This window comes from Lissotriton helveticus, chromosome 6 (genome assembly GCF_964261635.1).
Source record: "Lissotriton helveticus chromosome 6, aLisHel1.1, whole genome shotgun sequence".
Lineage (NCBI taxonomy): Eukaryota > Metazoa > Chordata > Amphibia > Caudata > Salamandridae > Lissotriton > Lissotriton helveticus.
In genome coordinates this window covers 302,854,950-302,927,038 of record NC_136067.1, presented here as the reverse complement: position 1 = coordinate 302,927,038, position 72,089 = coordinate 302,854,950, and the positions used below count along the sequence as shown (strand labels likewise).

Below are 72,089 nucleotides of genomic sequence, written 5' to 3'. Positions count from 1 at the left end.
CCTCCTGCACAGCTATCAGGGCCCTCTCCAGAACTTTGAACAGACCCCCGAGAGACATTTGCACTGTATCAGGACAGCAGATTTTATACCCAGTGGTGACAGCAGGCAGATTTAGCCGGCCTACCTAGAGTTGCAAGGACTCGGTAAGAGACAAAATTCTCTGGCTGCAATTCAAAGGAACATCCATGGGAGCTATTTTTGCTCCCAACCTAGCCATTCTATACATGGACTATTTGGAGACTAACAGCATTCTCCATACGTCGAATCCTTTCCACAATGGCATCGCCTTGTGGAAAAGATATATCGATGACATTTTTCTACTATGGAATGATTCCCCTGAAAATCTCACAGCCTTCCAGCATTGGTTGAACAACAACAGTGGCGGACTTTGCTATACTCTGTCTACTAGTAAGGATTCCATCCCTTTCCTTGACCTACAAATAAGACACACAGAAGGCCGTCTAACAACCACATTACATCGCAAGCCCACTGAGCGCAACACTCTGCTCGTATACACTAGCCACCACCCCCGGGCCTTACGCGATTCCTTACCCTTCTCCCAGTTCCTCCGCATCAGGCGTAACTGTTACTTTAGGGATGACTATTTTGCTAAGGCAAAGATCCTTAGTAAACAACTGAGAAATAGAGGCTACCCCCGCAAACTGGTACGTAATTCTTTAAAAAGGGCTTGGTACTGTCCAAGAGAGACCCTTTTAGAACCTAAACAAAAGAATGCACAGGATAAACTCATCTGTGTCACTACATTTTCACCGGCATCTCATGCCATCAGAAAAAGTGTACTTAAACACTGGCCAGTCCTCAATGCGGGGCTACTAACACTAGATAAACCCATGTTCGCATTCAAACGAGCTAAGAACGTTAAAGATCATCTTGTTAGGGCAGCTCTCCCTTCACAAGCACAAAAAACAACTATAAATGACGTCTGGGGCCTTCCACCACTCGTAGGTCATGTTAAATGTGGTGGTTGTATTTGCTGTGACACCACTATAGAAGGTAAAACGTTTGAATTTGGCAACATTAAATTTGATCGGAAATATTTTTCTAATTGTAATTCTGCGAACCTGGTGTATGCTATCCTGTGTCCTTGTAGGCTCATCTACATAGGACAAACCAGTCAAAAAATAAAACTACGGATTGGACAACATAAGAGCAGGATAAAATGCAAAACAGCGAATGCTCCATTGGTGGAACACTTTTCTGCAAAAGGACACAGTGAAAAAGACTTTCTTTGGACTGTGATTACAACTATCAAACCACCACCCAGAGGAGCAGACATGTCACAACTGTTGAATAAAGAAGAGCTACATTGGATTCTGCGCACTAACAGCATTCAGAATGGGCTAAACCGACTTGAGGACTGGACGTCGCTGCTGTAATTTTCTAGAATCCCATTTCATGTGATTCATCTTTTGGAAAATTCAGATAATGTATTGCCTCTTGTGCTAAACTGCATGTTCACTATAGCACAAATCACCACTTTAAAATGGCCGCCGTGAACACTGCCACTTCACTTCACCCCTGCCACCTAGTCCCTTCACGCTGTTCACTACCCTTGAGTTCACTGTCATCGAGTTTTAAAACCCGGGAAACATGCCGATACAGCACCAGATCGCCAGACCCGTGGCAGCACTGAGTCATCCTCCAAGTAAGTGTCACTCCCGCTAGAATCCGAGTCTGCGGTTTTCATTTATTTTATTCCCCTTGGTAACCTGGCATTCCTTATTACAGATAGCCATTGTGCTTTTTGCGTATCAATGTATATGCGTGCGCTGTGTTCAGCCGTTCCGGATTAATAGCGTAACCGGACAAGTAAACAGCCGAAACCCGACTTTGCAGGTAACACGCCTGTTCACCCCAGTCGAGTTAATGTGCATGCCACGCACTCTATATAATCTAATGGGCAGTTTATTTCTTTACAGATTTCCTGCCAAAGCGGTTTTTACTTTCCTAGAACCTCTGATTATTCGCCTTTTATACTACATAGGTGTTATAAACTTGCTCAATACCCCATTGACTACAAGCATGCTCAACGTCGTATGTGCACGTTCTTCTACACAATGCAAATGACTCGTTTTAAACTGAATGCCTATATCGTTCTGCACTCACGATGCTCAGAGATAACTATTAAGCTAGGTTTTTACACGGGCTCACAGCCACTGCGCAGTTTTTTCGCATGATGCAACGAATTGGACCTTATTAGCCTTCCCCACTTCTTAGTCATTTTTTAGCACATGTCACGTACAAATGTCCCAATCACTACCAGTATTGTCGTGCACGTGTATGTCTCTAGGAGATCGCTATCGTGCATGGTACCGTCCTCACCCACTTTCACATTCACGTCGCCGCCATTTTTCTAATACATGATGTCAAACAACCACCAGGGTTGATTGAAAGACTGCGGCACTCGAATTCACTTTATGTACAACCAAAGAGGATCTGTGTTATATGCCTGTTATTCATGTTATTTTTCTTTGTTTTTTCCCCCTCCTTTTCTCCCCAATGTAAATATGTTTGTAGAGCAAATGTGATGAAAAGGCTTTAAAAATGTTATTCATGATGTCTAAGACAACAATAATGTCATCCAATGTCCTGATGATGATGCCTATATTTTAGGAAAGGCATCGAAACGTCGACACTTAACCCCAAATGCAAACTCTGTATATAACACTGAATAATGCAATGGTGTGGTTTATTTTAACATCCAAAGTCTGTTCCACTGAAATACAAGTGCACAGACAGATTTCTTGCTTTTTCCACTTTTTCTTGTTGTTGTCCTTTACATGTTGAAGGTCACGGCTGTGCCCGCTTGACATTTTCCAGAAATCTTAAAAATTTGACCTAAATAGAAAATAAAAACCCTGTCCGGACGGACAGAAGACATACGACCTATCAAGTGTATGATCATTTGTGTTCTTTGTATACTACGTCTATATAGGGACCATTGTTCTTTGTAAATATGCAATTCAAGAGAGGCAGAATATTAAACGTGACCATGGGTGGAGGTTGCCGGTGTAGTGTTTGAGCCAAGGCGCTCTCGCAAGTGTTCTTGAGGAACGGTGAAGGTGCACTTAGCCCTTGAAACTGCGCACTTCACCTCAGCTCCTTTAAGGAAGAGACGCTTTCTCCATGAGCGTGCGCTGTTAGTTAGTTAGAGGCAGGGTATTGTCTCCGTGGTACACGGTTTAGTTTTACCCTATAGACTAGTGGTCTCCCGACATAGCCGATGTAGTCAGTTAGTCTTTTGAAGCTCCAGGTATTCAAGAATCAGAAAGGCAAATAAATACATAAATTCTCCATAGAAATGAAAGAAAACACTTGAGGAGATGAGAGCAAGATTTAAGAGCTTACCTGAGTCTAGAGGTCATTGGGCATGCACATAGTTTAAAATCTGAAAAAGATCAAAGTTATAAAATATATTAAGATTTGTTCACACAAAAAAGAAAACATTCCAAAAAGATGTATCATAATACTATAAAGATAGAAAAAAAGTGTATAAAAAATAAGGCATTTGAGGTACAGAAGAGGAAGTAGAAAGAAGGAGAAAAGGTTCTGATGTGGTTATTTCACAACAATAACATTACAGAAGAGAAGCAAAGGCCTGAGAAGTGTGGCTCACTGGTTAGAGGAGGTAGACCCTGAAGCAGAGGTCAGACCCGGGACCAGGGTTCAATTCCCGACGCGGCAGGGTCTTGAGCCCAAAATATCCACGGACTCGATAATTCTTGTTTCGGTACCTACTTGAATCACGGGTTCACACACTGCAGCTCTGGGCATCAGCTTGCTTAATCTCCACTACGCCCCCCCCCCCCGTGGCGGGATGCCTGGCTTTCACCTTGGGGATGCCCAGTACGGGTATCTCACAGGGAAAAAAGCCAGGACGGGTTCCCAAGGCAAGCGCCGAGATGCCTACAGGTAATCGAGCGCTATATAAGAACGCATAATAATAATAATAATGGGTAAGAACAAGTTAAAAGGAACAATTAGGTTCAGGATTATTTTACTAGTATAGGAGAAAATGGACAATGTGATTTTATAATTGCAGTGAACCATTAACTCTGTTTTAAAAAACCGAGAGAAACTGAAAGACGACAGATGAGGTTACATGGTGAACCAGTAGAACTAGACGAGGCAGTCTCTTTCTTGTCCCCATCCCCTGTCCCCCTGTGGAATTCGCTCAATCTCCAGTTATGAGGAGGATGGGAGAAGTCTAGGTGGGAATTGGGTTTTAGGTGTCATATTGTGTGCCTGTGAGAATTCATTATGTGAGTAAGCAACCGCAACAACAGCATTCCCTCTGTGCTCTTTTTAAGTCCTTGCTTTGGTATCTCTTAAAGTGGGTCAACATACTTGTAGTCCCACAGGAGTACTTTTTAGATGTTCCCCTGGAAAGAGTCTTTTCGCACAATAAGCACTTCACATGCTTGGACATTGTTTTTCTCCTCAGAGGGGATAGTAAACAAATCCTAAGTGACGGGTTGCTGCTTTGTTGGGAGTTCCTCATTAGAGAATTGTCCTCTTGAGGGTGTGGCTCTTGCTGCTCACTTACATCAGATGCAATTTTATTTTTGAAATAAAAACAAGAAAATCCTCAAAATGCACTTTCAGTATTGGAAAACAGAAGAGAGTACGAAAAATGCTTCCAATCCCTCCACTAAAAGAGTGAAAAAGAGAAACATGGGTTGGGAATTCCCCTCAAGAATAATTAAAAGTGTGTTGTCAAATGAAATCCCTTTATTCCATAGTTATGAGATATTTGCAAATGCTGAGATATTTGCAAACGCCGACGTATTCGCAATGCGGAAAATAGAATAAAACAGTGTTGAATCGTAAAATTACTTAGGAAAATCTCACTTTATATGTTATATTAGTAAACTACTGATCACAAATATTAATTACAATATGTATATAAACATTTTTTAGACTTTCTAAAATTCACGCCAATTTTGCAAATTACCACAGTAGTGGAATACACATATAGCAACTTTTCATGACCAAGTATTGTTCTCTTCTCCATATCACAATCAATCACAGATTTCTGGATGAAAATGCATGAGAAACAATCACAATATCAAAACACACACAAGGTCACTGGAGACATTTCCTTGTGGTCCATTACGCATCTGTAGCGTAAGAATATGCAGTAGATAGTTACCCAATGAGGCAGCACTTACTAATTAACCAGTAGAAAGTACTCTAGTTGGGTAGACATTTTGTGCAAAGCTGTGGACTCTTGTTGAATAATGGGGCAGGTGAGGTTCCGCTCTGGTGCAGTCACTCACACAGCTACTGATACACCCATACAGACTCTCACATCTACTTACGGACCCAAACAGTCAATCACAAATTCACTCACTGAACCATACAGCTTCTCGCACATCCACTCACTGACCCATAGAGCCACTCACACATCCACTCACAGACCCACACAGCTACTCACACACCCATTCACACATCCTTAAAACCACTCGCACACCCACTAACCAACCTGTACAGCCACTCACACACCCACTCTCAAAGGTTACAAGTTAGAGTTGGGAAATAAAGTGTTAAAAACCATAGAAATTCAGGATAAAATCCAAAGGTTACAGGGTTCATTATAGTTAGGAAAGAACATTTAAAAAACTGTAAATTCATGGAAAAAAACAAATGTTACAGGCAAATTATTGTTAGGATTTCTTTTAACTTAGAATTCACTGAAAAAAAACAAAAGTTACAAGAATGTTATAGATAGTGAATATAATGTTTTAAAACGTAGAAATGTGCTGAAAAAAATGGTTACAGGGACGTTATAGTTAGGCTCAGATTTCACTCATACAAAACCAGTGAAATGTAGCAGTTATAGTTACCTGAGCTAACTATAACTTATGCCCCATCTCCTTACTCCCGGGACTCAGTAAGATCACAGAAAAAGTGGTGAACCGCCAACTTTCCCACTTTCTGGAGTCCAATGATCGGCTGCGCAACTCCCAAACCGGATTCCGCCCAGGCAGGGCACTGATACGGCCCTCCTCGCCGTCATCGAGGAGGCCAGGCGCATTCTGGATTTAGGAGGATCAGTGGCAGTGATCCTCCTGGACCTGAGTGCGGCCTTTGATACGGTGAATCACTGTATCCTGATCCAGCGCCTGGCCGAAGCAAGAATACGGGGGTCTGCTTTGACCTGGCTAACATCCTATCTCTCCAACCGCACCTTTCAAGTTTGGGAAGGCAACTCACGATCCACCTTAATACCCCTCCAGTGTGGGGTGCCGCAGGGCTCATCCTTAAGCCCCACATTGTTTAATGTGTACATGGCCCCCCTGGAGGACGTGGTTGCCCCTTTTGGGATCAAAATAGTAAGCTACGCTGATGATACTCAATTGGTCGTCTCACTCTCCCAACTCGACGTTTGCCCTGAAAACTTTCATCAGTGTCTTACAAAGATCTATGCCTGAATGTTTGACTCCTCACTCAAGCTAAATGGACCAAAAACAGAAATCATGCTGTTAGGCCATAAGTCGGCCTCTATGCCCTCTTCCATCTGGCCGGCTTGCCTTGGGACCCACCTACCCCAAAAAAAGAAATCAAAAGCTTGGGGGTCTGGCTGGAGCAGGACCTCTCGCTCAAGAAACAAGCGAAAAAGACAGCAGGTACCTGCTTCGGTCTACTCCGTTCTGCCCGTAAAGTCCTTCCCCTCCATCCCCATCACTCCAGGAGGTTATTGATACAAAGTCTAGTTCTTTCCAGACTAGATTTCAGTAACGCAATCTTCTTGGGAGCCCCTGAAGCCACAATCAACAAGCTTCAACAAACCCAAAATGCCGCTGCAAGGCTCTTAATGGGTACCCCCTCTCAGGTCATCAGCCAAACCTGCTCTTAAATCGCTTCATTGGCTCCCCGTGCGGGAGAGGATTATCTTCAAATCCTTATGCATCACCCACAAAATCCTGCAAGGCAAAGGACCCCCGATTATGAGAAGCCTAGTCACCCCCTACAAACCCAATAGACCCCTGCGCTCAGACAAAGGGTTCCTAGCCACGGTGCCTAGAGTCAAGAAAGTACGCACCGGAGGCCGCTGCTTCTCGGTGAACGCGGCCTCACATTGGAACTCTTTCCCACTCAAACTACGGTCGGAACCTGGTCATCTTCGCTTCCGGAAAACACTGAAAACCCTCCTCTTTCCTAAATGATCGTATCTCCCCTTGCCCCCCCTGAGTCTAACTCTATCTCAGCGCTGGGATGCCTCCTGGTAACCACGCGCTTTACAAAAACGCCATACAATACAATACAATACAATGCACTGCTTATGACCTCACATATTACAACACTTATGACATGGTCAGTGACACTACTCCTGGCAACACTGATGACATCTCAAATGACATTACTTGATGACATCATCCACAGACCCACTCACATGCCCACTCACACACTCATACATCCTTTCATGAACCAACTCACATACCTGCAAAACCACTCACCTAATCATTGACAGATCCATGCAACCACTCAACACCTACTCACTCACCCTTACAGCCACTCACACACCCACTCAATTATCCATACAGAAACTCACACAGCCACTCAATCACCCATAGAGGTACTCACATGCCCACATACGCACCCATACAGCCACTCACACTGCCACTCAATCACCCATACAGCCACTCTCACACACCCACAGAACCACTTACATATCCATTCACACATCCATAAAACCACTCACACACCCACTTACTCACCCTTACAGTCTTTCACACAGACACTCTTTCTCCAATACAACCATTCACACCCACTCACTTACTTATACATACACTCAAACAGCTACCCACTCACCCATATAGCCACTCACACACCCACTCTCTCACCCATACTGCCACTCACACAGCCACTAAGTCGCTCATACAGCCAGTCACACACCCACTCACACACCTATACAGCCACTCAAACATCCCCTAACACACCATTGCATTCACTCACTCACCCATTCAGCCTCCAACACAGCCACTCATTTGCCCATACAGCTACTCACACGCCCACTAATACATCAGCTGCGGTTAAGAAAAAATAGTGAAGACCCGGAACCGTGCAGCCGTGGGAGGCAAGTGTACAGATCAAGACTGCCAGGCTGAGGAAGAAAATGAGAGAGTGAGGACTGAGGACTTCCAACCAAGGAAAATTGAATGAGCAGTTCTACATGCATACTAACACATCTGCTGCAGTTAAGGAAAAATAGTGAAGACCCGGAACCGTACGGCCATGGGAGGCAAGTGTACAGATCGAGGTTGCCAGGCCAAGGAAGAAAAAGAGAGAGTGAGGACCGAGCAATTCCAACCAAGGAAAATCAAATGAGCACTTCTACATGCCGACCCTAAAAAAGTCCACAGCCCCACGAACGCGGCAGGGCATATACAATAAGACAGGAATGCTTGAGGGGACCCGCCCAACATTAACATAAAGGCAAAACCCCCAAACCAGGAAAACGTGACCTAAGAAAACATCTCCCCTGAAGAAGACCTTCCTAAAATCATCAACACAGGCCCACCCAAGAAGGTCGAAATGCATTGGCGCAAATATTCCCGAGGCCAAGAGCTTCCATTCGCTGTAACACACAGTGTACAGCGATAGTGTACAATGGGAGAAGCAAGTTGGGAATTCACCCCAAAATATCATTATAGCTCTGACCTCCATAGGGCCATACAGTGGTAGAGATAAACATACTACAAAGAGGATCAAGAAACAGGTCCCCATTAAAACTACCCTAAGGACACCAGCCAGGTTACAGCAACAGACGGTTGCAACATTGTGGATTTACCCTCAGAAATAATGAGGTGTGAGGAGTCTGTAAATATGTTTTGTAGATAAATAATGGCGAATTATACTGTTAGTTACCTTGTGTCCCCTTAAATGTAATATTTGTTCAACCAATTTGTTTCTTGCGTGTCAAATTCTATTACATTGTGCAAAAAAACTGTTGTCTTATGTTTCTATCAATCAGGGGTATATAAAGCGTGCTAGTCACCCGTGAGGATCTCATGGCTCTGGGGGTGAGGGGGAGCAGCTCCAGCTCAGTCAAAGAGCAAGATCATGAGGTTCTTCCTGAAGGTGTGCAGGGACGGGGAGCATCTGTTGTTAACTAGGAGCTCGTTCCAGGTCTTGGCTGCGATGTAGGAGAATGTTCTTCCACCTGCTCTACTTCTGTGGGGTGTCTCTGCCAGGGCGAGGTTGGAGGATCGGACGTTCCTTTTGGGTACATGGAAGGAGACTCTCTCGTTGAGGTATTTGGGTCCGATGTTGTGGAGGGTCTTGTAGGCGTGGGTGAGAAGTTTGAAAGTTACTCTCTTCTCGACTGGGAGCTAGTGGAGGTCTCGTAGGTGTTGGGTCATGTGTTCATGCCGTGGGGTCCCAAGGACGAGTCTGACTGCGGCCTTCTGGATGGTTTTGAGCTTTGTAGAAGAGTCCTGTTGATTCCGGCATAGAGGGGGGTGCCGTAGTCCAGTCTGCTGGTTATGAGTGTGTGGGTGATGGTCTTTCAGTGTTCGGGGGGTATCCATTTGAAGGTCTGTCGGAGGATGCAAAGTTAATTGGAGCTGGTAGAGGTGATGGTGTTGGTCTGGCGGGTCATGGTGATGGAGGAGTCAAGGATCATGCCGAGTTTCCGAGCGTGGTATGTAGGGGTGGGAGAACTCCCGAGGGTGGAGGGCCGCCAGGTGTCGTCCAGGCAGAGGTGGAGGGTCCTAGGATGAGGACCTCCATCTTCTCTGAGTTGAGCTTCAGACAGCTATCCTTCATCCAGGCCACGACCTCCATCATTCCTTCCTGTAAGCAGAGCCTGGTGTCTTCGGGGTTCTTCTTGAGGGAGAGGATGAGCTGGGTGTCATTGGTGTATGATACTATGCTGAGCCCATGCTGTCTGACGATGGTGGTGAGGGTGGCCATGTAGATTTTGAAGAGCGTGGGGCTGAGCGATGATCCCTCTGGTACTCCGCAGTTGATCTCTGTGAGTTTGGAGAAGAAGGGGGGAGTCTGATCCTCTGGGTTCTGCTGGGAGAAAAGATCAGATCCAGTTTAAGGCGGTTCCTTATATTCCAGCGTCGTGCAGTCTGGCTGCGAGGGTGCGCTGTGAGAAGTGTTGAAAGCTGCGGAGAGTTCTAGTAGGATGAGGACCGTAGTGTGTCCCTGGTCAAGTAGCATGCGGATGTCATCAGTGGTGGTGAGGAGGGCGGTCTCTGTGCTGTGGTTGCTATGGAATCCAGACTGGGAGGAGTATAGCATGCAGTTTACTTCGATGAAGGTGGAATTTACGAGTCTCTCTGTGACTTTGGCGGTGAAGAGGAGCAGAGAGATGGGTCGGTAGTTTTTCAGGTCTGTCGGGTCGGCCATGGGCTTTTAAAGGAGAGGCTTGACTTCCGCCCGCCAGATTGGAGGGAGGCGTTGATAGTCCGTCCTAGTTTGGGTGCGATGGCTGCAGGGCCCTCAGGTAGATGTGCGGTGGGCAGGGGTTCGTGGGGGCTCCTGAGCGGGTGTTCATGATGGTCGCGGCAATGAGTTCCACAGTGGCGGGAGTCCAGGTAGTGATGGTCAACTCGTTGTCGGCGGAGGGGGGGTGATACTTGTAAATTAACATGTCTATGTGTGTGTAAAAAGTGTATTTAACTTTAATTAATAAAAAGACAAACTGCAATTGACAACAACTGTTAAAAAAAATTGGGGGAAAATCAAAAATTGCGGGGTAGCAATATACATCTGGAAATGTTTTTAGAAGGATAATCCATTTATGGACGACAATAGGAACAATTTATAGGTCTCTGTTTTGGAAATTCATTCAAATCTATGGTCTGGGAGGCACTCCTTTGTGAATAGTTAACACATAAAGTGAGCACTGCTAATGCTAGGCTAGGTCAGAGTTTTTAGGCTGACCATTGACTTAAGTAGTTGAAGAGCTGGAGCAGCACTGTTGTACGACCTTAGTCAGTGGTACATGGTTACTTGTTCTCTGAACTTTCAAGATGTGCTGCTTTTAGCTGGAAATGTAATACCATTTGTTTACATTTCTAAAGTAAACAACAAAACATAACACCATAGCAAACGCAAAGCAACATGAAAACACAATTTAAACATAGCAGGACACAACTAAACAGTCAAAACAAAACACAACTGTAGTCCAACACAAAAAAATCACATAGCAATTACGCAGCACAAATTCCCAGGAACACAAGAAAAGAACACATCACCAAAACAAAAGGCCATGTAACAAATATGCAAATATTCTTGTCACACATTACTTTCTCCAAAATTCTATTTTCATAGTAGAGTGGTAAAAGATGTTTGGGGAAAACACGGTCTTAACTTACCAACAATAAGACAGTGCCAGTGAAACATGTTCTGTAATCTGGTCCAGATGTTCAGAATAAGAAACAGATATACTTCAACAAGACACTCTTCTGCCCCAAGTCATGAATCTATTTGCTGCAACCATCTGAACTGTTGCCAAGTGAACTGCTCCCTTTGTAAAGGTGCTCCCAACTGGGGTTTGGAGGCGGGGGTGTACCACATATAGGAATGAGCCTAGCAGCAGAAAAGAGAGCCATACGTCAATGGTAACCGTATGGGTGAACAGATCTCCTCCTTTGTCCTGGGCTGCCAAGTGCAGTGAAGGCTAGGTTCTGACAGAAATCACAGGGACAGGGGGCACTGAAGTGGCTGGAGGGGACTGGGTGTACCCAGTTGCCCTTTTAAAGGTAGGTGCAAGGTCAGGTGATCTCTCTCGCTTTTGACCACAGCAGCCCCCTGCCTGCTGATCGTTACCCCTGGTTCTCTTCAGCCTTCCCATCTTCCCTGAAGTTCTTATGAGCCTGTGCCTGTACTCTCCACCACACCGATGGCAGCTCCCTGCCTTCCTTCCTGGCATTGTTAGGTGCGGTTGATAGCAAAATGTCTTTGCAATTCTGATAAAAGTTGTTACTGATTTCCTATATGCTAAATAAACATTTAATGACTTTAATGCTGACACATCGACAACTTGGACTATATGCATGAAAATTAACCTACTTTACAAATTTACAGTATAGGATAGGTATGCTTCTACTAATAATTAGTTCAAATTGATCACTTTCATTTAGCAGGTCATAGAGATAGAAGCAGATACATAGATAAGTAGATAATAGAAGGATAGACATATAACTATACAGAAAAATAACTAGATAGATAGATATGATATATTAGATGATTAGATAGATAGATAGATAGATAGATAGATAGATAGATAGATAGATAGATAGATAGATAGATAGATAGATAGATAGATAGATAGATAGATAGATAGATAGATAGATAGATAGATAGATAGATAGATAGATAGATAGATAGATGGATGGATGGATGGATGGATGGATGGATGGATGGATGGATGGATGGATGGACGGACGGACGGACGGACGGACGGACGGACGGACGGACAGACAGACAGACAGACAGACAGACAGACAGACAGACAGACAGACAGACAGACAGATTGATTGATGGATGGAATGACAGACTACACACATGCCAATATGAAGTACGCAGTACAAGCAAAGTCCAATATCACTATGCAAGGCGACAGCATCTCCCCTTCATTAGCAGTGGGCATCTAATGAAAACCTATCCACTAAATACATGACTTACTATAGGTTGTCTACATCTAATCCATACTTCAAGCGAGAGCCTTTTACTAAAATGGAAACTCAGATAGCAGGTCCACCTCTTTCTCATCAAAAGAACGAAAAATTACTTTGAAAAAGATACAAAAAATTTAAACTTCAAGACGCTAAGCTAGTCATTTGTGAATCCTCTCTTAGCAGTGATGAGTATGAGAGTGAGGCTAAACACGTCAGTGGCGGTGAAGCAGTACAGACTATATCCAACATGAGCAAACAAAATGACAGTTAAGTAATCAATATGGTGTTAACTATCACAGTGATTTCAAAGCATCTTTGTGCAATTTCCTAACCCCACCTTTTTGCATCTGGTGCAATCCCTACATCTAAGTAATGTACATAAATCTCTTTACTTAGCTACTAAGATCAATATCATGACACCTTTTAATCCGATACTCACAATAGCTATCAAGGTTATCACCTTCTTCAGGAATAGTCACCCTCCAAAAATACACTTCAACCAGGACCAGACGCTTGTTCTATCTAAATCATATCCAATAATAATTGTATTCGACTCATTTTTACTGTTTCTGATGTGATCTATGTGTTCATACACACTGGGAGACTTATCTGAGATCTAGAACATCATTCTGTGCCTGCTATGGCACCCCCCCCCAACCTTTGGTATCAAGAACAAAATTAAGAGCGTTCCGATTTTGCAATATGACAGTCCTCTGGGCCTCTAGCTACATAGATATGAATCCTAAAGTAAGGGTAGTGGCATTCGCTAGTACCTCCAAAACCTTCATGATGGTTTAAACTTCATGCATGGTTAGTTCAATCTTCTTCACTGGGAACAGGATGACTAAGAAACTGACAGTTTCTGATACATCTTGGGATAGTGTTGTATACTAGGAAATCTGCTGGGAGTGTGACGCATGGCAGGGATAATGTTGGATAGATCCACTGGGGGACTAGAGAACAGCAGCCTGCCAATTACCTCAAGTGGAGGTGGTAAAAGTGAGAAAGAGGGCTGCATCTTCAGGAAGCTGAGGATTTGAAAACATAGATGGAGAAGCACCCACACCCTACAACTTCAGTGTGCACTGTTTCAGTGAAACAGGGCCAGGAGCAGACATCTGGGCTATAGGCAGTCTGTTGTTGGGGACCCAGTTATAGTCCCACTCACCAAGCTGGAAGGAGTCGGTCCGCCACTCCTGCTGGGCATCATTGACCTGGAAACAGAAACTACAGAGGCAATGAATCAATGGTTGGCCATATTGCGGAACCATTCGATGATTCAGAGGCAGCTCAAGAGCACCAGGAGAGGAAGGAGGGTTATAGGGCTCAAGACTACCTTACAGTGGCTTAGCTTAGTTTTTCTTGGAGGGTGGCTCGGAAGTGCACCCATGCAGACAGCAGCATATCTATCTTAATAAAACTCCTCAATTAGTACTGACTTTCTGCTGATTTGACAATACAGGTGGTTCTCATGCCCTCCTTACATTTGCTAATGTTTTGGTTACAAACATTGACCAATATATGTCAGTATGCATGGTCGGGAACCTGCACTAGTGCTCCCATGTAGACAGCAGCCTATCCATCTTAATATAAAACCCTTCAATTAGTGCTGGCCCTCTGCTGATTTGATAGCACGGGTGGGTCAAATATTCTCATTACATTTGCTAACCTTTTGGTTAAAAATACTGAGCAATATTTGTAAGCGTGCATGATCGGGAATTATTGACGCGCGGTTTGGTCTTCTTATTACTAAGCTCACCTGGCCCCAGTCTCAAAGTATATAATTGCACAAGTATACAATAAGGGTGTGCTGATTTTTAAGATGTTTCATAAAATGATTTGAGTTTTTTTTTTTTGTTCCTTCTGTTGTTTTCTTTAACTTACTCGATCCTAACTTGTCCGTATAGGATAGAGAGTACATTGAGCACCACACCAGGGTTGAGTTGAGTTTACCCAACATGAACGGGTAAGCCTAATCTCCTTTTCATAAAAACCATTGATATCATACTTTATGATCATATGTAAACAAGATTAAAATGTCCATGTAAATATTAGATGGGTATTCGCCTTGTCTCTGTACGTTTTTGGTAGGGATATGGGACTTGTACATATCTCCTGAGCCATTATTGTGACTCAAATGGGCATATGTTAGTTCTGACCTAGTTATGTTTGCTCTGGAATAATCAAGTTGCACATGTTTTGTACAGGTGATTGAAAGTAGATCCTACATTATGTGGATTGCCACAATATCACTGGTTTTGAATACACCTTATTTTTCCTTTTTTTTAGCACAATATCAAGCAGAAGTAACAATTATAGGTCCTGATGAAAGCCACAACACCCCTTTTTGAGGGTATTAGGCAGAAACATGTTGACCTAACATTTTGTTTGACACTGAAGTGGGCTCTATATTGATCCTCTGCATAATTCTCGTTTTTAATCCTGGCCCAGGGATGCACCAATAAAACTTTAGGCATAGTCTGTGGCTGTTTTTAATCATCACAGTTTTGCTCTGCACCCCTAATCACACTTGGCTCATACAGAAGGTAATTATTATACCTCTTCTCTAAAACATGCCTGCTCTCTTCCCTCTCAGACAGGGGCTTGTAGCCCTCACCGTGACTAGGTTTCACGGTGCGAGAAGGTTACCCAATGATGAAGCATGCCCCCTTTGCTGGGTGAGGGAAAACGATCTTTTAAAGTAATACTCCACCACTAATAGGTCTGTTCTCCTATTTTCCTTTTGTCTTTCTCCCTATACACCAAGGAGTTTCTGTTGTGGTTGATGTACGAGTAGGGGAGTCTACTCCTGCGGGTCTTTAAATCTCCCTGACCTTGTTGTGAACGAACTGGCAATACCAGGTTTCTAATTCTGGTAAATCTGGGAATGCGTCAAAATCCATGGGAGTCGTGCGGGAACACCCATGCAACAGCCATGGAACGCCTTCCCAGGGCAGAGTGAGACCATGCATCAATTTGCAATCCATTGCTATATTTTAGATTTATGGAGCCACTCAGGGTCACACAAAGTGGCCTTGTGTGGCTTCATGAACCTCACTTAAGGTTTGCATTGCGCTTGTACCATGTTGCGAGGTGCAAATGTGATGCAAACTGGGTCATAAATATGCCCTTTATGTATTCCTGCAGTACATGAAAGTGTGATACTGCTCAGCCCAGTGTTCTCACACCTGGAATTTCCAGGCGCGGAAAGAATGAACCATAATTCACTCGCTGAAAATCCAGTCAAGATAAGTGCTTTTTGAATGGGCTAAAGTCGCAGAAATACCCTCGTCCTCAGCCCCAGTCCAAACCCCTTCGAATGGCACCCCTCCAGGTCCACTTTCTCCACTACTTCCCCACACCTTCCCAGTACCTTTCTCATACACACCACCCTGCACCGTGCTCCCAGCTCACTTTACCAAATGAATGAATGAATGAAGATATTTTTTGTATAGCGCAACGTTCACTCCAAGGAGCATCTTGGCGCTTTTGGACAAGGACCAAAGAAAAGACAGGGAGGGAGGTGGTGCAGGATAGAGGATGATAGATGAATGCTCAGATTAGTGCTAAGATTTCCTGATCTGTGGTACTGAAGATCCAGGTTTTTATTAGCTTTCTAAAAGTGGGTTCGTTGTTAGTGTGCCTTAGTTGGGTGGGCAGGCAGTTCCAGGCCCTTGCTCCGAGTGCGGCCAGGGTTTTCCCTCCTCGGGTTTTCATTTTAAAGTTGGGGATAGTGAGTAGGTTCTCAGAGGAAGACCGCAAAGTTCGTTTGGTTATGTAGGGTCTAATTTTTTTCCTCAGGTAATGTGGCCCACTTTCAATAGTGGCTTTATAGGTGGTGGTTAGCACCTTAAACAGGATCCTTTTATGAATTGGTAGCCAGTGGAGGGTTTTTAGAGCATCGGTCGTGGATGACCATTTGGGGAGTCCCAGTTGGGTGTCGTCTGCGTAGGTGATTGCTTCAATGTTGAAGGAGTCAATCAAGGTGAGCAGTGGAGACATATAAAGGTTAAAAAGGGTCGGACTCAGGGAGGATCCCTGTGGGACCCCTGAGGACAGTTGTTTCCCTGTGGATTTGTAACTACCCAATGTGACGCCCTGGTTCCTATTTCTAAGAAATTAGGTAAACCATTCATGGGCTTTATCGTTTATTCCATTTTATTTCAGTCTGTTTATCAGGATGTTGTGGGAGACCGTATCAAAGGCCGCGGAGAGATCCAACAGAATCAGCACCGCCTCTTTGCCTTGATCTAGGGCCCATTTCAGGGTATCTGTGGTGTGGAGCAGTGCTGATTCTGTTGAATGCCCCACTCTGAAACCTGATTGCTTGGGGTGAAGGCTATTGGAGTTTTCCAAGAACTCATTCAGCTGTGTGTTAACCATTTTCTCCGCTATTTTACTCAAACACGGAAGGAGGGAGATAGGTCTTAGATTGGAAAGAGTAGTGGGGTCTGATAGTTTCTTTTTTTGGAGGGGTTTGACCGCGGCTGTTTTCCACAGATCAGGGATTTTTGCTGTTTTAAATGTAGAATTTATAATTTGATTTATGACCGGGTTAACAATCTCAATTAGTGCGTGGAGGATCTTTGGCAGGCATGGATCAAAAGAGGACCCTGATTTGCATGATAGGATAGCCTTCTTTGATTCCTCTAAGCTAATTTCTTTAAAGCACTTGAGTTCTACTATTGATCCTAGGTTTTGAGCTGAGGGGTTCTGAGCTGGGCAGTCAGTAAAATTGTTTTTTAGCTCACTTATTTTATTTTCAAAGTATTCTTCGATGTCGTTGCATAGTTCCTGTGAAGGGGGTATTTCACAGTCTAGGCTGGCTGAGTGCGTAAAGGATTTGACTATTGTGAAGATAGTCTTTTGATTGTCATCTGCCCTTTCAATCAAGTTAGTATAGTGCTTCTTCTTTTCCACCCTTATTTGTAGGTGGTAGGAATTTAATCCTAGTCTAAAAGACTTCAGGTCCTCCGTTTTATAGTGCTTTCTCCATTTTTTCTCTAGGTTCCTGCACTGGTCCTTCATGGTTTTTAATTGGGGTGTGAGCCAGGGAGCTGACTTACGTTTTACGTTCTTGCCTTTCTTCCAGGGAGCTAGCGTGTTTGCTATTGAAAGCATCCATTTATTAAACAGATCGTTGTCCGTATCTGGGTCATTTGTTAGGATGGGTTTGGTGGATTCCGCTAGAGTCAGCAGTTTTGGACAGGCAAGCAGATTTTTCCAGTTGCGAACGGGGGGGTGATGATGTCTTTCCCCTTTGTGGGTCCATTTTCATAGCGTAGGTTAAAGGGCACCAATTTATGGTCTGTCCAGATGAGGGTGGACGGGGGGATGCTACTATGTTAGTGGCATTTGAGCATATCCCATCTAGGGTATGACCTGCTTGGTGAGTGGGGCCTTTATTGTGAATTTTAAGGCCAAGGGAGTTGGTAATTTCCCTGACATTTTTTGTATTTGGGCAGTCCTCCAGTTCTAGGTGTAGGTTGAAATCTCCTAGAGCTGTGAAATTGGCATAACGTACCACCAGGGGGCTCAGGTAGTCGCCAAGGGTGTCTAAGAAGTGTCCTATGGGGCCAGGGGGCCTATACACCAATACTCCAGCGAAGGTGGTGTAATTGTTTTTTTTAATTTTGAAGCAGAGGCTTTCTGCGTCCTTAAGTTCCGAGGTGTGTGACATGGTACATTTTAGATGGTCTTTATAAATAATAGCAATCCCTCCCCCTTTTTTTCCTGTTCTGTCCAATCTGGATATAGTGTATCCCTGGGGAAGCGCCTGCGCTAACTCTGGGTTAGAGCAGTCTGATAGCCAAGTTTCAGTGATAAACAGGCAATCAAAGATATTGTCAACGAGCAGGTCATATACATGCGTCATGTGTTTAGCCAGGGACCTGACATTTATAAGGCCACACACCAGGTGGCTTTGAAGGGGATTGGATTTGAGTTGTTTTGTGGGGTTTCCCCCATAGTCAGTGTCCGTGGCAGCAGTCCTTTTGCTCTTGTTATCCGTCTGGGATTGTTCTTTTGGCTCTCCAGGGGTCATTGGAGGGCGGTTTTTGGCCTGGGGTTTAAGACTATGTAACTGTTCTCTGGAGTAGGTTATTTTTGGCAGTAAACCGGCAGCATGTCTGGCCCCGGTCGCTGGTTCGGCGCAGATGGGCGCAGACGGGCTTGCCTTTGGCACGCCACTGGCGCGCCCGCTGCGCGTCAGCGCCATGCTGTGAGTTTATAGTCTGATGCCCTGCAGCCACTAGAGCGCCAACCCTGCCCAAAATGGCCGCTCAAGTGTGTCAGTGCAGGAAGTGAGGGTGCGGTGGCCTCGAGAATACTCCCTCCACTCAAACAGCATGAACGGCTGCGGTGGAACGGGGAGAACGAGTGCATAAGGTGTGTGAGTGACGAGTATTTTAAAAAGGTGAGCGCGGACTCTACAGAGTCTAAGTCACAATGTTTAAAATGAGCGCGGGCTCAAACAAAGACTCAAAGAAGGGGGTAAAGGTGTGTTTTAAGTCCCACATAATTGGAAAATATGTGCTGAATTCTGAACTGGGTCCACCAGTGCTTAATTTTAGCTGGTGGTTTCCTGTGCTCTGTACCAGCACTTAATTGTCAACACTGGTCCTTGTGACAGTCTGCCACAAGGTGGCACTGTCTGAGATGACCACAACAACAGACAATTAAGCACTTGGGTCCACACACTTATTCCCCATTCAATGGGGATTCATTCACACTTGTCAAAGTTATGTGTGGCCTGAGAGGAGTGATTAAAAAAAAAGCTTTACTCGTGTGGCCACCACAAAGGTCCTGACCTCCTCTGCGGTCTTCATGCCCAGGCTAGCCCTGCATTGTGTGGACAAGGCATTTTCTTTGCAATAGCTCAATGAATGGCCACTCCAAACGCCTATATAAACAGGGGAGCATGTGCCTCCGATAGCTCCGGCCTGCTACAGATGTTGAAACTGCGACGCATATCATCAAAGGCCTGTGTGCATTGCGAGTTTATGTGTGATAGATTAACACCGCCCTGGCCCACACCGCAGTAAACTGGCCTGTTTATCCAAACACTCACGGCAGCAGACAAAGCAGCCCTAGCCCATTTTATTGACTGGACTTCTCCCGCCATAAAGCTTTGTCTCGGGCCTCCCGCCCTTTCAAGTCCCTGCTGCTTGCACGGGGCGGTTCTGTTAAACACAAACAGTTGTTTTCACGCTGGTACACAGCAGCATTAGGCCCTCGCGCTAGCCGGGTTACCGTCCCCTGGTAATCCTTTGTTCCTGGGACGAGTTATCTCCCCCTCGCTGCACTTATCTGCTAATTGCGCCTGATTAGCACCGTGTCACGAAGAGCCCCCAAATGCTGTTGAACATTAGCCGCGAGGGAGCTCCCTCTGGGGGCTGCAGCGGGGCGCGCTCAGGGCCGCCAGTATCGCACTGATATCTTAATAGAGTGAAATCCCAGCAGATAAGAGGGCTGCTAAGGAACCGAGGGCCTGCCCTTCGCGGTGATGGATAGAGCGCCAGATTGTAGCCTGGCAATCTCTACCAATTGATTGACCCTTAAGTGGGGGGAGATGTTTCTGATATTGCTGCAAAAATCCGTGTAACCGTGGCCGAGGTAACCAATACACTGTTGGCTAGAGGGGCGTCGGGTGACGGGGCGGCTGATTTCTAGGTGCCCATGAGGCGGATTTGCAGGGGCATTGCGCCCCCAGCCCCCCACCCTTCGTGGCCCCTATTCAACGGAAGCCTATGAGTATCTGTGAAACATGGGAGTCTCAGGGCCCCTCGCCATATTCTGTAGTGGACCTGGCGGGGCATCGTGTTTGGTTGCGTCACTGCTGATTTGTCCTTCTAAAAGAGGCGCACGGTGATTATTTCTTGTCCCATTGAGCGGACAAACAGGAATGGATACTCCCTCGTGCCAGTTTATTTTTATTTTTTATTAACCAGGTACATGAAAAGCACTAAAATCTCATTCTTTGTCAAAAAAAAACTGAGACGTTAGATTGTCAAATTGTAGCTACGTATTCACTTGAATGTACGGTCGGTAAAATAGGCAAGTTGGAAACTGAGATCTGTGTATGATACAGCCCATGCAGGGCAGTGTCCATCTTTCATCCCTTTGATGTCGGTAGAGAATACTCCCATCTTCGCTAGGTTGATAATGCGTGTGTATGCATATTTTATGATATATGAATAGCAGTTTAGAAACATTACAGCAGTTCTTAAGTCCAATCATAACAGTACTCCCCCACCCCATAACCTCTACTCTTCACTAATGTGATGTCTTGGTAGAATCCCAATTCGTTTTTAATCGGTCGTGTGGGCAGCAGTAACTTGTGCTAAACCCACTGAGACGCCTTGCCGCCCTCAGGCAGTATGAATCTAGATTTGTTTAGTGCACTGCACTGCAATTGCAAATTAGGGTTTTACTTTAAGTACGTTGGCAGAAATGGGCATAGTTGTGTTTCTTTGCACCTTTTGATACAAGAAAATGCATAGTTGGTGTGTGAGGTGTTAGGTGTGAAGCTGTAGCAGTGGCATGTGACACACGGACTCTACGCTCTGACAGGCATGGCGCCTTTAACTGCCGGGTCACGCTGGCTCTGTTTCCTCGGGACCAGGGCCTGCGTGAAGTACCAGGGATACAAAAGAAGCAAGCTGCAAACATCAAATACCCACCTTGCGGCCTAAGTGTGAAAGCATTTTGCCCCTGGTGGGCACTTGTGATGGGAGGTGGAGGGTCAGGTCAGTCTCGAACAGTGTTCTCATCCTGTAAAAATGTCATCACCCCATCTTAGAAGGAAAACATATGTTTAACTATTTCTCTATAGAATTGGCAGCTTTTAATTTTTTTAACAATTTAAACATTGCAATTTTGTTCAGGGATCTCTTTAAAAGTGCAAATACATGGTTACCAGCTGTGTTTGGGCAGCCTGGCATTCCTAAATTGTAAGCGTATCCACAGTGCGATGTCTGAAACATAAATGGGGACTTTGAGGACAGTTTGGAGTCTCTTCCACTTTGGCACCTAATCCCAGCCAGGATAAAAGATGTTAATGAAAATCCATCACAGAGTGATCATTGTCTTTCTGTATTTTCCAGCTCAAACAAAAAAAAATACAAAATGTTTTCAGCATGATGCTCCACTTGGGTAGTGTCCAGCACCCCCTCCCCCGCCCCCATCCTCAGATCAATGTAGCCAACCCCAAGCAGGACCCCCCCCCGCCCCACCCGAAGCCCCTCCCTGTTTGAAGACCTCTGGAATAGAGTGCAGTGGTGCAGGGATATAAGCGAGCAGTGCAGAGTAGAGTGGCCTGAACTGCAGTGGTGTAGAGTGGAGAATGAAGTGGCAGAGAGTTAAATGGTGTAGAGTGACATTCAGTAGAGTGAAACAGATGAAAGTGACATAGATTAGAGTGGCATTGTGTGGAGTTAAGTGGAGTAGGGTGCCAAAAAGGGGAAGTTTGTAGCGTGGAGTGGAGTGACATAGTGGCAAACAGTGGAGTGGCATAGAGTTGATGGCATAGAATGTAGTGGAGTGGAATAGAGTAGAGTGGGGTGGCATAGAGTAGAGAGGACTGGCGCTGAGTGCAGTGGCATAGAGTGCAGTGGCATAGAGCAGAGTGGTGCAGAGTAGAGTAGAGTGGCATAGATTGCTGTGGTTGAGAGTAGAGTGGTGCAGAGTACATTAGAGTGGAGTCCACTGGTGCAGAATAGAGGGGTGCATAGAGGTGTGGAGTAGAGTGGTGTAGAGTCATGTGGCAAAGAGTGCATTGGTGTAGAGTGCAGTGGCATAGACTAGAGCAGTGCAGAGTAGTGTATTGACGTAGAGTACAGATGTGTAGAGTAGAGTGGTGCAGAGTACAGTGCCGTGCCATAGAGTGCAATGAACTAGAGTGTAGTGGCAGAGTGTAGAGTGGTGCAGAGTAGAGTGGCAGAAAGTGCAGTGGCACAGTGTGGTTTAAAGTATAGTGGTGTAGAGTGTTGTGGTGTAGAGGGCAGGGGTGTAGAGTAGAGTGGTGCAGAGTAGAGTGGTGTAGAGTGCAGTGGTGTAGAGTAGAGTGGTGTAGAGTGCAGTGGTGTAGAGTAGAGTGGTGCAGAGTATAGTGGCGTAGGTTGCAGTGGTGGAGAGTACAGTGGTGCAGAGTACAGTAGATTTGTATAGAGTGCAATGAAATAGAGTAGAGTGGTGCAGGGTAGAGAAGAGTGGCAAAGAGTGCAGAGGCCTAGAGTAGAGTGGTGCAGGGTAGAGAAGAGTGGCAAAGAGTGCAGAGGCCTAGAGCAGAGTGGTGCAGACTAGAGTGCAGTGGCATACAGTGCAGAGGTCTAGAATGGAGCGGTGCAGAGTAGTGTGCCATAGAATGTAGTGGCATAAAGTACAGTGGAATAAAGTGCAGTGGCATAGAGTAGGGTGGTGCAGAGCAGAGTGTGGAAGTGCAGTAGCATACATTGCAGCGGCGTACAGTGCAGTGACGTACAGTCAACTGGCATAGAGGGAGGTAGCATAGAGTTGAGTAGAGTTGCGTTGAGTGGTGCAAAGTAGAGTGGACTATAGTGCAATGGCTTAGAGTGCAGTGGTGTAGAGTAGAGTTGTGCTGAGTAGAGAAGAGTGGCATAGAGTGCACTGGTATAGGGAGATGGCTCTTTATATGATACACCAAAATGAGGTGGATAGTGCAAAGATTCCAGGGGTTCCCTTATGGGTGGACAGAGGCTTGCTCTAGCAATCCCAAGGTGCTCTTCTAGGGGGTAGTGTGGTCGAGCAGCCATAGGCTTACATGAGAGGAGTGTTAGACATCTGCAAATACACACTTTAGTCAATAAAGGATGCACACAACTCAATAAGGAGATATACACCAATTTATACAAATAACATGTGCATTTATATGTATTTATATATATTTATATATATATATATATATTTACGACCCAGAATCAATAAAGTCAGGTAAGTTCATTTTTCAAGAGGAAATACTTTGGGGGTCATTAGGATGGCGGGCAGACTTAGTCCGCCCGCCATCCTATCGGTTATTGGGACCGCCCGACATAAGGGCGGAGGTCCCGTGGGGGGTATTAGGATGCGCCCGCCACCGTGGCAGGAGCATCCTGCATTTTTAGCATTGTGGCGGGCGGTGCTCTCAGCACAGCCCGCCACAATGCTAAAAATGCACGTATGGATTTGCATAAACAAAGCGGCAGGCACCCGCGGTGCCTGCTGCTTTATTAATGCAAATGCAGGGGGGTACCACAGGTACCCCCCGTGTGCACCCCCCACCTCTCCTTCACTCTGGGGTCCCGTAGGGGGCCCCCCAAACTGAAGACCGCATGCCTTTCCGTGGCAGCATCGCCGACATGGAAAGGCATCTAAACAAGCCCATGTTAATTTGGCTGGCGGTGTCTATTAGACACCGCCACCATAATAGACCTTTTCCGCCCTGGTCGCAAGGCGACCGGGGCGGAAAAGCGTTGGACGGTCTTTCCGTCCGCCGCGGTAATTTAGGTGAGGATGGCGGGCGGATTGCCCCCGCCAGGCCGGCGGTGGCTACCGCCAGCCTGACGGAGGCCATCCGCCACCATCCTAATGGACCCCTTTGTGTTTTAAAAAGTTGACACTTCGTGTATTTTTCAGAAGCCGTAATGCTATCCTATGGGAGGAAAAACAAATACGGCATTCTGCCACTGCACGGGAAATCCTGAGTCCTTATTGAAGGCAGGCCATCCTCCCAGGCCTTGGAGATACAACAGCTGTACGATGAGACATCTTTAGTGCAGTTTCGACGACGAACAGCAGACAATCCGGCAGGGCTACTGCCAATTCAGCTGCTCTTCTTCAGTCCTCTGCTCTCGTAGTTCCTCGGTGTCCTACTTCGTAGGTCATCAGGATCTGATTTTCTGGTGCCAGGGGCTGCCCTAAATATTGAAATTCAGGGCGTTAGGGGAGTGTAGGGTAGTAGTCAATGGGTTACTTACCCTTGGGTCAAACACTCCCTATATGACCACTTCCACATTAGGGGTGGTACTGGGCTGAGTGTGGGCACGCCTATCTGACTAACTAATTTTCTCACCTGTCCAGGTGCCAATGGGCCCTGGATAAAGGAGGTTAGCTTCTTCTCTTATGAGAGAAGCCAGATTCGCACACTAAAGGCAGTTTGCTCTTTGAAGCTTCCCTGCCTTGGAATGCTAATCTGCAGGTCATCATGTGGGCGAGGGTGTAGGCACCCTCTGCCAGAGTAGGTTTGATTTCTGGCTCCTGAGGGCAAAGGCCCTCACCCTTGGGGGTCAGAAACTTGTCTTTGGTGGCAGGATGGTGAAAACCTGTCAGTGGGCACACAAGTAGCTGGTAGGTTTTCAGGTGGCACCTCTAAGGTGCCCTCTGTGTGTGTGTGTATCAATAAATCCAACACTTTCATCAGTGTGGGCTCATTAATATGAGATGCTTAATACCAAAAATCCCTAGTTTCAGTGAAACCATCATGTAGCTTGTGACCAGCACAGGGGCATATCGGCTCATGCAGATATGTCCCCACATGTAGTACAGTGCACCCTGCCTTAGGGCTGCAAGACCTACTGTAGGGGTGACCTATACCGCATGCAGTGTTTGTGGACATGGCATACAGGAATATGTGTCATGCTGTGTTTTCACTTTTATCTGCACCAAGATACTCAGCCTACAGTGGCAGTTTGTACGTGTTTGGTGAGGAGTCGTTTAGGGAGGTACAATTTGTGCATCCCCCCTAAGGACCCTCTTTAGCCTTCTTCCCCTAGGTACCAGGGGTACCACTGACTAGGGACTTACAAGGAGTTCTAAAGGTATTGTCAATTGAAGTACACTCGCAGTTTTGGGAACAAGACCTGGCACTGGGAACATGGCCAGCAGGAATTTTGTGCACCTACAGTCGAAATCATATCAAATACCAGGCAAACAGTGGGGTTGACCATGTCAAAAAGGTGCACTTTCCCACAAGTGGCATAGAGTGGAGTGGTGCGGAGTAGAGTGCAATAGCATAGAGTGCAGTGGCATAGAGTGCAGTGGCAAAGAGTGCAGTGGTGTAGAGTAGAGTGGCATAGAAATGAGTTAGAGTAGAGTGGCGTAGAAATGAGTGGTGCAGAGTAGAGTAGAGTGGCGTAGAGTGCAGTGGCATAGAGTGCAGTGCATAGAGTACAGGCTATGGCGTGGGAGGGAAAGGAAGCAACATGGAAGTGGGGCAGGTGAAATTGAATAGAAGCAACATGATCAGGGATATGGGAGACAGACTGAAAAAAACAAGAGGTAGTGATTGAACACAAAGAAAAAAGTAGCTTCAAAATTGGGATCAATGGACGGACACAAGTACATGGTCCATGCTCCAGGGTGGGACCAAACACAAGAAGAGGACATGATAACCGCATGCCATCACAAATGGGAGCGAAGGAAATGAGAACAACGCTGAAGCTAACCAATGGGTGGGCCATAAGCCTACTGTATGTAAACAAAAGTCTTTTAGAGACAGCGCATGGCTGACTATCTGAAACCTACAATCTGGGACGTTAAACACACATAGAAGTAGGACTCAAATTTGGCATTGTCCGGGAGACACAAAATGACCTTGACAGCATTCTTTAACATAGAACACAAAGCCAGTGAGTGCTAAGGGCAATCAAAGGCAGCTTTTACATAAAGTGTCATCTGTGTTGCTGAAATTGCGTTCTGATAAGGGCTGCTGATACTTCACTGGAACACCTGAAAGCTTGCCACTGTCTATGGTCAGTTGACCCTCTCTCAAAACTGGGACACTAATTTTACTGATGTTTGCCATGACATATGGTGAAAAACATGGACTATCCCAGCAAATCCTGGATGTCTGGTCACCCTTAGTTAGTGACTGTACTAAGTCGGACTGTAAAGCACTCACATAAATAAAATGCTTAGAACACAAGAAACAACAAATGATATGCAGAGTAGGAGCTTCTTCATGCTACATCGTTTGCAGACATTCATCACCCAAGACCTGCTTTACCAGTGGAAAAATTACTTTTTGAGGTTACTGATGTGGATTTTCACTCATTCGAACACCTAACATCTGAAGTGGATGAAAGAAAGCAACTTTCTCTCTTTGAATGTCAGAAAGACCACAATTCTGGTAATCGATGGGCCACGGTAGACAGCTTACCTTGAAATTAGGGCTACTAAATCAACCCAACTCCTGAGTAGTTATAACATTTTGTGAGGTTCCACTCCGGGATCTCCTTTGCACAGCAAATACCAGTTGTTAAAGGCACAAACCCACCAACCCAGAGTACTGATGGATCCTTTCACTTTTTCAGATGCACAACTGCACAAAATATACTACGTCTTTGGTCCTACCTTGACTTGACAACTATGAAAGGTAGCTCAGTGATTTAATGCTTATCACTTAGGACTGAGATTTGACTTGCAAGTCAGAATCATGGCAAGTCAACACAACTTTCCATCCTTCCTATGACAGAAAATTGAGTACCATTAAAGTCAAGACACTTAGCACCATTTTCTAGAAATCATGCAGGCAGAGGCTAAAATTCCCATAAACATTGACTTTACACTATACCATCAACCACAATCTTAGGTCAGGCAAAGCAAACCTGCTAACATTGACCAGATTGAAATGCAATTGACATGAGGAGTACAACAATCCTCACACTGGGTTCACATCTTAAGAAAGCCTTTAGTCCAGTCCAGAACTGAGGAATCAACCAAGCCTGGAAGCTTTGAAAAGAAACCTGTAGGCAGGCAACTTAGGTGAGACCTTGATTTCACCAGCACCCCCTAAAAGGAGGAACTGGGCCCAGGCAAATGCAGATTGGATCCCATAAAAGCTTCCACAATGACCAAGTCATGGCTATTAAAATTAGGGGTGAGGCATAAAACATGTGAACAAAAGTCCTGTGCTTAACACAGCGTGTTTGCTGGCCAGTATTCGAATGCCTCCGAGTTTTCTGCTATTGCATCCAGACATGTCACACAATAACAGACAAATATATTCAAATCAAGCCAGCACTGCAGGCTATGCCAATGTTTTTTAGCTGCATAAGATCAGTTTATTTAGAGCAACAATTAAATTGCTGTGAATAATTAGGTTGGAAAATGTCTCAGTTCTGAATATGAGACTGTAAGTTAAAGAAAATTCTAACGTCTGTGGAAATGTTAGTGTCCTTCGGTGTGTCTCCCACACTCATGCTCTCCACCACTTCCTTCAACAGTCTTTCTCTGTTAAACATGCCTTTTTACTTCCTACATCTTTATGAAATAACCAATCTGCATATCTCACTCTTACCCACAAATATCATTTGCACATATGTACCTATCGCTCTGCACAGTGGCCTAGGTTTTGCTTGTACATGTAGACTGCACTCCTCTATGACCCCGAGAGGTACTGAGAGAATCTCGAAATGCCTCTGCCTCAACGTCAGAGCTCTCAGTTGTGCACATTGATATCCACAACCTGAACTCATTCAAATAGGTGGCAGCTGATTTACAAACGATTCAATATGTAAGGGTCATATTTTGCAAAAGAAAACGACAGAAACACAGCTTAAAGACAAATACTCTTAAGGAATGCAAGATAAAGGGAAACATGAATTGCAAACAGGAATTACTTGGCTGAGATGCAATACCTTATGGGTTTTTCATAACAGTCGTTATTGAGAAATCGATTAGTCTTTTAACCAGTAAAGTTAAGGCCATTAATGTAGAGCCCAAAAGGGACCTGTTTAAACGTCTATTTTAAATTACTCTGGGATCTGAGACCGGACAGGACTCGCCCACTTAAAGCCCAGGTTGTATCTGTGGAGAAATGTCCTGAGGCTTGCCACGATTTTGGGCAAGCCAACATTTATGGGAGGGCAATGGTGGGACTTGGCTCATTTTAAGATGGCGAGCCGCTTGGCAGGGTGAGGTGTCTTGGGGGGGGGTATTGCCGACCTTCTTGCAGGATCTTGTCACTGCCAGGCCACATGGGATATTTTGTAACAGTGCTGAGTGGAGAGGGGCGTGGCTGCAGGTACGGTTCAAAAGGCAAGTCTTTTGCCGCCCACTCCTATCTGGCAGATGCTGTTGTTACCCCGCACCATTTCTGGGATCCACCCAGCCCTCCTTTTGAGATACAGACAGTGTATATTCTTGTAGGAGTTGAAAGTTGCGACTCTTTGGGGGAAATTTGCAGTGTTTTTCTTGCTTGCCGCGTTAAGGGATCTCCATTAACCCCACCAGATCCACAACATTCTTCCCAATACCATCTTCCCCTTTGCACTGCAACCTAGAAATTCATTCAGCAACAAGATTTCTGTTTCCAGGCACATACTCAATGTTGAAGTTATATCCTTCCATATCAATGAGCCACATAGCAATGCGAGGAGTGGTAATCTCTCTCCCTTTGGTTGAAAAGATGTACACCAGGGGTTTGTGGTCTGTATGAAGTGTAAAAGGCAAGCCCCACAAGAAAAAACGTAATGAACAAAAGTTCAATGTCCCTAAATGGCACAAAGACTGCTGTTTTAAGTAATACTGGAGTTTTGCATCCTAGTACAGTATCTTTTTACCCTTTACCTTTTGTTATATGATTTCATCTTCTGTTTTTATGGTGTCATCTTCTGGATGATTCATATTTTGATTTTCTTTTATAGGAGGGAGAAGTGTTAAATTATGTTATTTCATCTTTGTGTTACCTTTGCCCTCTTTTTTGGCCTCGTTCCTTTTCCCAATTTCCCTCCCTGTAACTTGGTATTTCCAACATTCCAACGACCGTTGGAATGCTGGCTGTGTAACTACGAGTTGAAGTGAAGAGTGGAGGTGGCAGTGAAGCTGTCACATTTATTCTGAAGAAATATTTACCAAGAAACCATCGAGTCATCTACTTTTAATACTGTATTTTCTATTTTGAAGGAACTGTCGTTTTGGGGCGGTAGGATTTCATGAGCGGCAGGAACACCTCAGGTCAACCCATGGTATGTCACACAAATACTATACAGACGAGAACGGTGTCACTGGGACCTCGAAGGGGGTGTTTGCAGCATTCATTACAGAAGTTGCTATAAGCGTGGTCAGGCAGTCACTATCTGCAGCCCTTTACCCACCTCTATGCATGCGCATTGGTGCATTTGAGACATTGGCCCTTTGGGGGTAGGTGGATGCGGTCTGTGGCAGGGGACCAAACCAGGCCTGGTTGCCCAGGCTGTCTCTCAGACACTGTAGAGGCTGCCCCATGTAGGGCTGCTCTGTGGTGAGAAGGCCTCTTGCATGATTTTTAAGATTGAGGACTTCAGGAGCGAAGAGCCCAAGTATTTTCGAGTAAGAGTGGGAATTATGATTTGGGCGAAGGGTGGGGCTTTTAGAGGGCCCCAACCAAAAGATGCAGAGGTACCAGGGGTGACCGGGTTGCAGGCCAACCAGAAGCTCACAGAATGTTTTACACAGTAATGTTTTGGGGATAGGTGGGTTAATGTCTAACTGATATGTTAACACTGGGGGTCTATGTAAAAATCATGTAAATAGTTTTTTGTGGTGTGTTGTTTCCGTCACGCAGAAAATCCAGTTTTTACTTTGCATGTTTTCGTAAATAAAACATGGCCTGAGATTGTGATATCTGTAACCAATACTCACGTTGTCCTTGTGGATAGAGGAGGGTAAAAAGATGTTGTTGGGATGTGTAACATGCGCTAGGTAAATGAGTGCCTCGACTGGTCCTTTACCATATGAGGAAAGGGTGGAAAGGTCGTTGTCACACCATCATTACAGGAAAGGCGGAAGATCTGCACCTAAATTCTACTGCTTCAAAACACAATTTTTTGCTCTGATATAAGAAAAGGGGAAAACAAAACTTTTTTAGTAACTTTACTTGCATCTAAACACTGACTAGCCATGTTTCGAATCGAGGGGCATATTACCAAGCAATAGCGATAATTATCGCTATTGCTTGGTTAGAGACAAAAATTTACCGCTGAGCTGCGGCGATTTTTATCGCAAATAAATCTTGGTATTACCAAGGTTTATCGCAAATGCGATAAAAAACGGCCGCAATGCATGAATATCGCTGAAAAGTCAGCGATATTCATGCATTACCGAGCTAATGCTCTTAGCCATGTTATCCACCTCCCATTGGATAACATGGCTAAGAACTGCTCAGGGCAGGTGTTAGCTTTTGGAGATATTCGCGCTTAGCGCGAATATCTCCATAAGTTGGTAATAGGAGATAGCGATGTTAGCGACTGTTTCCAGTCGCTAACATCTTGGCACGCCCACTTTGCATGTCATTAGTGATAAATATCACTGACATGCAAAGTGAGGCCCAAGATGGTCGCTATCTCCTACTAGCTGTCGCTAACTGGTGTTAGCGACAGCTAGGTAATAGGGAGATAATTTTATCTCCGCTTTCTTGGCTTTTAAAGCCAAAAAAGCGGAGATAAACCCCCTTGATAATATGCCCCCTACAGCGATCATTTACGTCTTTTGGTGGAAAACCAAAGAAGACGTGCGTTTTGTGTCACCCTGCTCCCTCTGGAATGTCATCTTCAAGGCCACGTAAAGAAAGTATACAGAACCCATTATAAACTCTTGGATAATTAGAGCCTGTAAAACAGTTTATTTCATACATTTAGAAATCCAGTGATAAATGATAATTACCAATAATCAGCATAAAGTGCCATACAACAATATTCATATTAAAAACATTGGAATGTCTTATTTACACACTGCTGGTAAAGCTTGCAGTAGAATATTTGGGGTCTAAACTGCAGCCCTTTTCATGACCTCTTTCAAGATCCTGGTAGCTTTGGTTGAAGGAAAAGAACATCCTTTTGTGCGAGAAGGTGTCCAGGTGATTGTCGATAACTGACACACACAGCAGGTTAAGTGTGACAGCCTCTCTGAAGGCAGCAGACCAGGGCTCCGAGTCCTACACACCAGTACATTGATTGCGCAGTCCCCAGTCCGCTTGCAATCTTTGCCTCTTTGAGCCACTGCATTGCTTCACGCATCCCACAAAAGTCTTGTTATTTGGTATCACTGCAAGAAAACACACCTTGACCAGAATTTTAGGCTATTCCACAAAAATGCAGAGAAACACAAGCTCCTTGCCTATCCCTATAAGTTGTGCTCTGAGTTTTCATGTGCGCTAATGGCTGCAAAAAGTACAAGCTGACGAAATTGCCAATAGTGATAATTCCGCCGTTTTTTTTAAAGTTAGAAGATTTGCAAGAGAAAGATGTCTATCCAAGGCAGACTGTAAATTTATATTTATTTGGTTGGTCTTGTTCAAAGTACATGTTGTCCAGGTATCGCTCTCTTCCAACTGAATTGTCCTTAATGCATAGTTTGTGCAGTGTTCGCTTGGTCGGCAGTACTCTTCCACGTTTGGCTGTGAAACTGTGTCTTTTAAAAACACCAGCAACACCAGTTCTTGCTCAACAGCATCTCAGCATTTTATTTTGGTGGGTTTGAGTTCCTTGACCTGTGTGTGTAGTGTTTTGTGCACAGCAAGAGTTCTGGATTGGCAAAATCCTTTCCCGCACTCCTGACACTTGAATGGCTTTTCCTTTGAATGGATATATCTGAAATTAAAGAAGGCAGATATTAAAATGAATAATATGATTTTACAGGCATGTCAAAGACTCACAGAATCTGCTTTCACGCCTAGGAGCTCTGTGGACTGGCTGGGCTAGGCAAGCCACACTGAGTAAACAACCTAAGAGCTCAAGTACTCCACACTTCCTGGTCCCTGTGGCTCCCACAGTTTCTGGATCGTGGATGATGTGGGAACCGGAAGTGTTGCATCAAGGTGCTGCCCTCAGGACACTTCCTCCCCACCCCAACCTCAGGTCACCTCCCCACATCTCAGCAAACCACTGATAATTAACAAGATGCAAACGATCTTTATTACTGGGGAATTTTGATGTTTCATGATTTTATTGTACTAGTTATATCATACCGTCTGGTAAATGTGACCCAATATTTATTTACAGGTACCGGGCTGTGTGTAAGCGTGTACTCGTAAGGTGTGCCCACATTTCACCAGGTCCACAGCCTGTGTCTGCCTGATCATGCTTTCTGCATTGCCATAATCTAGGGATCATTCTAGGAGAGCTGACATTAGAAGCTCGTAAATGCATAAACTGAGTTTTTGTATCTGTATTAATTGAACTTTGTAGCATTTCTTACAGAAGTTCATTCACAGTTCAACTGATTACATCAAGGTGCTGGTGACTGAGTGAAGTAATGCACCCTGTGCATGGATCTTTGTTTCACACAAAGGTCATAGACTCATATCTCGGTGGTCGACTCTGCCCTTCAGCCTTTCAATAAAACGAGGACCATTGGGTTGAGAAACAATTATTTTATCTGTCAAGAGCGACCATATTCCCCTTGTGATACAAACATGTGCACTCTTTAAACATATCTGTTATGTAATGCCGCGCTGTGTTATGCTGTGCTCTGCTATGTTAGGTCATGTTAAGTTATGCAATGTTATGTTATGTCATGCTATATCATGTTAAGTTATGCCATGTTATGCTATGCTAAGTTATGTTATGCCATGTTATGTTATGTTATGCCATGTTATGTTATGTTATGTTAAGTGATGCCATTTTATGTTATGCTATGCTAAGTTATGTTATGCTATGCTATGTTATGCTATGAGATGATGATACATGGTAATTTGATCAGTGGCACACAAACACTGGGCTGATTCACAGAGGCCCTCTGCACTCATGGCGGAGCCCCCTCAGTCATGGGGGCCCTCCTCACTGCAGTCACTCATTACAAAGGACCCGCAATGACTGCGGGCCCCCTCCACCACGACTGTGAGGCCCCCGCCATGAGTGCAGAGGCCCTTAGTGAATCAGCCCCACAGTATGTTAGACAATAATCGAGTCAAAATAGTTTAAAGCATTTAAGAACAAATTACTCAGAGTTTAACCATAATTTGATTTTCTGTTCAGCAACTGGAAATTAATGGAGGCACCTGAAATCAGGGAGGGCGGGCTTAGTGTTCGGTCAGTACGGCACATCGCTCCAGAAGAGAGGCCATAGATTCTGATTACGAACTTGGCGGATGGGATACTCTATCACAAACCTGAAGGCTATCCCGTCCACCGTATTATGATCCATTATATACAATGGAACTTGTTATAAGGTGGTTGGATATCCGGCATGTTTGTGACGGGGTATCCCAGCCGCCAAGATTGTATTCAGGCCCATAGTCTGAAAGATCTGAACTTAGAGGGTGAAAATTATGATATTACTACAGCAAGGAGGAGGGGTGCTGTTTGGGCATCTGGGATGGTGTGGGATGTAAAGCAAAGCCAGCTGTGTGGCATGGGGAGAGGTGGCCTGGCATGGCAGGCAGCCAAATGGCTGAATGCCAGTGGTATAAGGTGGTACACATTCTGGGCCAGATAAATAGCATGCAGTTCGACGTTATGATGATTTAGTCATATTATTAGAATGTGAAATGAGGCGGTCCCTGTTAAAATAGTCCAGTTTGTTTAATCTCAATGCATTGATTGGGGAGCTAGTTGTTTGAAAAGGGAATGGCAGGCATATATATTTATTTTTAAATATTTAGCATCTGGAATTTAGCTACTGTCATAGAGGCTGAAATGGTTGTGTTGTACATGGAATTAAAGTGGACTCCTTGGTATCGGGCTTAGGACAGGTTTTTAGGTATAATGGGGGAAGGAGGCACGAGAGGGGCGTAGCTGAGATAAGGAAGTAAAGGGATCTCACAGGAGTTGAGCATAAGCGAGTGGAGTGTTCCCTACTGACCTACAACAGTTAGAAAGCCAAAATATTTTGTTTGAAATGGAGAGGGGAAGGAGAAAAAGAGCGTTTTGTGGGTGCATAGATGCTATGAGAACCAAAGGAAAATGTACTATCACTAATGGAGAAGACAGATGCAAAAGGAGAAGTTCAAGGTGTGAGCTGCAGGGTACACCAAGTGTTAGTGGTTAGGCACCAAAAGTAAGGATTAGCAGGAGACTGAGAAAGAGCAGTGGAAAAACTAATCCAGAGCCCAAGTGAGAGGCCTATTGAGGAAATGTTTTGAAACATGGTAGCAAGGGACTGAGTAGAGAGATGTAGAGAGTTGAAGGTGAATAAGAATGTAAAAGAGATGACTGTGACAATGCTTGAGTTGTGGGCATGGTCAGACTAGGACCGAAAATAGCCCCAGGCACCAAAATAAAAGTGGCCCCTGTAAGTGAATCAGATAGCTAAAAATGTGTCCCACGTTTGCAAATTAGGGCAATTTTGAACCGGCAAAGAAAGACACGCTGTACAATTGTTTTGGGGAGGTACAGGAGAAAGTAGGGGTTTGAGCTTGCAGTAGTCAATGTTTGTTTTAATATCAGGGAAATTAACAGCAAGGACTGGTCCAGTAGGCTGCAAAACAGGCCCACGAACAGCTACAAAAACAGCCCGCATGACAGAAAGTAAAAAGAAAGACATAGGGCAGGTAAGAAATTGAAAGATACAGCCAGACGTTTAAAATCTGGTTGGGGAATATAATCGAAAGGGTCCATGGGGGGGTCGCTGAGCACATGAGAAAGTTCAGTTCCACAGGAAAAGTAGGGTAGAAATAGTAGATATGTGTCCTACAGAAGGAAGAGAAGGAGGGGTGTGGGAGAGATGGGTACTTGAGAAAATTGCACAATGAGTATCTACAATGAAGAAAGTTTGTATACAAAAGTAATTGTGCGGTTGGTCTAGGTGACATGGGAAAGGAGGGAGTCAGTCATGCCATATAGGCAGGGATGCTTGAATTCCGTGATTCTGTGGCTTCAGCAATTTCAACATAAGAATGGATTTGCCGCACGTCACATATTTTATTATTGCTGCATAAATTGCAGATTTTAACAAAAAAACTTTGATCCTGGCTCAAACGTATCGAAAGTTACTAAAGAAATAGTGCCATGTGTAGCCGCACAGAGGAACGTTCTACGCAAAGGTTGAGTACTCATCTTTTAGTAGCTTATTGCTGGATTTAGGTGTTAAAGTGATACAAATTAGGTGAAACATTTAGTGAGAAAATGTTAACAAAGGCAAAAATTACAAAATAATGAATTAATATCATCACTATATGTTCTGCCTTATGCCTCATAATTTGCCTTTTCTTGCAGTATCATTTAGTCAACCCTGCCACATAATTTAGCCCTCTTCCACTGTATAACCCCAGTGGCCATGAATATAGCTTCTGTAGGCAAGATGTTAGGGAGTAAATAAGGTCTAGGTAGTACACTCATTTGGCTGCATCAAGGATTGAAGCTGAGTTGCGTGTTGTAGGAGTCGTGTTTCCTGGGTAAGAGACTTACTGCATTCACTGTAATTGTTTAGCACAGGTGACCAACGTGAACCAGGACTGTGAGTGAGGATAGAGGCGGTTAAGGAAGATAGCCAGAACTGAAGGTTGATCTGAGCATGCAGTTGAAGAGGTCATAAGAAATGCACCCATCATGGTGGGGACTTAGAATGCTGTGCAGTTTATTACACAGTCACAAATTGAGTCAGGACATTATTGGATTAAAGATAGTTGCTGAGGGGGTAGTGTTATGTACTCTAACGTGTTGCTAATCAAGAAGTCAGATAGAGAAGAGGTTCTGATGGTGGAGGGGATCAATGTGGGTCAGAGAGCCGGACAAGGTTACCATGGGAGTAGATGGGGAGTGTGTAGTGAGCAATAAACATTCAGACAGGACTTGATTCTCAGCCTCAGGGTCCACTACGACAAGCTGTCTCTAAAATAACCGCATTTATGTGCATTGTAGACCTATGGGTGGATTGGTAAGTTAAAGACCTTAGTGGTCCCGGACTTGTGCAATTGTGCCGCTCAGGCTACATTTACTTTGCAAGCCCAAAAAGACCTAAATATGGCTCGGGTCGCTTGAATCCCTGTGCAGAAGAGACATGCCCAGCGTTTTGGACTAGACTACTCCATTAAAGTGTATGGCCAAGACTTATCTGCAAATGGTTGGTCCTCTTCCTTTTATGCACATACGGGCTAAATAAAACAATGATGGAAGGCAAGGCTGCCCAGAGAAATTCCCTTTTGTGCAAGCATTTCAACCTATGCAATGTTATTTGCCTTTATAAAAAAAATTCTAACAACATAGGTAGCATTATAAATGGACACTGGGTGGATATTATTTACTAAGGTTTGGGGCAGGTGCTCGCATGGAGCAAAGCAACGTAAAGCATTCCATCAGGTTAAACACCATTATAAAATCCTGCTGGTGCGTCACAAGAGCCTGCGCAACATTTAATAAATCTAGACCTGAATCTACAGCAAGGGCCCTAATGCACAATATGTTCGTGTTTAAGGGTCTGGGTTTGATGATCAAGTGCTCAAATGGCATTACTACTGAATAGTGGATTCTAAAGAGAGAATGGAAATGTATATAGTAGTCCTAAAGCCAGATTTCTGTTATGGAGAGATTTTCATTCTGGGTGCTAGGGTTCCATGGCGTTTGCAATATACATGTTGGGCAAAAAAGAATGTTGTGTCATAAATGTAGTTTTTTTTAAAGTATTTAGCAATATAGAGAGAGTTTAAAATACTATTCAAAAAGTCTAAACAACAGAATTGTACTTAAGGCGTAGGGTTATAGTTAAGGGTTTGTGGCGGGGTAAGAGTAAGGATTATGGGTAATGATTAGGGTTAGGTGTTAGTTTTAAAATTAGGTTTTAAGGAATGTGTTGTGGTTTCTGCAAGGGTGGGCGTTAGAATTAGGGATTGGAATTAAGCGCAACATTTGTGTCACACCTTCTTTGTGAAAGCCTTTTTTTGCCATGGCTTTTCTTTATTATACTTAACATGCAATCCTCTCTATTTGTTCGCTTCTTAACTTGTAGGTCTCACCCTTCTACAACCTCTTTGGAAAAGGCTAGAAAAATATTCTCTAAATGATCAATGTATTGGGACAGGTGATGTACGCATCCATGGAGGAACACTACACACAGATCCATGTACTTTCCTTCACTGACTCGCTCACTCTCATTTGCATTCTCGCCCACATACAGGCAGGACAGTGTCTTGTTTTGGACAATGTATGTGATGCAATGAAAATTGCCTCTGGCATTGCCTCATTGATTCAAATATTTGGGAAAAAAGATCCATTGAGACCGGTAGGCTGACAGGTTTTGAAAGTGATCAGTGAGCCTACAAAAAGGCATAATTCATATAATTGTGGTACCTTTCAATTATTGTGAAAAGTAACAGCTCCTTGCACTCCCTGGGCTCTGGGGGTGTATGCTGTCTTCTAAAATTCTAAGCACTCAGTCAGAAAACATTTTAGTGTTATGGTTGAAGTTTTCTGAAAATATGCCGACCTAGTGCTGATTTATAAACATGGAAAGGCAGTGTGGCATGAGGCCGGTAGCAAGCAACCAAGCCAAATGTGGTTTTACAAATAGCTGTCCTGGTGGATATTGGCAGTGAGAAACCTGCAAAAAAATCGATTAGGGCAATTTGTTTGCTTCCTGTTATTAAGCACTACTAGATATCATTATATCAGGAATATAAATATTAAGATGATGCTAAGTGAAAGATCAGAGATCAGTGTAAATGCAGCAGCGTTTTTAACAATTAAAAAATTATATTCTGACTGGTTTGAGCCTCAGAACACAGTTTGAAATTGTAGCTACATAGTCCCAGGGTGGTGGCTACATGGTCCTAGGGTGGTGGCTCTATGGTCCTAGGGTGGTGGCTCTATGGTCCTAGGGTGGTGGCTACATGTTCTTATAGAGGTGGCTGCATAGTCCTAGAATGATTGTTACGTACCCTAGAGTGGTGACTACATGGTTCTAACGTGTTGCTACATGGTCCTGGAGTGGTAGCTACAAGATCCTAGAGTGGAAGTTACGTAGTCCTGGAGTTTTAGCTACATGATCCTAGAGTGGTAGTTACGTAGTCCTGGAGTGGTAGCTACATGGTCCTACAAATATTCCTAGTAGAAATTGTACCTGAAACTCTTCATTGAGTATGATAAGAAGAACATGCCCCTCAATGTTGTATTTTGCTAACTGGCCACCTAAAGTTTGGGTTTCTACAAGCACAAAAAGGAACCTTTGAGGCTCCACGAAGTATGACAAGTTTCGACCACAGCCCTGGTTTGTGCTAACTTAGTCAGTCACCTAGGGGTGCGTTTCAGGCCCAATCAGCAAACAAATTCTGTGCCTTTAAGGGACAGTGAAGCAGATTCCAAGTAGACCAGTTCATGTCTAATGTGAAGGATTTGGTTTCAGTTTTCACAAGTTGAAATCAAGTCTAGCCATTTCATGGAAGAACATTTCTTAATGATCTACATTGCCAAAAAGCCTATTTCACAGGTATATCGCAATGTATAACTTTCAAATAGTGACACATACATATGGTAAATATGCAATGGCACTAGCAGATTTTGGCAAACTGCACAATTTGGACTTTATAAAATAGTAAAGTTTTTGACTTTCACCTAAATTCTCCTATGTAAAAATGTTTGTGCAACAATGTATCAGCTTCAATTTTTTTGCACGAACAATGTCCGACCAAAATTTAAATGTGCTTGCATTTTCTATTACAAAAGTTTAAGAAGTTTCCAAATATTTATAAAAGATATCTTAAGAATTAAAAATGCAGAATTTTCACTATTTTTCCCACTACTATTAGTAACGGGATTAGAGAAACGATTTATAGCATAGTCAGTCTAGATATATTTGCATAGAAAGAATCTAGAAAGGAGTTAGTATGTAGTCCATAGTCCTGGAAAAAAAAGTATTTGCAGCTGACAAGTGACAGAGTTGTCTTTCTAAGGTGGGCATTTTTGAAAGCATAAACATTGAGTTAAATCACACATATAGTTCAAAACATGTGGTCTTGCCTTCACTCATAACATTCAGTTGGATTTCAAAGGTGAAGGTATGCTCTTGAAATCTCACTAACACACAGTCAGCTATCATACCTGTGATCTCTAAGGTGGTCCTGTCTTCTGAATGCTTTATGGCAAATGTCACATGTGTAGGGTCTCTCATCAGTATGGGTTCTTTCGTGGATCAAAAGATTATAAGACTTAGTGAAGTGCCTGCCACAAAACTTGCACACAAACTCCTTCTTAGTCTTGGAAGGCAGCCTGCCTCGAGTTGGCTTCTTCTCGGAGGAGAGTTTGGTGACATCCAGAAGAGAGTTCAAGGCAGGAGAGCCGCGTCCATCTGGCTGGCCCAGCTTTGAATGGTCTTCTTGGGTAGCTGCCACTGCAAGGTTGGCAAAATCAAACCTTGGTTTCACTTTCAGAGAGCCATTTGCAGACTCTTGTTTGGTGTGGATCATGTGAGGAAAAAAGGGGAAGGCCGGCAGCTGAAACCTGGCGTCCACCAACCCGGACACCCCTGGTACTTTGGAGAAGGTGGATCGAGGTAAATGCATAGTAGGGTACCCTAGGGTCCACTGGTGGAGATGGACCGCATGAAGGGCACTGAAACCGTAGATGTTAGGCAGGTGGTCAGCTGGCACTGGAAGCCCATTGAAGGACTGCAGGAACGAGTAGTTGGTCAGCTGCAGCGAAGGGTGAATGGGCACAGGGGCTGGCAGAGTCTTGCTACCCATGGCAGCTCCTTTGTGGTTGGTCTTCTTTAAATGATCCAGGGGTCCAGGAGAACGTGCCTAAAAAGAATAAGTATGCCAGAAGTAAATTACAAGAGAAGGAAAAGTGACAATGTGATATGTATATAACAGCTGCACACATTCAGTACCAACAATGCATATATCAGTATTGTACTTTTATTTGCATAAGTGCAACAAATGTCTGTACTAAAACTGTATTGTAGGTGCCTACAAATAATTCATGAATAATGTCTACACAGTAAATTACTAGCAGCGAGTGATACACTAAAACAAACAAATATCACATAATAAAATAAAATAAACATATACAATTCAGAGTACATCAAAGTACATTTTCCACATTTAATGTTTGCCTTTTTACCATATTCGTAAAGCATTTAAGTAAGGTTGTTGAGTGTAGCCGGTTGGGTAACTGGTTCAACAACAATGCTCCTGCCAAATCAAGGTCTTAAGCTCACAACTATGGTTGTTGACTCTCTATTCCAGAGTGTCAACACCCAAGTAGTGGGGCTTAATATCTCTTCTTCAGTGGCAGCTCGAGCGTCGCCCCACTGCTCATTGAGCAGTGCAAAGAAAAATAAAATGATAATAACAAGCAGTTATTATCATTTTCTTTGTGGGACTCCGACTCAAGCCAGGTCGGGAGGGGTGGGGCTAGGCTCCCCACCATCAGGGGTAGCAGGAGTGGTTTGCACTCCCTCCCTAAGTGCGCGTGACGGCTTGGTCGGCCCTCTGGGGCCGTCTAAACAGTCATGCGCACTTGGCATGTTCTCCATTGGGCTGTGTGGAGAACATGACCAGCTTCCCAGTTTCTGCCCGAGTGTCCGTTTTAGCCACACAGACCAATCACACCGCTGCTCCTGCAGCGTCGTGTTTGGCTGGGAGAGTCCGGGAGACTGGGTGCTTCCAGCGCTCTGCTAGGACTGAGGAGAGAGAGGGGGGGGGGGGCGGCAATGGCAAAGACGGTAAGTACATTTTTTTTTATATCATACCTTTCCCCCTCCCGCCGCCCTACCACCCCCATACAGAGGCAGCCGCCACTGCTCTTCTACACCCTGTAGACAACGTTGGATCACTTGTAGACCAAAGAGATTACTATTCTTTTTACGAGAAAGTGATAACTATGTGGGATGATGTCAATATGTTTCCAAATGGCGTGCAGCACATTTTTGTCCAGAAGTGCCACATTTGGCTAACCAATTTGAAGTATATGTGGTAGTACTTTTGCAGATCGAACACCACTCAGATGTCTCTGTTTTGGAAGGCCTACACCTTGGTCATCGAACACTGAGGGAAACGGACATGGGCTGTCGAGCACTAGGGGACGTCTAGATAGTACATAAGCCAGAACAAGCCCGATACTGTGAGCTGCCGCTTATAAAGGATACCATGTTAAAAGAATAAAGAGATAAAAAGTGTGCTACTTCAGCTGCAGCTAACACCTTGGGTTCAAAGGAACCTTTGAGTCAAAAATGTCACCAGATTGTGCTGCCTGGGACAGAAGACCACCCAGGTAACATTGATTATGTGCTATTATCAGAATCTCCATTTTACTTTCATCCATAGGCCATGTCTTTTTACATCAGTGTTTCTGATGGACGGCAAGCGCGATGAATTTTGGCCAACATCAGTGGAGCCTTCCTGCAGATCACAGGGATCAGGGATTCATCAGCAAACACCTCAACCATAGGGCAGGATGGAGTAAATCAACAGTCACGAGAAATACATATTTTTTATAGCTGGGTTTGGCAACCTCCTGAATAGTTCATCCTAGTCAGGTTTAAAGGCATTCAAAATATATATTGATGAGAACATTTTGAGAATAAGGATTTTAATGGATATGATTTGCATGTTGTTATTTTGAAAAGCATAAATTGGTTTTGCTATATGGCGGTTTCACTTTTGAAGGGTAAAATTGCCAATGGTACAGAACCGTCCACGGTGGATATTTCGGATGAGTGTGTCTGAGTCTCCAGCTGTAGATAAAAGTTTCTCGATAAAGGACGCACATGACCGCAGTGGAAAACCCCATGGGAAATGCTACTGGTTAAATATGCTGCGCCCAGGATCAACTGTAATTTTCAGTATGCCAGTTCATTATCAAAGGCACTTGCTTGCCAATAACTGGATCCAGTACAAACCATCCTCGACTGGCCAATTGTAACGTCAAACAGGAACATGCAGTGTGAAGCAGGCAGACACTCCCAGCAGGACAGGTGCCTTAAAGATGTAAATGGCGCCAGACATATTAAAAATGTGCCAGGAGTCAATCGCCGCCTTTGGAACGCACAGACTTATTACAACTGCGAGATGTTCCTGTCCCAAGGGCCAAAAGGGGACAAAGTCGGTTTACCATATACAGTTCCTTTACAGAACAATGGGAACGCGTAAAGGAACAACATCATGCCAATGGAAGCCCAAACACCGTCTGCCTCTGTTTTTCTAGAACGTGTTGTACTCCTGATAAAGCCTATTTTGTAATTTTCTTTTATTAATAAACAGGCGTTTGCGCCATTTGGTTTGGGAGGCTGCCTTATAAACTTGGAAGAAGGGATGCAAGAATGAGGTCACGCCACGTGAGGCCAAACTCATGGGGGGGGGGGGATGTTTACAAACGGGAGGCCTGTGAAGAACAAAGGGCCCTTCGACTCCGCCCCCAGCACGCGGGCGCCAAGACGAGCTCGTGCACCCGCGAATAGGATACAAGCATGACACTGGAAAGAGGACCTTTTTTGGTATGTCCCGGAAGCAGTTAGGTTATAACGGAAATTGTGTTTTCGAGCCTTTGTATAGCATACACAGACTATTCAAACTAATAGGTCGGTGCACGTGATGTCTGTAAAATAGAGCATCTTGACCGTGCATGTTTCTTAATCTTTTTATATAGCAAGTTCCGGTTCAAGTGTAAAAAACATGCCTCTCCTTTTTACCATGTAAACATCTTTTGTTTCATATTACAAAAAGTTTAAAAAGTGCCAAATAAATCTTTGCATTTTAGAAACTGGTGGACGCTCTGGTAGAAAGTACTTTCTCTCGTTTAATCTATTTACAACTTTCTTATTTCGAAGACAGTTCGTATGTGTCGAACCTGATAAGAAAACAATATTTTCTCGTCTCGTAGGAAATAAATCCACTTAATGAGAACCTCTGTGAAAGAAACTACTTTTTTGTACAGTTTTCATCATCCCTTTCTCATTCCTACACAGGTCTGATGAATCGAGCCCCACCTGAACCCGTGAAATAACAATTATGCCTGCAGTTAGTCCTGCACATGCAATCCTGTGTTTGCACACAAAAATGATCTCGCAATCCTTAATATGCTTCTTGCTTAAAGATATTTAAGATCCAAACAGAAATTATGGTATCGTCCACGGATTGCATTAACACTTGAGAATGAATATTATTTTAGGATAGTTTATGTCAACTATAAATAGACAGGGCATGCGTCGTCTCTCCCTGGTGCCGGAATTTAGTAATGTTTTGTGAAATAGTGGATGTTCAGGGGTTTTTCCCGCTAACGTTTAAAACTTAAAAAAAACACACAATAGACACAATCAGAAATATTAGGCAATATCTTATTAGGCAGATGTACGGCATTGACTTAAAAAAAAACACATGTTGGCGACGTAGCTACACCAACTGTAAATCACGCCAATTATATGTGAAAACCTATTTAGGTACATAGATCAATTCTGTCCTTTACTTCGAAGGCCTGCACTGCAGTGCTCCACAAGCATTGAACTGCTATTGGAAGACAGAAATGCCTTGGAAAGAAATCACCATTAATGGAAAACCACTAGTAAAATGCCAGATGTAGGTGCGCGCTGTGAAATATGCCAACTTAATTATGGTGACACAATAAGTCACAATATCACGTTTGAACAATAACAGACTGAAGTTACAGACGCAGGAAAACGAGTCGATGAATTCCAAAAGGTGCGAAAAGGGTGTGCCTTTATACACCTAATACAAAAATAATCTCGTGCACTAAAAAGTGTAACTCGCTTACGCATCAGTGTACTGTCAGGGTTAGATGAAGGGACAGGTAAGAAGGGCCTTGTGAATAGGGGGGTGCCGATGCAGCGGCTCCTTGGGGGTGGGGGAATAGAGGGGGGGAGGGGCAGGTGAAAACACAGGGACAATGAGGCTCTGAGAAAGGAACACTGGCTCAGTTTAACGTCCAGCGCTCTGACTCTGGGAGCAAGAATTAGTGACCAATAGATCCGATGTGAGAAAGGACAGGTTAATTACAGGTGCACAGGTCAGGGAGCAAGCGGTAGGAGTGATAACTAAAGCGTCCAAAACATCGAAGAACTGTTGAGATCTACACTGTATAAAAACTGCATAATGCTAACTATCGACGAGGCCAATAGGTCTGGCATCACCCCAGCACTTTGGCTTTGTCAGGGCTTGTTTTGCTTTGGCAGTTTCCTCAAATCTTTATTGTTGGGGGGGCTGCTGTGCTCTGGGCCAGTTGACTGGTCTGGGGGCAGCTGTGGTCTTGGTCGGTTCACTAGTCTGGGGGCAGCTGTGGTCTGGGCCAGTTCACTGGTCTGGGGGGGCTGCTGTGCTCTGGGCCAGTTGACTGGTCTGGGGGGGCTGCTGTGCTCTGGGCCAGTTGACTGGTCTTGGGGCAGCTGTGGTCTGGGCCAGTTAACTGGTCTGGGAGTAGCTGTGGGCTGGGTGGGTTGACTGGTTTAGGGACAGCTGCAATCTGGGAAGGTTGACTGGTTTGGGGGCAGCTGTGGTCTGGGCCAGTTCACTGGTTTGGGAACAGCAGTGGTCTGGGCCAGTTCGCTGGTCTGGGGGAGCAGCTGTGGTCTGTGCCAGTTGGCTGGTCTAGGGGGGCAGATGTGGTCTGGGCCAGTTCACTGGTCTGGGGGGGCAGCTGTGGTCTGGGTCGGTTCACTGGTCTGGGGGCAGCTGTGGTCTGGGCCAGTTCACTGGTTTGGGAGCAGCAGTGGTCTGGGCCAGTTTACTGGTCTGGGGAGCTGCTGTGCTCTGGGCCAGTTGACTGATCTGGGGGCAGCTGTGGTCTGGGTCGGTTCACTGGTCTGGGGGCAGCTGTGGTCTGGGCCAGTTCACTGGTTTGGGAGCAGCAGTGGTCTGGGCCAGTTCACTGGTCTGGGGGGGGGGTGCTGCGCTCTGGGCCAGTTGACTGGTCTGGGGGCAGCTGTGGTCTGGGCGGTTCACTGGTCAGGGGGCAGCTGTGGTCTGGGATGGTTCACTGGTCTGGGGCAGCTGTGGTCTGGGACGGTTCACTGGTCTGGGGGCAGCTGTGGTCTGGGCAAGTTAACTGGTCTGGGAGTAGCTGTGGGCTGGGTGTGTTGACTGTTTTAGGGACAGCTGCAATCTGGGAAGGTTGACTGGTTTGGGGGCAGCTGTGGTCTGGGCCAGTTCACTTGTTTGGGAGCAGCAGTGGTCTGGGCCAGTTCACTGGTCTGGGGGAGCTGCTGTGCTCTGGGCCGGTTGACTGGTCTGGGGGCAGCTGTTGTCTGGGCCAGTTCACTGGTATGGGGGGGCAACTGTGGTCTGGGCTGGTTGACTGGTCTGGGGCAGGTGTAGTCTGGGCCGTTTGACTGGTCTGAGGCAGCTGTGGTCTGGGCCGTTTGACTGGTCTGGGGGCAGCTGTGGTCTGGGCCGTTTGTTCTGGGGCAGCTGTGGTCTGGGCCAGTTCACTGGTCTGGGGGCAGCTGTGGTCTGGGACCGTTCACTGGTCTGGGGGTAGCTGTGGTCTGTGCCATTTAACTGGTCTGGGGGGCAGCTGTGGTCTGGGCCAGTTGACTGGTATGGGGGCAGATGTGTTCTGGGCCAGTTCTCTGGTCTGAGGGCAGCTGTGGTCTGGGCCAGTTCAGTGGTCTGGGAGCAGCTGTGGTCTGTGCCAGTTGGCTGGTCTAGGGGGGCAGCTGTGGTCTGGGCTGGTTGACTGGTCTGGGGGCAGATGTGGTCTGGGCCAGTTCACTGGTCTGGGGGGGCAGCTGTGGTCTGGGTCGGTTGACTGGTCTGTGGGAAGATGTGGTCTGGGCCAGTTAACTGGTCTGGGGGCAGCTGTGGTCTGGGCCGGTTGACTGGTCTCGGGGCAGATGTGGTCTGGGCCAGTTCACTGATCTGGGGGGGCAGCTGTGGTCTGGGTCGGTTGACTGGTCTGTGGGAAGATGTGGTCTGGGCCAGTTAACTGGTCTGGGGGCAGCTGTGGTCTGGACAGGCCGTTTGTGCTGGCACGGGTCAGCAGTTCACACACCCTACAGTGTTTAGACCTCGCAGTTCACAGCACCTGTAGCCCACCGGGTGGGCCAAATCCTTCTGGGCCAGAGGGTCCCAGTTGGGGCTGCTTCCTCTGGACTTGCACTGCACATTGTTGGGCGCTCAGCACTGCAAATATTTGGTTCACTCACCCGTAAGAGGGCGATGATGTGTGTAAACACAAGCAGACAGATTTAATAATACTAACATTTGGCCTACTCTGTGGTAAGTGTGAGCACACCCTGACACAGTTATTAATCCTTTAAAATATATCTGCTCTCTGGGAGGGGAGGAGAGTGATGTGAATTGTGTAAACACAATAGGGCACTGCACCAATGGAGAGCGGTGGGCAGTGACTGATATGTGAACAGTAAGGCTGGAGGGATGTTGTCAAGTACACCACTCTAGCCTTTGTCTTCCTTTTACAGCGTTGGAGATGTGTCTTACCTCTTCAAGAACAGGAAAGAATAAATTGTCTGTCTGTTCCCTTCTTTTGCGCTTGTGGCGTAAATATTTGCTATGTCTTGGATCTATATAAACCCAAGGGTAGGGTGCTGAGCCCAGCAAGCCACCATACTTGCGAGGTCCTGCCATTCCCAATTGGCTCGCAAATTGCGAGAGGCTCATTAATATTCATGACCCTCGCAATTTGTGACCCCATTGAGAATCACAAAGTGTCTGAGACACTGTTGTACATGGAATTTAGCGCCTCGCCCAATAACCATTACGTCCACCAACCACTGTACAGTAAGGTAAGAGTTTAGTTACTGTTCTTACCTCCGGCTGTTCCACGGACATTACACGCCGACGGTGTGTGGGGGTAGGTGATACCGCCGAGTATCTCACGCCGCTAAGGGCTATATATCCCTAGCGCAGTCCCCACAGGAACTAGCCGCGCAGACTGCCAATTGGCTCCTAAGGGTCTGACGGTGATGCAGTGATCCTCGCCTTCCTTAGACCTAGACCTATCAGGTTGTATCAATAATAGCCTGTAGCTCACCCTCTGGGGCACATTAGGTTTATATGAGCACTTTTTTCGGTCCTGACGAATTGCCCGGCTGGGCATGAAACATGTTGACCAAATGGAGGGTCGATATGAGGCCACACCAATAGTCACGTTGGTCCTCAGTACCCCTCCTTATACCTTTTAATAAAGTGGCTAACCACCTGAATAAAGACTTCCCTGTGGATTATCCAACTTTTTTTAACAATTTTTCACTGTTTTGCTCACTACCTCACTTTTTAAGCCTCACAAGTTTCTACTTATCACGGCAAGGAACAAAAGACCTCCGCAAAAGAGTGACACTTGTTGTTACCCGTCGGGCATTGCAGCGCCGGCCCGACGCAGGAGCAGGAAGCCGATGATATAAACAACATCCCTAGTAGGCTGAATGAGACATGTCATCCAGCTCATCAGTTGTGTGAGGCTTCCTTAGTTCCGTCAAGGAACTTGCTGACCACCCGGCACCCCCACACCCTCTAGCTGACTATCAGCTAACTGTGAGAGAGACCTTATTACCTGTTTTACCCCAGGGGAACAGTGTACATTCTTGCTTGTTTGTGTCCTGGACAAGTACACTGGACCCCTCTAAATATTGTCCATTTCTGTCCCCCCTTGTTGTTTAAAAAATGTTCTTACCTCCACCCAGTTAAGAACAGGACATGCTTACCTGAAAAGATAATCGTAGGTCCATATAATACTGCCAAACAAGCTCTTATTGTCAAGGTCGTCTGTCGCTGGTCCACCCATGTCAGCTTTTTGAGATATCTACATCACACAGATGTGCACGCAAGGGGTCCAGATGGGGTGAAACACGTGGTTCACGCATGTCCTACACATCTGGCGGGATTAGCTGCCGGTGGACCAATTTTGGACAACCGTGTTTCAATTTGTAAGTTAAAACAACGTACAGAAAACGTTTTCCATTAAAGACACAAGATGAAGAGGTGGGCAGCTAGGGTGAACACTTCTCTCCAGGCTATTCCGGGTACTGATCACAGTCCTGGACTTTTCTCCCACAAACCATTGTTTTCAGGTATATTTGTCTAAAATTGTCAGTGCAGGCATAACAAGACTACAACACCCAGAATGCAATAGGCTATAACACAAAGTCCAGAATTGGAATCGATGTCTGTAATGACCTGAAAAGGGTAAGTCACCCCGATGGGAACACATTCACTAAACCATGATATGGGTTTTCTTATGATGAAAGGCGGAGACAGTCTAGTTAATATTTGTATTCTATAAGGAGGCAGGGGAGGGGAGCTCAGCTCGCAAGAAAGGTAAACATGGACATAAAAGACTTGTTCGTGACCTATAGTGCTGCTCTTGCAGGAAAAAAAACCCAGAAAGGAGATAAAACCCACACTCAGCCTTGTGAAAACCTTCCGAAGAACAGCCACGTGTGTGATGGGAGGGGCATCGACTTTTCAGGATACAAAGATGCGAAGAGACACAACTTAACAATGAATAATGACCCAGGGCAACATTGAAAAGAATGGGAGATGGCTACCTGGGTCTTGTCAGCTGGCATCTCTATGATCTTAGACCATAGAGTCAGCAGGCTGGCGAGGGAGCGGCTAACACAGACACTTGGCTACAATGTTGGACACTTCAGTGTGCAAGGAGAATGTGACGCGCCCAGAAACCAGTGCCTAGAAGCTCCAGCTATTAGCGCTACATAAATATCGCAAAAGAATATTCGTAGTAGGAAACGATCACAAAACCAATAGAAAATATTCTCATGCCTTCTGATGGTTGGCAGGAATGCAGTTTTTGAAAAATAAGTTTTGCTCCAAAATTATATAATTCCAATAAGGCAGCATCGTAAATCTGACTCTTTCTCTATCTTGTCCTGTAAAACAACAACATGTCAAGAAAAAATAAGGGTATCGCTGAGCACTGCGAGAGAACACACTTGGAGGGCACGATCCGTGGCCTCGCGTTTGCTTCCTACCCATGGCAAGTGGCCAGCCCTCAATCAACAAAAAAATGTAAGTGCTGTTTCAATGAGGACTGATGCGTTTATAACAAATATATGAAAATATGCACAGGTATTACTCCCACTAGCAACATACAACGGGGACTCAAGTTATGACTTTTGATGCAAATACGTAAGATTGGTCGAAATACACAGCAGGCGTTGGTTTTATGTACACACTTAGTGAGTTTGGGCATCATAGCTTACCTCAGACACGTGCTGGGCAGCGCTGCCAGGCAGAATCCGACAAGACGCTCGGTCCTCACTTCTGATGCCACCTGGGGAGAGAGGCACAAACACGTGTTTATTCCAACGTGAGGTGCAGAGGCTGACGAGCAGGTGCCCTCCCGAGAGGTGGGTACACGTGCCCCAACGTCACTGCGAGGGCAAAGCCCTGCCCTGTGGAACTGAAGCATTAAAACATATTACACATGAGAGTGAAGGCGTATATTGCAAATACCCCTACCCCAAAAATACATAAATAAATAAACAAAAACACAGTTGGTAACCACACCTGCTGCAGATTCGAATTCGGGCAGGACTTGTACCACCCCAGAGCTCACGATTTGTATTATATTATGTATTCATGGCATTTATAAAGCGCACTGTGGCCAGACTGGTATTTTGGCACTAAACGGAACACTGATGAGTTAGAAAATAGCACATTGACATTGTACAGACGCCAAACGATGCACTCTACAGGTGCCACTAACTACTGTCTTGTTCAAAAATATAGATTTGGGGACAAACATGTTACCCTTTGTAAAATGTTTGATTATTGTACAATATTTCCGTTTTGTTTATTTTTGTTTACCGCTGCCTTTATTTAAAATAAAACTATTTCAACTATGATAGGGATATGATGGGTAACTGTGGGGGTGATAGCGAAATAAATGCAATAAAAAAGTCAGGCTAGAGCAATTCTTCTTTAAACCCTGTCTCAAAGACAGTGGTTTTTTATACTGCTGTTATTGCTATTTTCATTAGTAGAGCACTCTTGTAGACATATTTTGCAATTGCAACGAAACGGAATCCCCCTACCGTGGAATTCTCTTCGAAGTTCTGTTTTGTGTTTGGAGTTCTCACGGTATGAGCTTTTGGACGCGGCCTCGCGCTGCAGCCGCCCCGGGGCCTAGAGTTGGCCCTGGCACAGTCGTCTCGGCGCCTAACCGGGACTCGGGCGGCACCTTTGTGGGACAGGGCACAGCGGCAGCTTCGCCATTCTGCGCGGCTTATTCTATGAGCACACCGACCCGGCGGAGGCGCTACTTCAGGTACATGGAATCTTTTCTGTTACATTCTAAGCGCTAGTGGGTGGCCGGTAGTCCATCTTGGCGCTGCAGAGCGCAGCATCGTCACCCCCTCCATAAAAATAATGCCAGACTAGGGATCAGCCGATACATCAAGGTGGTCTTCCTATGTCTGAAGCGCGTGCCACCCTCTATCTCAGCTCGGAGACGTGCTCAGTCTGGACACTTTACCCAAACGTATCTTAACATAGCGTTTTACGATTTTTTAAATTAAGAATCTTACATCCTTCATAAGAAAAAGTGCTGCGCTGTTACGTGCGGCCGAGGGTTTCGAAAGCGCCTCAGGCACCAGGATGGGTAGAGGGCGCTGGGAGCTTTGCTTTCTGCAACAACACTGTTGTGTCTATATTGTTCCTGGTGGGCTTTTGAAGGATAATATTAAGAAGACAAGTGAGTCAAGGGTGCAGGGGGTACACACGCATTTGAAAATGCGGGATCATATTATGACGCAGAAAAAGCGCCTTGGCCTTGCCTTTGAACATACACTACGCCACGGTAACTTCTTCACACGGACACTTCCTTGAGCAACAGGCAAAACGCCGCGGTCATTATATCTCAGGCAGGCCTTTGCGCATTTCATCTTCTCAACTTCACATTTTCAGCAAAAGCGCAGAGATGCCGGTGGATGCCACCGCGCTGACCCGGAATAAAAGAGGTCAACCTGCTGCTGGGCCGGCCTGTTAATTGGAGACAGTCCGGTCCTGCCCCGTCCCCTGGTGCAACGCTTCATGGCAGGGGTGTGTTTGGGGGGGACACAGCCGCTGTGCCTAGTGCTAAGAGCACGGGCTTCTGTGGGCTGTGAATCCGGTCACCAATGCGGATTCCTTCACATCCAATGCAGCGCGTCATTCAAAAGGGAAGATGACCGTCCGGGGAGCACTGCTGCCGGACACTCCGAAGTGAAACCATTCAGCCGCAATGTTTTATTTGTGTTTATGTGACCCGAACTGCGCGCGGTCTCCAGAGCAGCGCCCGCACTTCCATGCCAGTCTGAGTGGAGCAGCAGGCAGGGTGCATTCTACTTCCCTGGTAAAATTCACGGGAAGACCTTACTTTTTTTATTTTTTATTTTTTTTACAAGTTTGGAAGTCAAAAGGCCTTTTTGATGCACAAAATAAACAACTGTCCCTAGAAATTCAGGGCAATTGTTCGACCACGTTTGAACAAATTAACACAATATTTAAAAAATAATAATAATTATGGCGCGCACCCAGCATAATGAACTGTAATGACGAAAGCACGTCAGCTGTTGTTCGCTATTGCTATTATTATTATTATTACTAATCTTATTATATGTGTGTAGTTTTAGTTGCGACAATTATTTTATTATTGCAGTTTCAGTTTTAACAATTGCGTTTTGGAATGATAGAATTACAAACATAACAACCGCAAAAAACAATCATTCTAATGTGTTCTGCAGTCATCTTCATCAAAGATCTTTATTCGGCCCAGTGTAAGAGCATAAAAGCACATTAAAAAAATATATATCGCAATTCATCATAAAGCACATATACAAGCCGCAGTCACGTCAGTGAATATAATCTTCAAGCATTGTTGAAACGGCCATTTACACGTGTTTTCCGCTGAATCTTCCTTGGACCAATGTGCTTTTGGACGTTGTGTTGCGCGCAGCAGGTGGGAACAAACATCAAGCAAAATTCGCCAATGAAATAAAAACACCAATGACGGAGAAAAGACCTCCCTGTGCAGAAAGAACCAGCCACACGTAACCAGCGGAAATGACTGGAAATTTTCTACCGGACATTTCATCAAAATTACATATGTCCTTACCGATTCCAGCAGACTCCATTCGAAACGGGTCAAAAAGAATTTGTAACTGGGCGCAGAGCCATGGCAGGAGGTTTCACGAGCACGGTCGTTTTGGGCATATCACCAAATACATGATGCATGTTCGAAGTCTAAACTTATACGCGGTGCAATGCTGCGTGTTCACAGACTATTCTGGTAGTGAGATGCATACGTATTCAGCAATACCATGCCTGTAATCTGTCACACTTACACACATTCCTGCTTACATGCATGTGCTAAACGTGTTTACAAACACATCTAAACGGCAAAACTCATGTAAGAACAGATACACCTACATGCATGCATACATGCTTTCCAATACACATACATGCGCACCGACATATTCACATACATGCACATACACTCTTGCGTGCATGCAATAAACATATATAAACGAATCTGCAAATAAAACGCCTTCCGTTGCACACACACTCAGACATTCATGCGGACAAGTCCCCCGCACATACTTGCATGCATTAATACACGCATGCATGTTCATACAGTATACATGCAGCCATTTTTGCATGCACAGGCGGGTGCAGGTCGTGACTCGGACACTTCAGTACAGTCTGCTCCGCGAGAGAGCAAACACCTCGCGCCCTCCCGGGCTCTCTGTTGTTCCTCTCCGGCTGTAATTGGGCTTCGTGTAAACATGTCTTTATCTCGGATTTTACAGAGGGCCCTCGAGAGCTCTCTGAATCCACTGGCAATAAAACGGGACGGCTTTCAAGCACAGGGCTCGGTGGCCGAGTAATTGAGAGCAGACCCCTCAGTGCACTGACATACGAGTGAAACCCAAGCCCCTCTGCCAAGATAAACCCGCCGCAGAACCGCACCGTAAAGCTGAGGGAGTCCATCTGTCCGGGCGCGCTCCTCCCTCCCTCCCTGGGTGCAGCAGGGCTGGCCCTGCGCTGCTGTGTGACCCTGGCCCTGCTCTGATGTGTGACCTGGGCCTCAGCAGTTGAGCTCCCCATCCCCTCCCAACCTCCCCTTGCAAGACCTGAGCCCCCAGTGGCCCCTGGGGTAGGCCTGCGCTGGAATGAGCCCCTGGGCTCGTGTCTGCGCCATTATGTGCCCTGGACTGGGCCTGCGGCTTCTTTGCACCCTGCGCTGGGCTTGCGCCGGTGTGTGAGCCTGGGGGCAGGGCCGCTGCGCCCTCTGGGGTTGGCCCTAAGCCACTGGACCCCGAGCTAGACCTCTGCAGGTATGTGGCCCTGGCTGGGCGTGAAGGTCTGCGCCACTGTGTGACCCTGGGCTGGGCATGCGACTCTGTGCGCCACAGTGTGACCCTGGGCTGGGCATGCAATTCTACTCGACCCTGAGTGGGCTTGCGCCACGATGTGACCCTGGGCTGAGCATGTGACTCTGCTCCACCCTGGCTGGGCTCCGCTGGGTGACCCTGTACTGGACATGCGACTCTGCTCGATCCTGGGTGGGCTTGCGCCACTGTGTGACCCTGGGCTGGGCTTGCGTCGCTGTGTGGCCTATCCCTAGCTAAGACTTCTGCAAGCCGTCAACTCTAACACCAGGCCTATTAGAAGAGATGGTGTGTGCCCGAGGAAAATATTGTATACATCTCTGAACCAATCTAAAGTGGACACTCAATCAATAATATATTTTTTTATAGAGCGCGCACTACGCAGTTAGGTGCCCTATCAATTGTTAATGTTTCATAATAAAGCCATAATCATATTTATTAGAGCGCTAAAGGCAATAGGTTGAGTGAAGAACGCAAGACGGAAATGCAAAGTTCATTATAGAAAGATAATAGAGAACCAGTAGGTGCACTGATTGTTGAAAATATAAAAGAGTTCCCAATGTTACCAATCCTGAGAGAAAAGTTCAGGTGTGTAGGCGAAAGTCTGACCTTCTCTCACACATGCACATACTCTAAACATTCACGTATGTCGGAGCAGCAGTGGACCAAACAAGCACTCCTTGCTTTACTCTGGCACCTGCATTTCCACCGCGCTTTCTATCATTAGTAGGAGCCTCGAGGCGCGTTCTCAATCTGGCTGCCTTTTCATGTGATGGGCGTTTACACGGCCGGTTGTACTTGGTTGTGTGCCTGTAACGGTAGTTGCTCTTTAATGCAGAAGTAAATTGAGTCCAATCCTATAAAGGAACGTTGGCACCATTAAATGTGCGCCAGAAAAATGACCAGGCACAAACGGCAATGTTTTTTTCAACAATCGATACATTTCTGAAGAAAAAAAATCAAGACCTTTTTCTATTATTCACCTGAATGCCACAACCATGTGGAGCACGTGAGTGTGCACGTGTGTGCGCGCATTTGCATGTGTGTGTCCATGTATGTGCTCCTGTGCCACAGGGAATACGCGCAAATCGCTTTCCGTAATGCCACCTCTTGTAAAAAATGCTGTAGTGGCATTAACTGCTTTACTCGCTGCGGAAATGTAACGCTCAATTGATTATAAGTCTTGTACTGATTGCGACATCGCGTCTGTATCTTGGCGGCCATCGCATCTCTTTGCACGCGCGTCATGTTTATAGCAGTGCAACCAGGGGCAGGTGGTCGTGTGATCTACATGTGAGACTGATGTGCAGCACAGATCCAGCCATTGGGGGCGCAGCGCGCCACCAGCCCGGGCCACAGTCAAGCCCCCATGCTCTTCTCTGTAACCAAGTGTGCAAATTGGACAAATGGGGCCTTTTGAGGTCTAATTGAGCGTGAGAGAAGGAGCTGCCCCCGTTAATGAGGTCTGAGAGAGCTCCCTTTTCATGCCTTCAAGAAGACCCCCCTTCAGTCCCTATAAAATCACCAATCACGTGATATCGCAGAATCTATCGTGACAGGCGCGCCGAACCTGGTATCAGGAATGTTAATTAGTGCGGCGATTGTTTCTCTCCATTGACTCCCCACGGGGGCTGTCTTTGAAGGCACGGGGGGCTTCGCAGGTAGTGCACACAGGGGCACCGCGTCGCCTCTGAGTGCGGCTGCACGAACCAGGTGAACACACCCCGTGCAACAGCCTCGTGACCTATTACAAAGGAGATACATTAATTGCAGGGTTATGGATTTGGGGCCAGGCGGGAATCCGTTAGACAGCTCCTGTCCCTGCCTCGTTTACACATTTGTGCGGTGTTCGGCCCGCGCTAGTAGGACACCGCACGTGTGACGCAACCGTTGTGCCCACTGAACACCTCAAGACCGTTACACTACACTGGCTACGATGCACATAAAATGCTTCACACGTGACTCGGTGTACACTATAGAAAGTCACATCTTCGCGTGTTGCACATGAGAACAGATCAGGTGTGCCTGTGGCGAACTATGTGGCGCCTTATATATGTCTACAAGTGTGGCACACTCGAACAGCTCTAAAATCAGAAGTGTTACACACACAAGAACAGCTCAAATCTGCCTTTAGCGCCACCTAGAACGCCCGCTTCTGATAGTGTGCACACTAGTACACATCACGTCTTTTACACTGAAATAGCTCACATCTGCCACTGGTGCACACCGGGGCATCTCACATTTGAACGAGCTGCACAACTGCTACCGCCCATCTCTGCCTTGATGCAGGTGATAACGGTTCAACTCCATTTGTGTTTACACTGGGAGCGACGTAAATCTGGTCTTGCAAACACTACAACACCATGTTTACTCGTGGTGTAGATACGGTAGCATTAAAATACATCATATCCGCCCGTGGTGCGTAAAAGAAAACTTCACGTCCACCTGGGATGAACACCTCACAGCTCACGTCTACCCGTCGTGCTCTCTAGAGCACCGCACACCTACCTGCCGTGCACTCAGCAGCAGCTCGCATCTTCCCTGGTGCACGTCAGAGCACCGTAAATCTACGCTCGGTGCACTCAGTGACACTTCACCTCTGCCCGGCCATTGGTCCACTCAGTAACAGTCACGCCCGCCCGTGGTGCACTCGGTAACAGTCTGCCTTGGTGGACGCAAGAGCACCGCACAGCCATCCACCCGGGGTGCACTCAGTAACAGCTCACGTCTGCCAATGGTGCAAGCAGGAGCACCGCACATCCATCCACCCGTGGTGCACTCAGTAACAAGTCACATATACTCGTGATTGCGCACGCACTCGGATCGCTGAGGTGCGAGTTGGAATAGTGAAAACTGATTGCGTTTTGCACAAACCAGCCTAGGATTACTGACACTCACTCATATCACTTGATGTCATTTGTCCACACATAGCTCCCAGAAGCCCCTGGTTACAAAAATGACACAACCACACATACCGTGAATACAGTTACACATACATTGGGTTACTGAGGGTGGCCATCCACACGCGGGCATCATATCAGAACATGGCTACACGGTGGTCACTCACAGCCCACATCTTGGTGTGCACCGGACCTGCTCACGTCCGCCCTGGGTTATGCACGTGCGCGCCGTGCACCCCGGAGGCTCAGCTAAAACGTGCCCATGTTTTACGCACACCATCCCTCTCAACACACACACGGACGCCGCTCACATCTGCCTTTGATGCACTCAAATGTACAGCTCCACCTGCTCTCGGTTACACACACCTGACCGGGGCTATACACATGAACTCCATACATCGATTTGTTTGACAAGCACACACACTGGTCGCGTTTGTTGTGAATGACACAATGCCTATGGTTAAACACAAGGTTTCAGCTCATACGCACATGAATTATGCTCTAAAAGTCTTACAAGGTGGGGTGAACAGACCCGTACAGCGAGACACCCGCTCTCAGCAGTTCAGTTGTGAAAAGAAACATTCCAGCTGGGGCAAAACATGACAAACTCGTACACAGCCACCTCGGTTGGAACCAATGACCTCGCGCAGGACACTGCCACCACCCGCAGAATAATACAGCAACCACAGAGCGGGCCCCACGTTCCACATCCAACACACCCAGACGGTCGCTGCAACGCGAGAAGGAGGGGTCGCCCCACCAGTGGGGTTATCTTTAAAGTCAGCGTGGTAAAAAGCATGCCCATGTTTAGCAATAAGGGTTGGACAGACCCACATGCACCTGCTTGTGGCACCCCGTCGGGCACCGAAGCCAGTTCAACCGCCGGTCCTCATGAGTCCATTAGCAGCAGCGCCACCCCAGACGTCTTCTAGGCGCTGAATTCACCACGGGAAGAGTCCACAAAAAGCAAAGCAGCCTGCCAGAGCACTGCACGTGTGCAAAGCATCCCGCAGCCGGCACCAAGGCGCGTGCATCGAACAGACATCAACAGCGACAGCACCAGCAGAATAGCTTCACCTCCATCGCCAGGGCTCACATATGTATCTTACGTGCGTGTCTGCGTCTTTTCACGCACACATATACCACGCGCATTAACACATACTTACAACCAATAGTTGGTCCAAATGTGACAAAGTAACGATTCCAAAAAAAGAAGACATCTGATTTAAGAAAAACGTGCATTCCAAATAGTTACATAGCATGAAAAATTGAGAATGCTATTTATCACCTTGGCTAAACCTGTCACTGTTAATCAATCAATCTGTCTGCCTGTCTGTCTGTCTATCGATAGTCTCAGACTGCAAGCTCGGGGATGTGTGTGCCAGACAACACTTATGCATGCAAAATCATTTTTGAGGCATAATTATATATAAAGTTTGTGCACACACACCTCAGATTTCGACCTCTGTTTAGATCTCTCCAGTGACCTAAGCCCCCACCCGGGGTGGTGCCTCCTGCTGCCCCCGGTAACCCTCCGGGTGTACGCCGTCTTTACCTAGTGCCGGTGCCCAGCGGTGGCCCCTCGGGGTGATCCGCGCTGTCCCAAGCGTGTGCTGCGGCTGGGGGCCCAGCAGATCCGGGCATAGTCTGCGCCTGGTGCCTTCTGTCACTGCCCCGCTCTCCTCCCGGGGTCCCGCAGCAAGTCCAGTGCGCGCCTCAGTCAGCCTCAAACTCCTCTGCACTCTGCAGGCCGCCGCCTCCTTATTTCAAGCACTCAAGCTCGGCGCATGCGCAGCCGCCGCCGGCCGGCCCTGCCCTGAGAGGGAGGAGGAGGAGGGCTGTGGAGAGCGCTCCCACACCTCCTCACTGCCCGTCACCTACCGCACTCTATTACAGAACCACGACAATGACAACAAGTAACACCAAGATATAAACGGGACAGTTGCACACTTGGAAACTCTCGGGAGCTCTCGAGAGGCGGGCTCGCCCTCAGAAGACGCCATGGAGCTTTTCCGCACCTCGCTGTCTTCTATGCCTTACATGGCTCCGTCATGGGTGTCACAAGTGCTTGAAATGGAAACATTAAAGTGCAGGTGAGTGTCACCAGTGCTTGAAATAAGACATTAAAGTGCAAGTGGGTGTCACCAGTGCTTGAAATAAAAACATTAAAGTGCAGGTGAGTTACACCAGTGCTTGAAATGGAAAAATTAAAGTGATAGTAGGTGTCCCCAGTGCTGGAAATGGAAACATTAAAGTGCAGGTGGGTGTCACCAGTCCTTGAAATGAAAACATCAAAGTGCAAGTAGGTGTCACCAATGCTTGAAATGGAAAAATCAAAGTGAGGGTGGGTGTCACCAGTGCTTGAAATGGAAAAATTAAAGTGCAGGTACTCTATCAGAGTACCTGCTTGTTTCTGAGAAGTGCTGGTACTCCCCACTTAACGTATTACGTCTCTCTTGAGAACTGCCGGTACTCTCCCTCTAGAAATAAATAAGTGCTGGTACTCAGTACCGGTCCACTTAAAGCACTGGGTGTCAATGAGTGAGGAGACTGTGGTCACAGATAGCAGAAATAAAACCAAACAGGCCCTAATGCATGGATTTCAGCTCCGCTGGGCACCCAGAGACGGTGCGCCCAGGGGTCACTTACACACCTCTCAATCCTAACCATTAGTGTCCTCGGTGTCATGTGAGTAAATGACTGAGGCTAATGGTTTCATCACAACAAACAAATCAAACCACACAGGGGCTGTTACATGCTCGCCAACCTCACAGAGCACCCAAGAGGCAGGTGTGTGTGTGTGGGGGGGGGGGGGGGCTTACACACCTCTCACTCCCAGCCCCTAGCGCCTCGGTGTCACGTGAGTCAGTGACTAAGGAGAATGGGCTCAACACAATACACAAAAAATAAAAACACACAGGAGCTGTTGCATGCACGCAAACCTCAAAGAGCACCCAGGAGAATGGTGGGCTCGCCCTGATGGTGGAGGGCGGGGGTGGGTCAGTTACACATCTCCTGACTGCCCAACCCCCAGCAGCCTCTGTGTCATGGGAGTCCAGCCAGTGCTCCCAGCAAACACAGATCAAAGCACACAGGGCCTGCTATGCACAGGTTAAGCCCGCAGAAGCAAACACGACCGGTTTAGACGGAGGTCCCCTCAGTGAGTCCTTACTCTGCTCCTACACACAGTACCCTTCGTCTCTCTCTCCAGAGCCCTTCGGCTCACCCCTCAACCCCTCCAATGCCCACTGCTCCCTGGCGACCTTGGGTTGGGTCAAGTGCTGCAGATGTTACAGACACTGTGAGAACACCGACTTACAATGGAGAGAGAGACGGGTGTTTAAGAGAAAATATATTAAAACGTTGAGGAAAAAAATAATCTAACAAACTGTTTAACACAGCATAGGGATGTGTTTCCTATAAGCGTCATGGCCTAACTAACAGTCTGAAGCAACGCAACGTCGTGGAGCTGCAGTGCTACTCCGAAAATCCACTTGGAATGGTCGGCATTATATGCCCCTCCCCACGGGTGTGGGGGCACTGAGCCTATAAAACATCCGATTAAAAGATGGACCCACAGATCGACCCTTGCCATTACCCTCAGCTCCCAGGGCGAATTCACGCCCCCTCCCCCGCCAAACCAGTCGCCGAGTAGGCGACTAATTCGCTCGATCTGCTTCCACTGCGCCTTAATTCACCCCGGTCGCACTTAGGCGCCGGTGGCAAACTTCACAGGGGCCTTAAAGTAGTCATTTGGATAAGTAGAGTTACATAACACAATATGAAATGAACTCTAGATTTTTTCAAACATTTAGATAAAAAACAAGAGTAAAATTAACCATCATAATTGTAGATAAATAATATTGGCGAATTAAATGTCAAACATTTTCTCTCATCAGAATCCTGTCCAGAAGGCCACGTTTAACAAACTGTGACATCAATGCCTCTGCAGTCAGCAGGAGCAGGAAATAAACATGGTGCTGACACTATAATAATGTTAATAATAGATAATGAAAACAACGGGCAATTAATTTTTATTATGATTCTATGAGTATTATTTTTAATTATTGTTATTAATATCATTACTATTACTATTATGACCACCGGTGGAATAATATAATAATAATAATCAGAAACGTAAAAATACTACTATTATAACTACTATTAATCGATGCTGGTTATAATTCTAACACTACTACTAATCTACTATAACTCGTACTACCACTAAGATTAAACAGGGACCGAAATGATAAGGATCTGTTATATTAATTCACATTACTTTGAAGTAATGCTGTTAACACTGATAAAAAAAGGGAATATAGTAAGTTACGCTATATTATTACACCTTAAAACCTTCCCACAAGTATGAGCGACACAACATCCCTCTGGTGCCCTGTGTGTTATGCTGCAAGCCCCTAGACGCCCTCGGGTAGTAGTGCGCTATACAAATTTATAAGTAAAAAAATAAAAAAATAAAAATTATATATCAGCATTCTTCCTTCTTCTGCTTGTTATTCCTGCTGCTCTTCGCTGCGGAGGGCCCCGGGCCCTTGAGCTGTGTGTCCGGGTCACATCTCCCTCCCCTGGAAGGAGTGAGTGTGTCTGCGCCCCGTGAGCGCTGGCTCGGTACAGTATAGAGTGACTGAACCACTGGGCTCCACTCGTGAAACTGGCGGGAGTTTGACCCTTTCGCCGCCCCGTAGGACCACCTCGCGCTGTCCACGCGCTGCCCTCACCTCTCTGCAGTCGGGGCCGCGCGCCACCGCACGACGCAGCTGATAGGTCATCTCCCACTAACGCTTGCGCCGCGCGAGATAAACAATGCAAGGTGTGTCAGGGTTCACGAGCACACTCCAGAGCCCTTGACCTACTGCCCCTTCGCGGCATCCCGGTTGAGGTGCACCGGGATGGGGGTACTGCAAGGGGGTCCCGGCAGAAGATGGCCGTGGTTTGGGCACAGCCGGTGCACCGCACTGGCAAGGAAGCCAGCCAGCCTTTTCACTAGACGGAAATGGGACAAAAGGGACGAGGATCTGAACATCAGGCAGTCACTGTGTATTATGCAGCCTTAACTATATATATCCTGTTTGATGTACACATTCAATGTGTGCACTCAGCACCAGTAATGCTTTATGAATTCAATGTGTACTCTACAGCACAAGTGTGTACTGTATATTCACTGTGTGTACTCTGCACCAGTAATGCTTTGTGCATTAATTGTACACTCTGCAACCTGATTTTGCGTTCCCTATGGTCTCTGTGTATGAGCTGGTCAACGTGTATTCTGCAGCATCAACACAGATAACTGTGCCATTCATTGTGTGTAGAGGTCGGTCGCTGGAGCACATTCCTATTATGCATTCACTAGGTGCACTCTGTTCACAATGTGAGGGCGGTCATGGTGTACTCTGCATCACTAAAGTCTGTTGTGCAGTCATTATGTGTTCTCTGTTCACACCGCATGTGGCCTGTCACAGGGCGCCATGAGTGTACTCTGATGCACGGATACCTGTTGTTACATTCATCTTGTGTATGAGGTCGGTCTCTCGGCATCATAAGGTCTTTTTTTAATTCACTTGTGTTCCCTGGTCACACTGCATGGGGTCGGTCATTAGTTACTCTGGATCATTAAGGCCTGTTGTGTATTCATTGAGTGTTCTCTACGCATATTCTATGAGGACGGGACGGTCACAGTGTACTCTGAGGCACTAATGCCTGTTGTGCATTCACTGTGTGCTCTGGTGCTGTCCTCGCCCGCCGTATGGGGGTGGTCACAGGCAGTGTACTCTGCTGCACTAAAGTCTGTTGCGCATTCCCTGTGTTGTCTTGTGCTGTTTGAGGGCGGTCACCGTGCACATAAAGGCACAAATGACTGCTGTGCATTCACTGTGTGTTCTTGTGGTCTCTTCTCCCACTGTATTAGGGTGGTCACAGAGTACACTCTTCTGCACTAAGGCCTGTTGTGCATTCACTGTATGCTCCTGTGCTGTCTTCTCCCATTGCATGAAGGTGGCTCTGTGTACCATGCTGCACTAAGGTGTTGTGTGCATTGAACTGTGTGCTCTCTGCTTCCACGGTTCGAGGGTGGCCACACAGTGTGCTCTGCAGCGCCAAGGCCTGTTGGGCATTCACTGTGTGCTCTTGTGCTCTGTGATCCCATTGTATGAGGATGGCCACAGTGTACTCTGTGTCACTAGGGTCTGTTGTGCATTCAATGTGTCCTCCTGTGGTCTCTGTTCCACCTGTATGAGGGCGGTCACTGTGCACTCTAAAGCACTAATGCATGTTGTGCATTCACTGTGGGCTCATGTGCTGTCTTCGCCTACTGTATGAGGGTGGCTCGAAGTACTATGCTGCACTAAGGTGTTGTATGCATTTAACTGTGTGCTATTTGCTTCCACAGTATGAGGGTGGTCACACAGTGTACTCTGTATCACTAGGGCCTGTTGTGCATTCACTGTGTACGCTTGTGCTCTCTGCACCCACTCTAAGAGGGCTGTCACACAGTATACTCTGCTTCACTAAGGTCTGTTGTGCATTCACTGTGCGCTCTCTGTTTCCACTTTATGAGGGTGGCCTCTGTTCCACTAAGGCCTGTTGTAAATTACATGTGTGCTCTCTGTTCACACTGCATGAGGGTGGCCACTGTGTACTTCGCATCACAGTGGTCTGTTGTACATTCACCGTGTGCTCTTGTGCTCTCTGCTCACACTGCATGAGGGTGGCCACTGTGTACTCCGCATCACAGTGGTCTGTTGTACATTCACCGTGTGCTCTTGTGCTCTCTGTTCACACTGCATGAGGGTGGCCACTGTGAACTTCGCATCACAGTGGTCTGTTGTGCATTCACTGTGTGCTCTTGTGCTCTCTGCTCACACTGCATGAGGGTGGCCACTGTGTACTCCGCATCACAGTGGTCTGTTGTACATTCACCGTGTGCTCTTGTGCTCTCTGTTCACACTGCATGAGGGTGGCCACTGTGTACTTCGCATCACAGTGGTCTGTTGTGCATTCACCGTGTGCTCTTGTGCTCTCTGCTCACACTGCATGAGGGTGGCCACAGTGTACTTCGCATCACAGTGGTCTGTTGTACATTCGCCGTGTGCTCTTGTACTCTCTGCTCACACTGCATGAGGGTGGCCACTGTGTACTCCGCATCACAGTGGTCTGTTGTACATTCACCGTGTGCTCTGGTACTCTCTGCTCTCACTGTGTGAGGGCGGCCACAGTGTACTCTGCAGCACTTAGGCCTGTTGTGTATTCACGACGTTATCTCTGTATGAGGTCGATCACCGTGTGCTTGGGGGCCAATGGCTGAGGCGCATATATCGTGTGTTCTATATGACGCAGTGACTATGAAACTACTACTGTGGGGGTGTCATACTTTTCTGGGAAGGAGTGGGTTCACGAAGAGGGGAAATGGCGAAAGGGACAAATGCAGACAGAATGTACCAAGAGATTGAGAAGAAAGAAATCGGACGAAAGGTGGCAAATTGGAATGGGCTGTATAGACAGAAAAATGACACAAACACATATACATACCGACACAGAAAATAGATAAGACAGGCAGAAAAACAGAGCCACCATCTACCAGCTGACAGGAAGATAGACTGGGAATACAGATAGATAGGCAGGCAGGCAGGCAGATAGATAGATAGATAAGTGGAGAAAAGATAGAATAGAATGTGAGGAGAAAGAAACGAGGGTGGAGGTGGGGGTGAGCTGACCGTTTTAACGCAATAACATAACGCCCAACACTACACATAACAAAACACAAAATAACCGCACGCAGTGTGCGCCACGACAAAGCACGTTTCTCAAGCCACTGCGCATCTCGTTGGCTGCCTCCCGCCCACGCACCCAGTGTACTTACAGGCGACACTATGTGCCGTTTGTAGGGGGGCTGGCCGAGCCCTGCGTGTCGCAGGCCGAAAGCTTCTCTGTCGTTGTCGTAACAGCTGCACGAGCCCCGGGGCCAGCGGTGGCCGCTTCTCCGTGGGTGTCTTCAGGGTCGGGGGCCTCACCACACAGCCCCCACATCCCCTCCCAGCCTGCAGCGTCGGTTGTGCACACCTGCACTGAACGCAGCGCCGGTGAACACGGCTCATTGTGCTTTGTGTCTCAGCTGGTTTGTACCTGCTGCTGTCCCCTGCCAAATGTGCGCGCATGTGTCGGGGCAGTGCCTAGAGGCAGTCACACCTCAGAGGGCGAGGCGGAAAGATGACACCCCGAGGGAGGCAGAGAAGGCCAGGCCTCGGCGGGGAGCTCCGAGCCTCCGACCTTCACACTCACTCTTTAATGATCCCCCAGCACACGGCGTGGCCTGGGCGCGCGGCCACCGGATAGCGCCAATGGCCAGGCAAATCAACGCGGGGAGCTATAGATCATTATTAGCGTTTTCTACACCTCTAGGAGCCAGGAATGGGAAGAGTTTCTAGATGACAGAAACCCGAGTCTGCGGCACAGGCTGTTTTGCTTGTGCCCTGCTCTCACCCGATTCACCACAGCATTCGGGCATCTCTGGGAAACTTTGCGATCCGTTAACACCTCACGTCTCTCAAATGGATGCCATTTTTCACAAGCGGGTTCCTCATAGGTGATGTGCAAGCAGTAAATAACGTGCTAAACGCAAATGGAAAGATAATGTTAGTTAAAAGAACACTGACATTGCAACTCTCATCGCCAGTGAGTCTCCCCTTTGTTGGATTTCTTTCTTTCTTTCTTTCTTTCTTTCTTTCTTTCTTTCTTTCTTTCTTTCTTTCTTTCTTTCTTTCTTTCTTTCTTTCTTTCCCACCATCAACTTAGCTTTCCTCCTTCATTGTTTGGTTATTTAGGTTCCCTTCCTTACATTTCCTTTCCTTTCCTTTATCTACCTATCTTCCATCTGTCATTCTTTTCCTTTCAGTCACCTACCTATGTTCCGTTCCTTTCCCTTTCCCTTTCCCTTTCCCTTTTCCTTTTCCTTTTCCTTTCCTTTCCTTTCCTTTCCTTTCCTTTCCTTTCCTTTCCTTTCCTTTCCTTTCATTTTCTTTCCTTTCCATTCCTTTCCTTTCCTTTCCTTTCTCCATTTCCCTCTTTTTCATCATGTATCATGCTTCATTGTTTTTTTGCATCTCTTCCTCCTGTTCTTCTTTGTTTGGTACTTTCTTGTTCTCTTCCTAATTGTTTTTCTTAGTGCTTTCCAGTATTTGTTCTCCACTTGTCTCTCTCTCATCGGTTTCTTCTTTCAATACCCGAGCGTGGTACATAATTAACTCGGTTTGATAAATAGGAACAGCACATATAGTTTCCTTCTCTGTGGTTTCTATGTGGTTAACGCATTTATTCTGATCTTCCTCATATCTATGTTCTAAGACTTAAGGAACATTTCATTAATTGCAGAGGACGGAGAACACTGAACTAAGTGACACGTGTATAGAGGAGAACTCGTTTTTTTAGGAATATATACTAAGATAAAATATTTATTAGCATTATCATGATCTGCCCTCATTATAGTTCACAATTACAAAGCTTCATGGCGAATAATGTCATGAAACATGTGCTTTAGATATTTGTCTACGAAGCTGTACCTCAAAAGTGCATGTTTTTATAACAGATACAATTCACCTTTAATTGGTTATTGATCGAACACACTTGCCACACCCAAAGAAGACAAAAAGATGAAAGTGTATTTTATAAATAACATTCACCTATAATACCTAAAATGTTGCTTTCCACATCGGTGCATAACATTCGTTTTTCGGGCAAAGGTACAATTCGTTAAAAAATAAATACTAATAAATATGTATTCTGGAAATAGTCATATTCTAATTCTAACAATGAAAATCATACTAAAAATTACACCATTTAGGCATAAAAATATATAAACGTATTTTTTTTAATAGCACAAAGAGAAAAGGCTCGAGCAGCCCCCCCCCCCCTGTTTTACTCGCGCTTTTAATATTTAATGAATTGTCGGATCGTAGGAATTAGGCGATTTTTACATTCAAAGTATTGCATATGTACTGCAGACCCGTATGTGGATTATGCGATATCAACACGCATCAGAACAAATTCGAACCAGTTTGTCTACTACGCACATAAATATAAGAATATGTAAATTAGCATAATTTTCAATGAACGCTTACAAAATAAAATAAAAAACGGGCACTTCCAAAATAGGTGAAAGAATCATACATATATTATTATTTTTTACCTATGAACTGAATTCACGAATGCGGAAAAAGTATATTGCCCTTGATTTTGTAACTGATTATTTAATTCGCTATTTCAACAGCAATTCAGTCTGTTTATTGGCAATTTTAACGTCTTCTTCAATCGTGTTACGCTCACTTATAATGACGCTTCTTGTTTTTTGCTAATGCTTTACATTCTCCTGTTATTGAAGTCCCAGTGTGCTTTCGGGTGAAGGAAGTGTCTTTAGTGAAAACTGCGCCACCTGCTGGGGAAAAGTTTTCGTATCAGAGGTACGCCAGAGCCGTTAGAAACTGTTCGCTTTATTTCGACCATTTAGCGCTCTTTTAGAGCGCGCGTTCTGTTCTCAGCACTTTCCTGAATGTAACCACTTATAAACGTGTTTTTGTTGTTGACATTCCTGAGGATTCTTCCCTTTCCTTCCACTGTGTATATACTCTTTCCCTTCTTGGTTGGTACTCACTCCAGGGCACCTGCCGCGCCCTGAATCTAAGCCGAATGCCGAATGTGTCTAACCCCAGCCAGCTTCTCTTCTGTTCCAGCAATGTTTGACCAAATGCTTAGTTTGTTTACTGTCCTTTCTTTATTTTCTGCACCTGAACGCGCGAGGCAGCATTTTGAAGGTGCAGAAAGTGAATTCATTACACAGAACCGGGATTTTAAATCTAAAGTGACAGAAAAGTGAGGGACTTGGACGGGAAAAGAAGCGCTGGTGTGAATTGGTGTCGTCCCATTTCACTGTAGCGCCTAACTTATAAGTACCACGACTCAAACACGTCACTTGTTGGGATTTTTAAGATTAGATATACCATTTCATAATCGAAATTAAAAATCGCCGAATTCGTGATGTGAAGACGCGAAGTGGCGAACTTCTGGCAATTCTCGCAAGGAGTTCGCTTACTGACCATAAGTTGCGAAGTTCTATTCACTTATGTTTTCATATGAAAATCGGAACTTATAGCTAGAAAACGACATAAGTAACAGTCACAGTCAAACAAACCACAGATAAATGGGCACAGACAGGGCTTCCAATGAAAAAAAGAATTTAAAATTTGCAAACATTCGTGACAAGAATTTTCAATTCTATTAAGGACACGGAGGCGAGGATTATGCTTTCTCTATTTCTTTACTGACAAACAGCAGCCAATAGGAATTCAGTAAAGAAATAAAACAAATACAAAACCCATGAGTACCTGGGCAACCATTGAGACTACAACGCTATATAAGGAACCATAGAGGGGATGACTTCCTCTTTCTTTGCCCATAAACAGTCAGGAACTAATAAAAGTCTTAATGCAAACAAAAATCCATGAAGAATATCACTGCCGAACAACCATCCGCAAGAAGAAGCAGCAGAAAAAACGTCTATCCGGCACCAAAGAGCAGGAGACTGGAGAAACAGGAGCCAAAATGCGAGGATCTGAAGCATTGAAGGGTGATGAAGGAACGAACAGAATAAGCAAATAATTTCTGGTCCGATCCTGAAAGAAAAAAACATAGTCGTAATACACAACCCTAATACCACAGAAAAAACCAAAGGCAAGAAGGGAGGGTAACAATGCAGCAGAACATCATATAGAGAATGCAACAATCCGGTATAGAGAGAAAATCACACATGAGAAATGCAGAGAAATCAACAATTCGGGTGGGATAATCCTCGCCTCCATGTCCTTAATAGAATTGAAAATTCTTGTCACGAATGTTTGCAAATTTTAAATTCTATGGCAGGACAGGAGGCTCTGATTATGCTTGTTTAAAGCTGATCCACCACAACAGAAGCAATATCAACAATAGGTTTGAAATAAAACATTTTGAACACTGAGTCAGAAGACCAATCGGCGGCCTTCATGATGTCATGTAGACTCACACCCACAGAAAATGCCTTAGAAGCCATGGCTCCCCTAGCCGAATGCGCACCAAAAATAGAAACGTCAATGCCAGCCTCGGACATGAGCCAACGCACACAGCGCGCCAATGTGGCAGGTGTCACAGGTTTAAATGGCTTTTGCAAAGCAATCAACAATGTCCAGATAAGTTCTGTCGAAAAGGAGCTGTGCTTACCTCATAATCCTTGATGCACTGGACAACACATAAGTGTGGGTGTTGGGGAAAAGCAGGATAAGTGACGGACGACATATTACACTTGGTGCGTCTAGAAATGGAAAATTTGACCCCGTCCGGAGAAAAAATCTGACCAGCCAGATCCAAGGCACGCACATCCGAAACGCGCTTGCAAGACACCAAACACAACAACGTCGTCAATTTTGCTGAAAGTTGCTTACGTGATAACAAGGAATTGGGAGGCCAAGACTCCAGAAAACGCAAAACAATGGAAACATCCAATAGAGCAACATATTTTGGGCAAGGCGGATTTACCAGCCGAATGCCTCTTAGCAATTTAGAAACTAAAGGATGTTCCCCAACCGGCTTCCCATCGACAGAGTCATGACCTGCAGAAATGGCAGAGAGGAAGGAATTGACCGTCCTATAAGCAGAACCAGCAGAAGCTAAGGAAGCTAAGTAATTAACCACTAAAGCAACATCTGCTGAAGTGGGATCCAGTTCTCGTTCCGAGCACCAACTACACCATTGCCGCCAAGCCGAAGCATAACGTTTGTGAGTGTTGGGGGCCCAAGCCTCACCGATAAATCGGGCAGCATCTCCAGATAAGCCTGGGACTTTCCAGCGTTCCCCGAAATCCGCCACGCGACCAACCGGAGTTGACCCGATTGAATCAAGGGATGCGGATTGAGCAGAGGGTCCAGCAACAAGTTCCACTTCTGGGGAAGATGGAGCAGCGTCGAACAACTCATCTCCAGAAGATCCGGGAACCAAGCTTGCGCCCTCCAATGAGGAGCAATCAGAATGAGTTCCGCCTGGAAGTGCTTTGTCCGAGCCAGGACCCTGGGAATCATCGCGAATGGGGGAAACGCATAGCAGAGATGTTGAGGCCACACCTGAAGAAACGCATCCGTGGCCAGAGCCTCCGGATCCGGACGCCAACTGTTTAACTGGGGCAATTGGGCGTTGAGGCGAGAAGCGAACAGATCTATCCGACACTGGCCCCAAATCCGAGAGAGGCTCCGAAACACCCTGGGATGGAGCTTCCAATCGCTGAAATCCATCAGATGCAGAGAATTCCAATCGGCTATCTGATTCTCGCGACCCGGGAGATACTCTGCAATAAGAGTGATCTTCCGGTGAAGACATAAATGCTAAAAGTCTTTCGCAATTTCCGCCAGAAGTCTCGACCTCGTCCCCCCCAGTTTGTTGACATACCGAACCGCAGATATGTTGTCCATGCGGAGTAATATGCAACAGTTGGTGGCCTGGGGAGCAAGGGAACGAATCGCGAACGAGCCCGCAAGGAGCTCCAAGCAATTGATGTGGAGGTTCAGCTCCTCCAGCGACCAACGGCCGCCCGTTGCCACAGAGCCGCAGCGGGCTCCCCAACCCCAAAGACTGGCATCCGATTCCAACACCACATCCGGGGAAGAGCTGAACAGGGCTTTCCCGTTCCAGGACTCCATATGATCCAGCCACCATACCATCTCTGACTTCACCTACTCCGTCAGTGGAACTAAATCGGAGTAACGAAGACCCCTCTGAAGATGTCTGATTTTCAGACGTTGAAGCGCCCGATAGTGTAAGGGACCCGGAAAGATCGCCTGAATGGAAGACGCCAACAGTCCGACAATCCGAGCTATCGATACTTAACTGGCTGCGAAGCAGCAAAGAAAGAGGAAGTCATCCCCTCTATGGTTCCTTATATAGGGATGTAGTCTCTATGGTTGCCCAGGTACTCATGGGTATTGTAGTTGTTTTATTTCTTTACTGTATTCCTATTGGCTGCTGTTTGTCAGTAAAGAAATAGAGAAAGTATAATCAGAGCCTCCTGTCCTGCCATAGAATTCCAGAGTATCCACTGTCATCAGTAGACGCAGGGGTTTATTTACAAGCCCTGTGCGCAGTAGCGGTCGGCAGTAGGTGTTTCTGTGGGGCGGTGATGTGGGCAGGGGTAGGGGCAGGGTGGGGGGTAGTAATGTATAGATTACGGAGTTTTACAGGTAAGTAAACATTTAAATAAATAAAACGAATTTCGTTTCGCGCACTGCATCACATTTGATGATGCAGTGCGCGCAACGAAATCCGTTTTATTTAAATGTTTACTTACCTGTAAAACTCCATAATCCATACATTACTACCCCCCACCCTGCCCCTCCCCCTGCCCACGTCACCGTCCTACAGAAACACCTACTGCCGACCGCTACTGCCCGTGCGCCGCCGGTGTGTCACTTTTAACACGAGAAACAGTGACGTATCGGCAGCGCAAGGGGCGTGTTAATAAACCCCGCAATCTTTTGGCGCTGATGTCCAATCAGTGTTGCAAACCATTGATACATTGCATTGCGATTCTACACAAGACCCAGGACCTACTAACCTTCAGGAGGCTACTCAAGACCTGGCTATTCGAGCAGTAGCAGTACCAACCCGCCCCTCCCCCCAGCACCTTGAGACCCTCATGGGGTGAGTAGTGCGCTTTACAAATATTCAGATTGATTGATTGATTCTGGAAAGAGGAGGGGATGCCCTTTCACGCCCCTCCTAATTCCGAATCTCGAGGAATCACAGTGCTCCCAATATTTATTTATTTATTCAAATATTTATTTACGTACGGACTTTTATATAGTGCTACCCAAAGGTGCCAGATCGCTTTGCAGCAAACATATGTTTTTACATGAATAGTTACAAAGGGTTTAAGCATAACCAAATATTATATATATAGTTATTAAAGCCCTAGAATTACTAAAAAGGTAAACCATTGTAAAAAAGGAAATAAGTTATACAATAGACATATAAAGTGGTGAAAAATTCGTTAAGCACCTGATGAAGTAGAGGTATTGTAGTTCTGTACTAAGAGGCGAGAGATAGCATGTTCTCAGTGGAGAGCATTAGCTGCAATGACTTACCTAAAGTTTTGTGTAAGGTGGAGGGCTTTCAGTTCTGTTTAAAAGGTGAGCAAACCTTCTTGATGGAGAGGATTGGCTGCAAAGGATTGGTTGCAATGTCTTAGCTGAAGTATCGCTGAAGGAGGAAGCCTGGAGGGCTTTCAGTCCCAGTTTGAAGGTCGTCA

At 45.9% G+C, this 72,089-nt stretch overlaps 1 protein-coding gene across 2 annotated transcripts; it reads right to left on the bottom strand.

Moving 5' to 3' along the window:
• Window positions 1-31,235: 31,235 nt before the first annotated feature.
• On the bottom strand, window positions 31,236-64,869 carry OSR1 (odd-skipped related transcription factor 1). 2 transcript variants are annotated; one of them, XM_078647748.1, is made up of 4 exons: window positions 64,635-64,869; window positions 49,692-49,762; window positions 39,602-40,299; window positions 31,236-32,221 (listed from the first exon to the last, which is right to left on the bottom strand). In XM_078647748.1, the coding sequence occupies exons 1-4, from the start codon at window positions 64,867-64,869 to the stop codon at window positions 32,086-32,088; spliced, it is 1,140 nt and encodes a 379-aa protein (XP_078503874.1). In that variant the 3' UTR covers window positions 31,236-32,085. The 2 variants fall into 2 exon arrangements, with proteins under 2 accessions (XP_078503874.1, XP_078503876.1); XM_078647750.1 differs by lacking the exon at window positions 64,635-64,869 and adding an exon at window positions 58,317-58,490.
• Between the last annotated feature and the right edge of the window lie 7,220 nt (window positions 64,870-72,089).

Bases quoted from the DNA above. Each gene is read 5' to 3' on its own strand.
- OSR1 (XM_078647748.1), bottom strand. From the start codon at position 64,869: ATGAGCCGTGTTCACCGGCGCTGCGTTCAGTGCAGGTGTGCACAACCG. The intron at 40,300-49,691 runs GTAAGCTATGAT...TATTCTTTTTAG, and splicing joins CTGCCCAGCACGTGTCTGAG to GCACGTTCTCCTGGACCCCT. The intron at 32,222-39,601 runs GTATGATAGCTG...CTTTAATTTCAG, and splicing joins GACCACCTTAGAGATCACAG to ATATATCCATTCAAAGGAAA.